The sequence below is a fragment of the Ranitomeya imitator genome, chromosome 1, assembly GCF_032444005.1.
Source record: "Ranitomeya imitator isolate aRanImi1 chromosome 1, aRanImi1.pri, whole genome shotgun sequence".
NCBI classification, from domain to species: Eukaryota; Metazoa; Chordata; class Amphibia; order Anura; family Dendrobatidae; genus Ranitomeya; species Ranitomeya imitator.
In genome coordinates this window covers 680,928,998-681,001,086 of record NC_091282.1, presented here as the reverse complement: position 1 = coordinate 681,001,086, position 72,089 = coordinate 680,928,998, and the positions used below count along the sequence as shown (strand labels likewise).

Here is a 72,089-nt window from a genome sequence, read left to right as displayed (position 1 = left end):
GGAAATTGGCCACAGACTGAAAGCCTGCTGCAACCTGAAGCCAAGTCTCCTCAGTTGGGGAAGGCATCACGATGGGCTACAACTTCTGCACCTCACAATTTTAGAGATGGTGGATTTACCAACTCTAAATTGGAGGTGTAGTGATGTATAGCTCTTTCCTCTGGCCAGAAATCTGCAAAGGACAAGAAAAGAGTCAGCAGTTATGGCTGCTATAAGATGTGGCCACCGCCTTTCTGGTCTTATCTGAAGCATTCTATAATGCTGTTGATAACCCCTGTTCCCACACGAAATATAAAAATATAAAATAAAAAGAAATTATACACAACTGCGTGGGGCGGTCACGTCAGATGGGAGTCATAGGTCCGTGTCCGGCCACTCACATCTTTTTGCACCGCCGCCCTCCTGCTTGCTTCAACACTCTACTGCTCAGCCATACTTATCTGGCCTGTTGAGGACAGAGCAAATTCCTGCAGTGAGCAAGCGCCAGGAAATGTCTGAGAGGCCCAGCGCATGCACACCTCCAGACTTTGGCCTATCCTCATCAGGACACAAAAGTACGCCTGTGCAGTAGAGTGATGAAGCAAGCAGGAGAGTGGTATCGCAAGAAGAAGGGAGGCGCTGCACCTGGACCTGTGACACCTATTGGATAACATTACACCATAGAGCCCCACGGGTGAATATCATCAAAATTATTTTTCAAATGTTTCTTATCTTTCTCCTCTGTCCCGAGGGGGTTAATTATAGAATGCTGTAGATAAGCCCCGAAAGGCAGTGGCCGCATCTTATAGCAGCAAAATGTTATATGTTACTATTATTGTATCATACAATTATTAGGTTCTGTAGAAGGACGTAGATCTGGGGATTTATGATGGAATATAGGCTGAACTGGATGGACAAATGTCTTTTTTCGGCCTTACTAACTATATGTAAAAAATGCTGACAGGTTACATGCGTGTTTTGCACATCATGATATTTTCAGTACCATAAAACACTGTACCACAAATATCCATGTCCATGTGTCTGTGTGTGCGGTACACATGTGGCAACCGCATGCCACCCATGTGCTGCATCATTACCAGACGGATGGTTGGCAGGGAAAAAGCGCTACAGTAAGCTTATGGTGGCAGGTGCTGAAGACAAATCCCTTTCTTCCATGATCGCGCTGAAATATGGCAGAGCAGGGGAGAATGATGATAACATCTTCATCACCTGCCGCCAGGGAACAGTGCCAATGCATGTCAAACAGAGGACATCAATGTGTGTTCTCCGTGTGCACATGTGCGGGACACTTTGTGCAACTGGGAAAAATCTGACATTTCAGCATGTTTTGCCCATGGACACACGGTCCGTGAAAACACGCTGACGTGCATAGACCCATTCTTTTGAGTGGGTCTACGTGTGTCAGTGTCACGTATTGGACACAATGACGTGTGAAAGAGGCCTAATGACATACAAACAAAAAATTATTTACAACCCCAGGCAAAAATTATGGAATCGCCAGCCTTGGAGGATGTTCATTCAGTTGTTTAATTTTGTAGAAAAAAAAGCAGATCACAGACATGGCACAAAACTAAAGTCACTTCAAATGGCAACTTTCTGGCTTTAAAAACACTAAAAGAAATCAAGAACAAAAATGTGGTAGTCAGTAATGGTTACTTTTTTTAATCAAGCATAGGGGGAAAATTATGGAATCACTCAATCCTGAGGAATTGCTTCCTACAGGTGAAGCGGTGTCCCCAGGGCTCCCGGTGTATTTGGCAGGGATGGTGAATGCTGCAAATAATTGGAGGACACAGGGTTGCAGTCTTTACCTGGTTTACTGAGATGGTATTCAGCCTCAGTCCAGGGTACCGGTAACAGGTGTAGATGGAGTTCAGGCAGCCTGAAGACAGGTGGAAATCCCCTTGACAGGTCAGTTTGGGAGCCTTTCACTATTCGCTGGTCTGTGGTCCCTTGCTTCCTGCAGCTCTCTAACAAGGCCCTCTTTCTTCCCTGTCCAGGGACAGTACTTGCACGGTAGGCAACTTGAGCCGTCTCTTTTGGGTCTCTGTTCTGCTCTCAGCTTAGAGAGGCCCAGTAACAGTCTTTCTCTAGCTCCTAAGTACCTCTGTGCTCCTTCACGGTTTGCTACCAACTGCCTGCTTGTCTGCCTAGCAACTGGCTCATCCTCCCAACCAGAGAGAGCAGCTTCCCTCAAGTCGGGTGTAGAGCTCCCCCTCCTGGCCTGGAGTCAGAATGTGTTGCATGTAAGGTTACCTGCCAAAGGGATTCCTCCTGTCTCCAGGCATGGCATCACCCTCCCCGAGAGGAAGGCAGTACCACTGTGGTACCTGAACTCTTGGGGGGCCACATTCCATCCCCCCCATTAAATCCAGTACTCCTGATCTGGAAAAAGGAATCATAAACAACAGGTTACAAAGTTGTAAAACATTTTGAAATACATAAAACAGGTTTAAACTTATTCTTCCATTACGGGAAACATTTTTTGCTTAAACGTTGCAAACATATTTTCAAAAGTACAACTGGTCTTATACCAGGGTGTCCTTGTTCATGAGCAACAGTACCGATGTGGGGGAACCGTCATAAACCCCAACGTAGGTTTGGACGGGCTACAAGGCGTATCCAGACCCGGTGTTCACCACACCAGGCGGTCTTAGCTTCAGGTCTGTGAAGAAACAAGGCTCTAGCCACTCTGGCAATGTGGGCAGAACCAGGGTGCACCTTCAGGGTGCCAACTATGTACAATAACAGTTTTTGGGCAATTTACTGTCCATTACCGTATTGTCCATTTTAAAACTGCAACAAGCATAAGCAAATATTTTTAAAACACATAACAATAATTATTGACAGCAGTCCCTGTAACGGGCTGGGATCTGACCTCTGGTACTACAGGTAGATCTGCGTAGTTCCTGGTCTAACATGTCTGCTGTTGTGAACCCACTAGTGTCTGTGCTACTTGTAGGCCTGCATCATATTGGTAAAGTGGGTAAATGTCTGCGACTTCTTAGATTCACCATGGGTCTGACAGATTCACCGATAGCAGAGGGTGGATTCTCTTGTTCCACTGCTGGGGTGACGTTTGCTGCTTGAGCCCGCTGGTGTAAAGTCTCTTCTGTCTCAGGATGGTCTTGAATCACATTTTGTTCTGGTATTTCCAGCTGAGGAAAAGTCAAGACAGGTATCACTATGGCCTGATGTACTTGAGTCCAAGACTGGGGAAAATCTCCAAGAACGGTATGGATCCTCTTTTCTTCTTCTACCATTGGTTGAGTAGTACTTGGATCTTTTTCTTTGTCTCTCAATTTGTCAGGGCATACTTTGAGATGATCTCTAGATACTGCAGTCGATGTTTCTCCTCCATCTTTGCTGATTAAACTGTGCAGGAGGTGTGGGTTAAATCCACGCTGCCTTAATAATTAATTGATGTTGTATGTGGAATTTCCTGAAGAAGAGGTCGCACTGACCTTGAAATGCGTTGAATAAACCACCTTTTAACCCCTTTACCCCCAAGGGTGGTTTGCACGTTAATGACCGGGCCAATTTTTACAATTCTGACCACTGTCCCTTTGTGAGGTTATAACTCTGGAACGCTTCAACGGATCCCAGTGATTCTGACATTGTTTTCTCGTGACATATTGTACTTCATGACAATGATAAAATTTCTTTGATATTACCTCCGTTTATTTGTGAAAAAAACGGAAATATGGTGAAAATTTTGAAAATTTCGCAATTTTCCAACTTTGAATTTTTATGCAATTAAATCACAGAGATATGTCACACAAAATACTTAATAAGTAACATTTCCCACATGTCTACTTTACATCAGCACAATTTTGGAACCAAAATTTTTTTTTGTTAGGGAGTTATAAGGGTTAAAAGTTGACCAGCAATTTCTCATTTCTACAACACCATTTTATTTTAGGGACCACATCTCATTTGAAGTCATTTTGAGGGGTCTATATGATAGAAAATACCCAAGTGTGACACCATTCTAAAAACTACACCCCTCAAGGTGCTCAAAACCATATTCAAGAAGTTTAATAACCCTTCTGGTGCTTCACAGGAATTTTTTGAATGTTTAAATAAAAATGAACATTTAACTTTTTTTTCACAAAAAATTTAATTCAGTTCCAATTTGTTTAATTTTACCAAGGGTAACAGGAGAAAATAGACCCCAAACATTGTTGTACAATTTGTCCTGAGCACGACAATACCCCACATGTGGGGGTAAACCACTGTTTGGGCGCATGGCAGAGCTCGGAAGCGAAGGAGCGCCATTTGACTTTTCAATGCAAACTTGACTGGAATTGAGATGGGGCGCCATGTTTCGTTTGGAGAGCCCCTGATGTGCCTAAACATTGAAACTCCCCACAAGTGACACCATTTTGGAAAGTAGACCCCTTACGGAACTTATCTAGATGTGTGTTGAGCACTTTGACCCACCAAGTGCTTCACAGAAGTTTATAATGTAGAACCGTAAAAATAAAAAATCATATTTTTTCACAAAAATTAACTTTCCGCCCCCAATTTTTTATTTTCCCAAGGGTAAGAGAAGAAATTGGACCCCAAAAGTTGTTATACAATTTGTCCTGAGTACGCTGATACCCCATAAGTGGGGGTAAACCACTGTTTGGGCGGATGGGAGAGCTCGGAAGGGAAGGAGTGCCGTTTGACTTTTCAATGCAAAATTGACAGGAATTGAGATGGGACGCCATGTTGCGTTTGGAGAGCCCCTGATGTGCCTAAACATTGAAACCCCCCACAAGTGACACCATTTTGGAAAGTAGACCCCTTAAGGAACTTATCTAGATGTGTGGTGAGCACTTTGACCCACCAAGTGCTTCACAGAAGTTTATAATGTAGAACCGTAAAAATAAAAAATCATATTTTTTCACAAAAATTAACTTTCCGCCCCCAATTTTTTATTTTCCCAAGGGTAAGAGAAGAAATTGGACCCCAAATGTTGTTGTACAATTTGTCCTGAGTACGCTGATACCCCATATGTGGGGGTAAACCACTGTTTGGGCGGATGGGAGAGCTCGGAAGGGAAGGAGCGCCATTTGACTTTTCAATGCAAAATTGACAGGAATTGAGATGGGACGCCATGTTGCGTTTGGAGAGCCATTGATGTGCCTAAACATTGAAACCCCCCACAAGTGACACCATTTTGGAAAGTAGACCCCCTAAGGAACTTATCTAGATGTGTGTTGAGCACTTTGACCCACCAAGTGCTTCACAGAAGTTTATAATGCAGAGCCGTAAAAATAAAACAAAAAATTTTTCCCACAAAAATTATTTTTTTAGCCCCCAGTTTTGTATTTTCCCGAGGGTAACAGGAGAAAGTGGACCCCAAAATTTGTTGCCAATTTGTCCTGAGTGCGATGATACACCATATGTGGGGGAACCACTGTTTGGGCGCATGGGAGGGTTCGGAAGGGAAGGAGTGCCATTTGAATGCAGACTTAGATGGAATGGTCTGCAGGTGTCACATTGCGTTTGCAGAGCCCCTAATGTACCTAAACAGTAGAAACCCCCCACAAGTGACACCATTTTGGAAAGTAGACCCCCTAAGGAACTTATCTACATGTGTGGTGAGCACTTTGACCCACCAAGGGCTTCACAGAAGTTTATAATGGAGAGCCGTAAAAATAAAACTAAAATTTTTTCCCACAAAAATTATTTTTTAGCCCCCAGTTTTGTATTTTCCCGAGGGTAACAGGAGAAATTTGACCCCAAAATTTGTTGTCCAATTTGTTCTGAGTGCGTTGATACCCCATATGTGGGGGGGAACCACTGTTTGGGCGCATGGGAGGGCTCGGAAGGGAAGGAGCTCCATTTGGAATGCAGACTTAGATGGAATGGTCTGCAGGCGTCACATTGCGTTTGCAGAGCCCCTAATGTACCAAAACTGTAGAAACCCCCCACAAGTGACACCATTTTGGAAACTAGACCCCCTAAGGAACTCATCTAGATGTGTTGTGAGAGCTTTGAACCCCCAAGTGTTTCACTACAGTTTGTAACGCAGAGCCGTGAAAATTGAAAAAAAAAATCTTTCCCCCCAAAATTATTTTTTAGCCCCCAGTTTTGTATTTTCCCGAGGGTAAGAGGAGAAATTTGACCCCAAAAGTTGTTGTTCAATTTGTCCTGAGTACGCTGATACCCCATATGTTGGGGGGAACCACCGTTTGGGCGCATGGGAGGGCTGGGAAGGGAAGGAGTGCCATTTGGAATGCAGACTTAGATGGAATGGTCTGCAGGCGTCACATTGCGTTTGCAGAACCCCTAATGTACCTAAACAGTAGAAATCCCCCACAAGTGACCCCATATTGGAAACTAGATCCCCATGGAACTTATCTAGATGTGTTGTGAGAACTTTGAACCCCCAAGTGTTTCACTACAGTTTATAACGCAGAGCCGTGAAAATAAAAAATCTTTTTTTTCCCACAAAAATTATTTTTTAGCCCCCAGTTTTGTATTTTCCCAAGGGTAACAGGAGAAATTGGACCCCAAAAGTTGTTGTCCTATTTGTCCTGAGTACGCTGATACCCCATATGTTGGGGTAAACCCCTGTTTGGGCACACGGGAGAGCTCGGAAGGGAAGGAGCACTGTTTTACTTTTTCAACGCAGAATTGGCTGGAATGGAGATCGGACGCCATGTCGCGTTTGGAGAGCCCCTGATGTGCCTAAACAGTGGAAACCACCCAATTATAACTGAAACCCTAATCCAAACACACCCCTAACCCTAATCCCAACAGTAACCCTAACCACACCTCTAACCCTGACACACACCTAACCCTAATCCCAACCCTATTCCCAACTGTAAATGTAATCTAAACCCTAACCGTAACTTTAGCCCCAACCCTAACTGTAGCCTTAACCCTAGCCCCAACCCTAACTTTAGCCCCAACCCAAACTGTAGCCCTAACCCTAGCCCTAACCATAGCCCTAACCCTAACTTTAGCCCCAACCCTAACTGTAGCCTTAACCCTAGCCCTAACCATAGCCCTAACCCTAGCCCTAACCCTAGCCCTAACCCTAGCCCTAACCCTAGCCCTAACCCTAACCCTAGCCCTAACCCTAGCCCTAGCCCTAACCCTAGCCCTAACCCTAACCCTAACCCTAGCCCTAACCCTAGCCCTAACCCTAGCCCTAACCCTAGCCCTAGCCCAAACCCTAACCCTAGCCCTAGCCCTAACCCTAATGGAAAAATGGAAATAAATACATTTTTTTAATTTTTCCCTAACTAAGGGGGTGATGAAGGGGGGTTTGATTTACTTTTATAGCGGGTTTTTTAGCGGATTTTTATAATTGGAAAGACGCTTTTTATTGCAAAAAATATTTTTTGCGTTACCACATTTTGAGAGCTATAATTTTTCCATATTTTGGTTCACAGAGTCATGTGAGGTCTTGTTTTTTGCGGGACGAGTTGACGTTTTTATTGGTAACATTTTCGGGCACGTTACATTTTTTGATCGCTTTTTATTCCGATTTTTGCGAGGCAGAATGACCAAAAACCAGCTATTCATGAATTTCTTTTGGGGGAGGCGTTTATACCGTTCCGCGTTTGGTAAAATTGATAAAGCAGTTTTATTCTTTGGGTCAGTACGATTACAGCGACACCTCATTTATATCATTTTTTTATGTTTTGGCGCTTTTGTACGATAAAAACTATTTTATAGAAAAAATAATTATTTTTGCATCGCTTTATTCTCAGGACTATAACTTTTTTTTTTTTTTGCTGATGATGCTGTATGGTGGGTCGTTTTTTGCGGGACAAGATGACGCTTTCAGCGGTATCATGGTTATTTATATCTGTCTTTTTAATCGCGTGTTATTCCACTTTTTGTTCGGCGGTATGATAATAAAGCGTTGTTTTTTGCCTCGTTTTTTTTTTTTTTTCCTTACGGTGTTTACTGAAGGGGTTAACTAGTGGGCCAGTTTTATAGGTCGGGTCGTTACGGACGCGGTGATACTAAATATGTGTACTTTTATTGTTTTTTTTTTTATTTAGATAAAGAAATGTATTTAGGGGAATAATATTTTTTTTTTTTTCATTATTTAGGAATATTTTTTTTAATTTTTTTTTACACATTTTGAAAATTTTTTTTTTACTTTTTTACATTGTCCCAGGGGGGGACATCACAGATCAGTGATCTGACAGTGTGCACAGCACTCTGTCAGATCACTGATCTGACATGCAAGCGCTGCAGCCTGCACAGTGCCTGCTCTAAGCAGGCTCTGTGAAGCCACCTCCCTCCCTGCAGGACCCGGATCCGCGGCCATCTTGGATCCGGGGCTGGAGGAAGCAGGGAGGGAGGTGAGACCCTCGCAGCAACGCGATCACATCGCGTTGCTGCGGGGGGCTCAGGGAAGCCCGCAGGGAGCCCCCTCCCTGCGGGAAGCTTCCCTATACCGCCGGCACATCGCGATCATCTTTGATCGCGGTGTGCCAGGGGTTAATGTGCCGGGGGTGGTCCGGATGTCAGCTGCGATAAACAGCTGACACCCGGCCGCTATCGGTGGCGCTCCCCCCGTGAGCGCCGCCGATCGCGCTGGACGTACTATCTCGTCCGTGGTCATGGGGGCCCACCCCACCTCGACGGGATAGTACGTCCCATGTCAGAAAGGGGTTAAATTTATTATCCTTGGAACTTCATTATTAAGGCAGTGCGGATTTAACCCACACCTCCTGCACAGTTTATATTGCCATACGGCCATTGATCGGCTTGTGGATCTGCAGCAGCCGAAATCGCTACATGCTTTTCATTCAACAAAATCAGGTGAGCAATTCTAAGAAAGCTCTCTTGGTTATCTAGAGGATTAGACCCTATTTTGCGCTTTGTGTCTCCATTTTTTTTCCTATAGCAGCTCTTTGCTGATTAGAAAGACTTCTCTGGGTATCTGTGCGGTCAGCAAAACTGTTGCTGGAAGGCTTTGGCTGAGGTCCTCGCTGTCTGGTCCTTGACAGGTATGACTACCAGGAATCTGGAGTAATGGTCCACAACGGTCAGAGCATAGACATAGCCTGACTGGATTGGAGTTAGCTTCACGTGGTCTAAAGCTACCAGTTCAAGTGGCTCTTTGGTGACTATGGGCTGTAAGGGAGCCCTCTGGCTGTCACTGTCCTTTCTGCGCAGGTTGCATGGGCCACACTCTCGGCACCACTTTTCAATGGCTTTTCTCATGCCAATCCAGTAAAACCTTGAAGTAGGATCTCTAACTTCTTCCTTCCGAAATATCCTGCGCCATCGTCGTAAGCTTCCAGAACCATTGGCGCATACTGTCTTGGGACCACTATCTGCCAGACCAGCTCGTGAGTGCGTGGGTCAATATTCCTCCGACACAGCTTACCATCGTACATATAACAGTTTGCCTTTCTCTTTTCACAGCTGTTGTGTCTCTTGTGGAGCATCTGGACTAGGGTGCGAATCGGTTTGCATCAGCAGCTCCTTGACCAGACGGACTGCTGGGTCACTGTCCTGTGTCTCGGCCCATCCATGATGAAGCAATGGGTTCAGCATAGCTTCTTGCTTGTCCTTACACCTGTTCCTCACATAATGGGAATACTAAGTTGCCCCAAGGCGATGGAAAGCTGGTAACTCTATTTCTTCGAGTTCTTCCAAATCTACTCCCATCTCTGGTAAGTTAGGCATCCTGGACAGCGCATCGGCATTAGCATTCTTGTGCCCTGCCTGGTACTTGATGGTGAATTCATAATTGGACAATTGGGCCATCCATCGCTGCTCCAAAGCACCTAGTTTTGCCGTCACCAGGTGTGTCAGCGGATTGTTGTTTGTGAAAACTGTGAATCTTGCAGAGGCCAGGCAGTGTTTGATCCGCTCTGTTACCGCCCAGTCTATGGCGAGGAACTCCAGCTTGAAGGAACTGTAGTTCTCGAAGTTCCTTTTGGTGGGACGAAGTTTCCTGCTGGCGTAGGCAATTACCCTTTCTTTGCCTTTCTGTACTTGGGACAACATGGCTCCCAGTCCCACGTTGCTGGCGTCCGTGTACAGCACGAACAGTTGGTCATATTCTGGGTATTCCAGTACCTCATCTCCCGTGAGAGCCAACTTCATCCGAGCAAAGGATCCCTCCAGTCTGTCGTTGAAGTCAAATGGGGTGTTCTTTCCCCTGGTTTTCTTAGATTGACCCACTAACAGGTCTTATAGTGGTGCGGCTATCTTGGTGAAGTCTTTAATAAATCTTCTGTAGTAGCCTACCAACCCGAGGAACTGTAGGACTTCATGGATGTTGCTGGGCTTCGGCCAGTTCTTGATCACGGTGACCTTTTCTGGGTCTGGGGCCACTCCTTTGGTGCTAACCACATTGCTCAGGTACTGCACTTTGGGCTTTAACAGATGACATTTGGATGATTTTACCTTTAGGCCAAAGTTGAACAGAGCATCGAACACATCGGCAAGGTGCTTCAGGTGGTCCTCATATGTCTTGAAGAAGACGATGACATCGTCCAGGTACAGCAAGATGGTTTCGAAATTCTTGTGCCCAAGACAGCACTCCATCATCCTCTGGAATGTTCCTGGTGCGTTGCACAGTCCGAACGGCATGTAGTTAAATTTAGAGAGACCCATCGGTGTTGTGAAGGCCATCTTTTCCTTATCCGCCTCTCCTACGGGAACCTGCCAATACCCACTAGTGAGATCCAAGGTAGAGAAATAGTTAGCAGATTTTAAAGCAGCTAATGACTCTTCAATTTTGGGTAATGGGTAAGCATCCTTATGTGTAATGCGGTTTATCTGCATTTAATCAACACACATCCTCATTGTACCATCCTTCCTGACGAGGACTAATGGAGCTGCCCAGGGGCTACAACTATCTCTGATTACCCCAGCCTCCTTCATCTCTTGTGACATACTTTTGGCACATTGGTAGTGAGCTGGAGGTACAGACCGATACCTCTCTTTAATGGGCGGATGCCTGGTTGCAGCGGCGGCAGATGGGTCATCCGACCTGATGATAGCGGTCGTTATCTCTTCCTCTGGTTGGCGGAATCCTGTTCGGTCTTCGCCAGGGAACATCCTCAAAGCTGGCAACCAGCTTGATCTTTTCTTTTGGAGATTCCTGCAGGGACTGCACGGTCCTGGCTAGTGCAGCTACACTTTTTGTCAGTTCCTGTACCTGGAGGCATAGTCCTGTGGAAGGATGATCATCCAGGATCTGTGCGTCGGCCTCAACGGGGACCTGAGGATATGATGCCATCTCCTGGTGGTACGTGAGGACTGGATGCCTAGGGGTCACTGTGCGGCTGGGCTGAGGTTCGTGCAGCACCCGGATGGCCCTGTCTTTAAATTGTGCAAAGTCCAGGTCAGGGTTTTGCAAGGCCAGGATGCGTATCTGCGTCCTGTGGGTGCTGGACAGGATTCCCTCAATGAACTGCTCCTTTAAGAGCTTGTTTCCATCCTGTATACTGTTAGGGTCAACTTGTTTGTTGGCCCGCAGTGCCTCCTGTAGATTAACGGCATAGTCCCATATGCTATCCTGTGTTCTCTACTTGCACCCAAAAAACTTCATTTTGATTTCTGCAACGGTGCGGGTGTCAAAGGTGATTTTAAGTTTGGCAAAGATTTGCTGCACAGTCCTTTTTTCTATATCTGGCCAGGATTTTACCTCTCTTAGGGCTGCGCCAATTAGTTGGCCAATTCGAATGCTGACCTTTTGATGCTCTGTCAGAGGATATACTTCAAATAGGCTGCAGAGCCTTTCCTTAAAGTCACTGAGTGTATGGGACTCCCCACAATATTGTGGAAGCCAGGCCGCTCCAGGTATATAGGGCATGGATAGTAGCATTATGGGAGGAGTTACTGCGGTGGGGTCCGGCCAGCTGGCAGGAGCTGTGGGCACTGCGGGGCCTGGTGGCATTACAGGACCTGTGGCTACGTCCACCGTGGGGTCTGGGGGTGTAATAGTATGCATGTACTGAGTATGTCACCACGGAACAGACAGACCAACATTTGAGGGGTTTAATAACAGGAATCAGGTTCTACTCGCAGGGAGGAAGCAATGGAATATAACTAGCAATAAAACTGTGCAAAAATATGGGAGTCAAACAATGTAACAGAAGTAAGCAAGATTTCTTGAGAAAAAAACACTTATCAGTCTGATGAGGACTTGCTTGAAGGGTCGTCTTCTCCAACGTAGGCACCGAGAAACAGCGGCACTTGTTGTCCCTCTGAGTAGTCTCTAGGAGCCCGCTGCCTGGGGTTTCGGGAGTTAATGTGATATGCACAGGCTCTGAGTCTTTAGCTTTCACAGCACAGCCAGGAATCAGGGGCTCTGCACTGTTACCGCGGGTACCAGGCGGTCGCAGTCTCTGCATGGGCCAATGTCTCACGGGTCTCAAAGCGCCCCTCTCCAGTTACAGCAGAGTCCGCTTTCATGTACTCACAAGATGCAGTCTTTCTGGGCAATCTCCCTGTATTTGTCCTCTGACTGGGAGCTCTCTCTCCCGGAGCGCAGCTGCACCCTGCTCTGACCGCTGCTCACGCTGCTCTGTTCCTTGCACGTATGCCTTTCCCGCTCTCTTCCCGGCTTCCTTCTGGTCCCAGTCTCTAAGTCTGCCCCCTGGGGAACCTGCAGGACAGCTCAATGGTTCCAGGCACAGAGCCGAGAAGGTAACCGCCCCCAGACTCTTCTTGTTTTTCACCTCCTCACAGGGACATCATGGGGACTGCGGCTGCGACCGCAATTAATTTTTCTCCCGGGTCAGACATGTCACCTTGCTAACCTTATAGAGATCCATTGTTTCTCTTCCGTAGACTGTAGCAGTTCCTCCGGTGCGTGGTCCGCATGGTTCCTCTTGTCAGCGGTCGGGCTCTACTCCCGGCCCTCCGTCCAGGGCTGTGCAGCGTCTTCACTTGCGGTGTTGCTGCACGGTGTCCTCACTTGCGGCTCTCACTTCAGGCTTCGCCCACAATGGCACACCCCTCTTTTCCTGTGCTCCTTCTGGTAGCTGTTGGTGGTTATTTTTAAAATAAAGTGCGTGCACCATGTGACACAGTGATGGCGGCAGTTATGGTGTGACACAGTTATGGCGATGTTTTGATGGCGATAATTTAGAAACCCATTAAAGTCTTTGGCATACAACTTATTAAAGTCTCTTTTAAGTAGAGTCGCTCAGGCGCACAAGACCCACTTCAAAGGGTCAGTCCATCCTGTTTGTGACGCCAAAATCGAATGCCCATCAGGGCCATGGGGTACTCGGTACCAGGTCTGGTCGCAATTAAAGGGGTGGTCACGGTGGCAGCGACTCAGTCCATGGCCCTGGGCGCCCAAGTAAAAGGGACGGTCTTTAAAGGGGTTGTGGAAATAAGGAAAGTTTGTGACGCCACCTGTGGTTCTCGGTCAGAGGTGACCGACGCTGCTAATTGGAGGACACAGTGTTGCAGTCTTTACCTGGTTTACTGAGATGGTATTCAGCCTCAGTCCAGGGTACCGGTAACAGGTGTAGATGGAGTTCAGGCAGCCTGAAGCCAGGTGGAAATCCCCTTGACAGGTCAGTTTGGGAGCCTTCCACTATTCGCTGGTCTGTGGTCCCTTGCTTCCTGCAGCTCTCTAACAAGGCCCTCTTTCTTCCCTGTCCAGGGACAGTACCTGCATGGTAGGCAACTTGAGCCATCGCTTTTGGGTCTCTGTTCATGGTGACTCTGGACTCTGATTGCTGCTGTACCTCAGGTATTATGTGGGCAAGTCCCTTTTAGTTTCCTGCCCTCCGGTTCTGCTGCGGGGCTTGCAGTCCCCCTCAGCCTCGGGTTCTCGGTACCCGGTTTCTGCGCTCAGCTTAGAGAGGCCCAGTAGCAGTCATTCTGTAGCTCCTAAGTACCTCTGTGCTCCTTCACTGTCTGCTACCAACTACCAACTGTCAACTGTCTGCTTGTCTGCTTAGCAACTGACTCCTCCTCCCGACCAGAGAGAGCAGCTCCCTTCAAGTTGGGTGTAGAGCTCCTCCTCCTGGCCTGGAGTCAGAATGTGTTGCATGTAAGGTTACCTGCCAAAGGGATTCCTCTTGTCTCCAGGCATGGCATTACCCTCCCTGAGAGGAAGGCAATACCACTGTGGTAGCTGAATTCCTGGGGTGCCACATTATCAATTTGGAGTGAACAGAGAAAGACGATAAGTAGAGCTCGATACTGCACATGTGCAAGGAAGTACCGTATATACTCGCGAATAAGCCAAGATTTTCAGCACATTTTTTTTTCAGCTTATACTCGAGTCATTAAGCTTACCCAGTTTTCCGTGGCAAAATTAGGTGCTCGGCTTGTACTCGGGTATATACGATATATTTCTGAGGTAGCAAGCCTGCAACAGTGACTGGATGACTGGCAGTTTGGATGCCCTAAAAAGTGGAAGACAGAACGATAGCTCAGTTGCAGTGAGTACAGCTGAGAGCTCAAGGAGATACAGTTAGGTCCATATATATTTGGACAGAGGCAACATTTTTCTAATTTTGGTTATAGACATTACCACAATGAATTTTAAACAAAACAATTCAGATGCAATTGAAGTTCAGACTTTCAGCTTTCATTTGAGGGTATCCACATTAAAATTGGATAAAGGGTTTAGGAGTTTCAGCTCCTTAACATGTGCCACCCTGTTTTTAAAGGGACCAAAAGTAATTGGACAGATTAAATAATTATAAATAAAATGTTCATTTCTAGTACTTGGTTGAAAGCATACCACATCATCTGTAAAACATGGCGGAGGCAGTGTGATGGCTTGGGCATGCATGGCTGCCAGTGGCACTGGGTCACTAGTGTTTATTGATGATGTGACACCGGACAGAAGCAGCCAAATGAATTCTGAGGTATTCAGAGCCATACTGTGTTCTCAGATCCAGCCAAATGCAGCCAGACTGATTGGTCGTCGTTTCATACTACAGGTGGGCAATGACCCAAAACAAAAAGCCAAAGCAACCCAGGGGTTATTAAAGCAAAGAAGTAGAATATTCTTGAATGGCCAAGTCAGTCACCTGATCTCAACCCAATTGAGCATGGATTTTACTTGTTAAAGACTAAACTTCAGACAGAAAGGCCCACAAACAAACAGCAACTGAAAACCACCGCAGTGAAGGCCTGGCAGAGCATCAAAAAGGAGGAGACACAGCGTCTGGTGATGTCCATGAGTTCAAGACTTCAGGCAGTCATTGCCAACAAAGGGTTTTCAACCAAGTACTAGAAATGAACATTTTATTTATAATTATTTAATCTGTCCAATTACTTTTGGTCCCTTTAAAAACAGGGTGGCACATGTTAAGGAGCTGAAACTCCTAAACCCTTCATCCAATTTTAAAGTGGATACCCTTAAATGAAAGCTGAAAGTCTGAACTTCAACGGCATCGGAATTGTTTTATTTAAAATTCATTGTGGTAATGTCTATAACCAAAATTAGAAAAATGTTGTCTCTGTCCAAATATATATGGACGTAACTGTATGTCTGGTTGTAGGGACCCTAAGACAGCACAGGCAAAATGGGGCTGAAGAGAAGAGTCAATGTGTAGGCCCAGGCTAGGAAGGTTAATAAGCAGATAGTTGACTTGCCAGGATGGAGCACAGGTTTCCCACAGAAGTTGTGAGTTAAGGACACAAAGAGTTAGCTAAAAATAAGTTTTCAAGTGGCATGCTGTGTTTCTGAAATGCTGTCAGCAAGTTTTGTGCTACCACGTGAAACACACAGACCTATGCCTCTGTGTAGAACAGATAGATATGAAACACAAGCTTTGTACCTAGTGTATGCACAGCTCTGGAAAAAATTAAGAGACCACTGCAAAATACTCAGTTTGTCTGATTTTTCACTTTATGGGTATATTTTTGAGTAAAATGTAAATTATTATTTAATTCTATAAACTTCTGACAACATGTCTCTGAATTTTCAAGCAATAAATTTTGTATTTTTTTTCGTGACAAAGAAAAAAAACCCCAGAAGAGTCAAAATTTAAAAAAACAAACCGTGCTTTCAGACCTCAAACAATCCAAAGAAAACAAGTTCATAATCATTTAGAAACAACAATACTAATGTTTTAACTCAGGAAGAGTTCAGAAATCAATATTTTGTGGAACAACCATGATTTTTTAATCACAACTTTCATGCGCCTTGGCATGCTTTCCACCAGTCTTTCACGCTGCTTCTGCCACAAAAATGTAAGCAGTTCTTCTTTGATGGCTTGTGACCATCCATCGTCCTCTTGATTCCTCTTGAACATTCCAGAGGTTTTCAATGGGGTTCAGGTTGGGAGATTGGGCTTGGCATGACAGGGATTTGATGTGGTGGTCTTTCATCCCCACCATGATTGACCTAGCTGTGTGGCATGGCGCGTTGTCCTGCTGGAAAAAACAGTCCTCAGAGTTGGGGAACATTGCCTGAGCAGAAGGAATGAACGTTTTTTCCAGGATAACCTTGTATGCAGCTTGATTCATACGTCCTTCGCAAAGAACAACCTGCCCAATTCCAGCTTTGCTGAAGCATTGAAGGACGTATGAATCAAGCTGCATACAAGGTTATCTTGGAAAAAACGTTCATTCCTTCTGCTCAGGCAATGTTCCTCAACTCTGAGGACTGTTTTTTCCAGCTGGACATTTCACCATGCCACACAGCTAGGTCAATCATGGTGGGGATGAAAGACCACCACATCAAATCCCTGTCATGGGCAGCCCAAACTCCAGACATGAACCCCATTGAAAACCTCTGGAATGTAATCAAGAGGAAGTTGGATAGTCACAAGCCACCAAACATTTTTGTACCAGGAGTGGCATAAGGTAACCCAAAAGCAGCGTGAAAGACTGGTGGAAAGCATGCCAAGATGCATGAAAGCTGTGATTAAAAATCATGGTTATTCCACAAAATATTGATTTATGATCTCTCCCTGAGTTAGAACATTAGTTTTGTGGTTTCTAAATGATTATGAACTTTTTTTTTGCATTATTTGAGGTCTGCAAGCAATTAATTTTTTTGTTATTTTCACTTTCTCGTTTTCAGAAACTAAATACAAAATGTACATTTTACTCAAAAATATACCTATAAAAATAATTGCAGTGGTCTTTTAATTTTTGCCAGAGCTGGCTGGCTGGCTGTATGTATTTCATTACATCTGGGATTCCTGAGTGCTAACTAGTAATAGCAATAATATCACACACCCATTTCACAAGTCAGGGCTGCAACAGAACATCTCAGCTTATGTGACTCCTTACAACAGGGGTGAGGAACCCTTTTCTGACAATGGCCATTTGGAAAGGTTGGCATCATTCAAGGGCCGCACAAAATTATGAACTTGAAAACAACACTACTAGATTTAGTAAATTAAAGGGAACCTGTCAACCCCCTCAGGCGTTTGTAACTAAAAGAGCCATCTTGTGCAGCAGTAATGCTGCATTCTGACAAGGTGGCACTTTTAGTTCGGGTCCCTGGCACTGCTGAAAGAATCGTTTTTGAAATTTGTTCCTCATACCGTGAAATCGCCACGGGGCAGGTCTTTCCCCCCGAATCTAGACGTCTCACAGCCGTGACCCGTCAATCATGACCTCTGCATGCCGCCTCCTCTTCCTTCATTAGCGTCCCAGGGCCTGCGCTGTAAGTTTGAAGGGCAGCGCAACTGCGCATGCCCGAAAAAAAAAATGACAGCGCAGGTGCCAGGGACGCTAATGAAGGAAGAGGAGGCGGCGCCCAGAGGCCATGATTGACGGCTGTGAGGCGTCTGGATTCGGAGGGGGGGGGGGGGGACCTGCCCCAGTGGCGATTTCACAGTATGAGGAACACATTTCAATAACGAGTCTTTCAGCAGTGCCAGGGACCCGAACTAAAAGAGCCACCTTGTCAGAATGCAGCATTACTGCTGCACAAGTTGGCTCTTTTAGTTAAACGTCTGGGGGGTTGCCAGGTTCCCTTTAACTCATTCTTAAGGTGGTGGCTGGAACTGCTTCTCTTTGGTGCTGCTTTCCTGTTAGGTGACATTGAGCATGTGGTTTCTCACAATTGCTTATAGTAATGATAATAATCTTATTTCTATATCGCCAACATATTCTGCAGCACTTTAGATTTTAGAGGGAACTTGTACATACAATAGACATTACAGCAGAACAATAAACACATAGATCAAAACAGATACCAAGAGGTGTGATGGCCCTGCTCGCAAGCTTACAATCTATGAGGAAAAGGGGAGACATGAGAGGTGGATGGTAACAATTGCTTTAGTTGTTCGGACCAGCCATAGTGTAAGAATAGGGTGTTCATGCAATGCTGCATGAACCGGTTATCAGCCTAAATATGTAACAGTACAGACACAGAGGGTTATTAAATGCATAAAGCATGTGAAAACATGATACGAGGAACCTAGTTATGGTAAAAATTTTGGATGGGCAACACAGGGATAGTTAGGTTAATGTGTTGAGATGGTAGGCTAGTCTGAACAAGTGCGTTTTTAAGGCACGCTTAAAGCTGTGGGGATTGGGGATTAATCGTATGCACCTGGGTAGTGCATGCCAAAGAATCGGCACAGCACGTGAAAAGTCTTGAAGACGAGAGTGTGAGGTTCTAATTGTTGAGGATGCTAACCTCAGGTCATTAGCAGAACGGAGGGCACGGGTAGGGTGGTAGACAGACAAGGGAGATGTAGGGCGGTGCTGAGCCATGGAGTGCTTTGTGGGTGAGGGTAATACGTTTGTACTGGATTCTAGAGTGGATGGGTAACCAGTGTAATGACTGGCACAAGGTAGTGGCATCAGCAGTGCCGTATTTGCCACTAGGCACTTGAGGGCACGTGCCTAGGGCGGCAGGATCGGGGGGGGGGATGCAGCAGCTGAGCAAGTTTTTCTTTTTTATTAAGTCCAGCTGGGGTCACCTTAAACCCCCTCCCTGCGCGCCCGCCCGTTTGCCTCCTTGAAGACATCATACAGTATGATTCATACTCACCTACTCCAGCGATGCCTGGTCTGGTCTCAGTGACTGCAACTCGTCCTGTGTGAGCGGTCATGTAGTACCGCTCATTAAGGTGATGAATATGGATGCATATTCATGACCTTAATGAGCGGTACCACGTGACCGCTCACGCAGGCAGAAGGTGCTGCGCCGGGAGTCGGGACAGAGGTGGAGCTGGAGGATTCCGTTCTGCGCGGTGTGGAAAAGGTGAGTATGACAGCCAGCCAGGGAGGAGGGGGGAGGAATGAGGATGAAGGAGGACAGGGAGCCGAGCCATACAAGATGGGAGCGGCGGGGAGCCGATGAGCCATGCATGGAGGGGGCCAAGGGGGAGAGGAGAGATGAGCCATACAAGATGGGAGCGGCGGGGAGCCGAAGAGCCATGCATGGAGGGGGCCAGGGGGAAGAGATGAGCCATGCAAAATGGGAGCCGATGAGCCATGCATACAGGGGGGGGGGGAAGATGAGCCAGAGCCACCCATAAATACAGGGAGGGGGAGATGAGCCACTCATACAGGGGGGGGGGGGAGATGAGCCACCCATGCATACAGGGAGGGGAAGATGAGCCACCCATGCATACAGGGAGGGGGAGATGAGCCATGCATACAGGAGGGGAGGGGAGATGAGCCATGCATACAGGAGGGGAGGGGGGCTGAGATGAGCCATGCATATGGGATGGGAGGGAGGGTGAGATGAGCCATGCATACAGGATGGGAGGGGGGGTGAGATGAGCCATGCATACAGGATGGGAGGGGGGAGATGAGCCATGCATACAGGATCGGAGGGGGAGATGAGCCATGCATACAAGATGGGAGGGGGGGATGGGGTGAGAGGAGCCATGCACCTAGGGTGGGGGGGGGGTGAGATTAGCCATGCACACAGGATGGGAGTGGGGAGATGAGCCATTAATACAAGATGGGAGGGGGGAGATGAGCCATGCATACAAGATGGGAGGGGGGGCATTATACAGTATGGAGCATCATGTGTCAATTACACAGTATGGAGCATCATGTGGGGTCATTATACAGTATTGAGCATCATGTGGGGGCATTATACAGTATGGAGCGTCATGTGTGGCCATTATACAGTATTGAGCATCATGTGGGGACATTACACAGTATGGAGCATCATGTGTGGCCATTATACAGTATAGGACACTGTGTGGCCATTATACAGTATTGAGCATCATGTGTGGCCATTATACAGTATTGAGCGTCATGTGTGGCCATTATACAGTATTGAGCATCATGTGTGGCCATTATACAGTATTGAGCATCATATGTGGCCATTATACAGTATAGAGCACTGTGTGGCCATTATACAGGATGGAGCATCATGTGTGGCCATTATACAGTATTGAGCATCATATGTGGCCATTATACAGTATAGAGCACTGTGTGGCCATTATACAGGATGAAGCATCATGTGTGGCCATTATACAGTTTTGAGCACTGTGTGGTCATTATACAGTATGGAACACTGTGGTCATTATACAGTATGGTGCACTGTGTGGCCATTATACAGTATGGAGCATCATGTGTGGCCATTATACAGTATGGAGCATCATGTGGGGTCATCATACAGTATTGAGCATCATGTGTAACCATTATACAGTATAGAGCACTGTGTAGTCATTATACAGTATGGTGCACTGTGTGGCCATTATACAGTATGAAGCATCATGTGTGGCCATTATACAGTATGGAGCATCATGTGTGGCCATTATACAGTATGGAGCATCATGTGTGGCCATTATACAGTATTGAGCATCATGTGGGGCCATTATACAGTATTGAGCACTGTGTGGCCATATTTTTTGTTTATAATTATTGTTTATGAAACAGTGTGATTAGTAGTACTAAATGGGTGTGGTTGGGGCGTGGATATAGGTGTAACTAGTTGTGAAATAGATGTGGTCAGAGGCATGGCCTAAAATTTGCCGTGGCGCGCATAGCGCCGCAAAATTTGTCCCTCTTTCCTTTCTTCAAAAGTTGGGAGGTATGATATTGTAACGCTTGGTGGGGAATATGATCCTGGCTGCAGCATTTAAGACAGATTGGAGAAGGGAGAGTTTGGTAAAAGGGAGACGGATTAGTAGAGAGTTACAATAGTCCAGATGAGAATGAATAAGAAACAGTGAGAGTTTTTGCAGAGTCGAAAGTAAGAAAGGGTCAAATTCTAGAAATGTTTTTAAGGTGTAGATAACAAGAGCGAGCCAGTGATCAGATGTGGGGGTGAATGAAAGCTTGGAATCAAGTATGACCCCAAGGCAGCAGGCATGTTGCTGGGGAGTAATGGTGGAACCACACACAGAAATGGCAATGTCGGGCATAGGTACATTAAAATAGAGGGAGGAAAGATAAGGAGTTCAGTTTTTCACAGGTTCAGTTTCAGATAGAGGGAGGACATGATGTTAGAGACAGCGGTGAGACAATTACTGGTGTTTTCTAAAAAGGCAGGTGTGATATCAGAAGAAAAAGTGTATAATTGGGCGTCATCAGCATAGAGATGGTACTGGAAACCAAATGTATTGATTGTTTGACCAATAGGGGCAAGATTGGGTCGCTCTGGAGCGCACTCAACTCTTTGGGAGAATATGTGATGTATATACACAGCAGTCCCAGTGTCTCCTTTTGTAAAGCATATACATTCCTGCGTAGGGCTGCCGCTGTTCTCTATCTGTAGGACAGGAGCTCATCGTGCACTAACTCCCCCCACAGTGTAAGTACTCATGGTGGCACTGGCCAGCGTAAGGACGTAATCCTTCAATGCATGCGCATGCAGTGTTCAGTAGGGAACACAGCCTGCGCATGCTCGCAGTGCAAGTGGGGGGTTTAAAGAGCTGGCAGCCAGCAAGACATGGCTGATGGCCAGAGCATTGCGGTCCTAGTAAATCTACCCAAAGTTCACAGAAAATGTCATGGAGAGCCGTGTACGGTACGCATGCCCGAGGCTCTCCACCCCTCCTTACAAGGTCACCATTTCAGTTTGCTCTACAGCCCTGAAGCTACATATCTGACATTGACAATGTCACTTATAGGCAACTAGCTTTAATGCTACCACTATTGCTGACTTATCCAATACGTCATCAATATCATATGCCTGGAGAACCCCTTTAAGCCTTTGTATTTACATATGAAAAGGCACATAATAAGTATTTCAATAAATCCCATTCCATGAGAAGCTGCGCTTCTGAATCCACATTTCAAGAGGATAAGTACGTCACTTGGAGCATCCTAAGGACTGAATACAGACTGATATTTCAACTCAAATTCAACACACTCTTGCCAGCCGGTAAGGAGACCTGAGCCAGTGTTGTCACCACAGTTTGTACTTATAACCAGGAATGTCAGGCATGTGAAAACCAGTCTTATTCTGAAATTGAAGGAAAAACAAAACAAGAACAGCATAACGAATGTAGTAAAAACAATTTTAGTTAGCGTTGTCAGCTGCAGCATGTCTAGACTTCACGTCCAGCAGTGTTCTTGAAGATTCAAATCAGAAGATTGCAAAACATGATTCAGGATGCAAACTCATTTGTAGCAAGTGGATACACCATTCTTTCCTGTAAGCTTCTACAGAAGAATTTAGTGGGAATGCATTTTTCGCTTCCTATTTGCTTTCTTTCGACAAAGCTACAGGAAAAGCAACAGGAAACCAAGGACTGTTATTCACCCCCCTAATATCTCCCCCCCTTAGCGCCACAACCCCAAACATGCTAATTTTATGAAGCATATAGGCAATAAGTGTATTTTAGTCTTATTTTGAAATACATTAATAGCACAATACATAACGCTAATGTGCAAAGCAGAAGTTTACTTTGCAGAACAAGAGCTGTAAGTGCAATGGCTGCACAGTAAAGTAGTCAGACTTCATGGAAAGTCCAAAGTTGATAAACCACTTACGCCTGTCTGAACCAAGCCTTATTTCATGGTCTATATACAAATCAAGATGATCAGACTGGCTGCAGGTCTCCAGCCCCAAACTTATGGGTATGTGCACACGTCAGGATTTCTTGCAGAAATTTTCCTGACAAAAACCGGACATTTCTGCCAGAAATCCGCATGCGTTTTTACCGCGATTGACACGTTTTTTCCCAAATGCATAGAATTGCGGGAAAAACGCAGAAAAGCCACAAAAATAATGAACATGCTCATTTTTTTACCGCGATGCGTTTTTTTTTCGCGGAAAAAAAATGCATCCATGTGCACAAAACATGCAGAATGCATTCTAAATGATAGAATGCATAATGTATGCGTTTTTAATGAGTTTTTATAGCGTTTTTAGCGCGAAAAAACCTGAACGCGTACACATGGCCTAACAGTCTTGTAATGTCTGTGGCTATATCAGATTAGGAGACCCGTGATCAGTTTAGTATGCAGACTTTGAGATAAATCCGTGTCAACTGGGCCTAAAGCAAACCCATCAGGTCCCTTAAACCGATGCAGAGAACCCATCTTCACAGTTAGTAGTTGATGTGAGGAACTTTGAAGATGCAGAAAGTAGTCCAGTGAAATGGGCGACAAGGGATCTACCCCTACCATCCAAAAACGGAATGACTGCTTTCTTCCAATGCACAGGAGTTGATCTACAGCACTAGGTAAGGGCAGTCTCACACATCCAGATAATTCTGGTACCGAAAAAAAAAAAAAAAAAAAAAAACACACAACAGTAGTCAAAAGTAGTTGGAAGAGGTTTTTCATTTGTTTTGAAAATAATAAAAAAAAAAATCTCAAACTTTGCTTAGCATGTTAAAACAAGACAGAACATATTTAAAATTTGTTTCGATTATAAATATACATTATATACAAAATAAAAAGATATAAAAAAAAGTTCAGTGCTTTTGATTCAATGTTAAATTATTGAAATGATAGATTAACAAAAAAAGACACAAAACAAAAACAATTACACTAGACATCAGGTGGCATCTGTACGGTCAACTCATTAGAAAAAGGAAACATTTTTTTTGGCTGTCAAAACAGGACTTAAAGGGTCATTCCCAAAATTCACAATTTGGTCTTATAATGTGCTCATGAATTTGTGTCAATATAATCCATTTTTAAGTCTGCCCTGTTTTGCATACATTGCATCCCAAAAGGATGACCCACCAAGCTAGACTTGTCCTCCAGCCGCTATTAGAACTGTCTTTTAAGGGGTAATTTCTAGTGAGGAGCTCATGTGCTAATAGAGCATCTCTGGCGTGCTCAAATACCATGTTAGAGTCCCCATGGCCGCATGTCTCGCTGCTGTTCGATAGCCGCACCACATGCAGGGATTGACTGTTGAACAGTCACAATATATGCAGGGATTGTCTAACAGCAGAAAGACATGTAGCCGCCGGGATTCGAACATAGTATTCGAGCACGCCAGAGATACTCCATTAGCACATGAGCTCCTCACTAGAAATCTCACGTTGCATGTTCAGCAGCACTGAGCTCTGCAGTCTCCTTGCTTCCTGGGTGCTGGACAGGCCACATCTGTGCAGCTTCCTACTACTGAATTTATGATACTGTGACATTAAAAACGTTTGCCAGTGCTTGTTCTGAAATCTACACTTATCTCTGTATGTAAATACAGTGATACCAGGACCTTTGAACAAGCACACCCGACTTTGGCAAGCAAACTGCAGATTGTGGGGGCCCAGAGACTGATTATGGATGAACTGGTAACATCTTATCAGCCGAGAGGGAAAGGTGCAGCTAGCTGATTTATGGAAATCAATGGGCTAAAGAGGCTGATATCTGACAAGTTACTACATCAGTATGGGACACTTATTTTGTCTGGCTCTGGTGATCGATCTCAGTGCTAGGAAGCTGTAGACTATGCAAGATAAAAGCTCTCATAGCATGAGAATAAAAGGAGATCGACAGAAAAAGGAAATCACTTGAAAACTTGCCAATTTTCATGCCATCTAAAGTAATTTAATAACCTGAGAATACTCCTGTAAGGCGTTCAATTGGCCCTGGTCAGTCATGTGTAGTTTCAGTTGGCTTCTTGACAGCATAGCTCTGCTGTGTTTAGAACAGAGCTTCTACTGTGAGGCAACATGCCACAGAAAGGGGCAGAGCCTCCTTCATTACCATGATGAGCTCAAATCATGCAGTGAAGAGGTTAGAAATTCTGCAGGATGGGATTTATACAGTGGGCAGAAGGTGAGATACGCTGCAGGGCGTGGATCGGGCTTAGATTTGCGGAACGATGTTTGTTGCATGGGGCTGAGAGATCTGTGAAGTGAAATGGCAAATGCAACTGGATGCATAGAGCAGAAGATAATCTTCTGAATATGCAGCAATAGATAATTTTTTGTAAAACTGCAAATGCCTGTCAGCAGCAGGCAACAAACGGCTGCGCAAGGCTTCAACTTCAGGAGTTGAGCACTGCTAGAAACCAGCTATTGTATGGCTACACAGGCAGTTATACTAATGTAGAAAACTAGATTTAAAAAAAAAAAAAAAAAAATAGGGCAGACTTTTGCACAAGAGCAGAGAATGCATGGAAGAATAAGGTGAATTCTACACTTTTTGCTGCCAAGTAGTGTATTGTTAGAGAATAGCACTGCCTATTCCTTCACTATGTAATGCTGCAGCACGTGGCAGATAGAGATGAACTAAAGAAACCTCACAAGGTGTTTTCTGTAGATTAAAGTATATATTTACTGTGCTTTATGAATAAAAGCACAATTCTGGAAATAACCCTTTAAGTTGCACGGTAGATCATAACAGAAGGTGGGTATTAACATGCCCTTATTGAAGGACAGTCTCTTGTCTAAAGAATTCTTGAAGGCTGGGCCATGTAATATGCAGTTTATAGTAGGCACAAGATGAAGACAGGAAAGTTCACGGTCACAGTTCAGTAGTTTTCATCATTTGTGGTTCACAATTGACCAATGTCAATATGCGATATACATGACAAACGCCAATTTATGTGTGAAGAAGTTAATGAATATGAATTATGCAAGTATCTAATACACATATGCACACAAACCCGACGCTCTTATCGACACGAAAATAATTTAATTCTGATAACTGAAAATATATATCCAAGTGAAAAATAAAAACACCTTTGTATTTAGAGCAGCCAATGACTTTGTACTCATAGTTTAACAATAACCCCATAATTGAGAAAAACAGCTAGAATTAAAAGGGGTTATTGACTTCAATGTTTCTAATGTGCAAAGAAAAAAAAAATGTATATGTTCACACAGTGCTTTTTTTGCAGCATTTTAATATACGTGTTCCCTGGCTTCTCGGGACATCGCTCATGTTACTCAAGCGCTGCAGCTGCCTCTGATGGGTTGAAGCACTTACAGCTCCGTCAGATGGAAGCGTGCAGCGCTCATGTGCCACGAGATGGTGCCGATCTGGAAGATATGCGTTTTTGGCTTTTTTAAGTCATTTTTACTAGGCACATTAGGGACATTGAAAAAGGGGATGTTCAATAGTGTACAACCCCTTTAAGTTATGTGAATTCCAAAGAAGGGCACAATACACTATATCAATATAAAAGACTGCAGTTAAAATGGAATAACCTTACACTTACATCTGTAAATATGAACATTCAATGCTTTTGTATAAATTACTAAGACTGTAAATCCTCCAAGATACCAAAATTATTAGATTCTCCTCAGACGTGGGAAAAAAAAAAAAATCTATAACTCACGAATCTCAGTAGTGCAAAATGAATTATTACGAGAATGGCCCGCTGCGTTAACCTGCTGTCTGCAGTGTAAGGCTTGGACGAGTTGCTGGTTGAAAACTATTAGAAAGTTTGAGTGCTGCATTTACTAGGAAGGGTTTTGATAGCAAAGTCCACATTCATTTTCAGTCCATCTGTCCCAACACCTCTGTTGCATGACATGGAGTGTGAACAGTTAAAAAAAAAGTAAAAAAAAAAAAAAAAAAAAAAAAGGCCTAATACTGTTCAGGTATTACATTTAAAAAAAAGGCAGTGATTAGCCAAAGTAAAAATCTCTCGGGACAATTTTAGGCACTTCTATAAAAAAACAAAAAATAAAAAAAACAAACAGGACCTTGATAGAAAGAAGTTCATTCTGCGTAGCAAACAAATCCCATCCACCAGGCATGAAATGATAGCCATCGCTGTCAGCGCCTCACATTGTCTTGGAGAATGTCAGGCATCGAAAGGACACTTTAAGAGACTAGCTTGTAATGAGAATGTCTAATGTTTTCTTTGTGCTTCGCTCTTTCTTCCAGTCTTGATACATTCAGCCGATCAAACGTCTAAACATTAGCGCTAGTGATCGAAAGTCTATTGCATCTCTAGCAAAGCCACAATCTAACCCTTCATTTCAGATTATTTGATCCTCCAAAAGCAGCAAGTTTCGTCTTTGTGCTCGTAAATCCCCTCCAGTCATGGGTTGTAAACATAGGTACATGGCATGCCTTCCACTTGTGGCGCTGAGAAAACATTAGTTACACGTGGAGGTTTGGAGTTACACCTGCAGGAGGGAAACCAATGGACATGCAGTGAGCGCAATACGGCTAAAGCACATCCAAATGTACAAATCGTATGTAGAGCTAATGCTACTAACATTAAAGCTACTTACAAACACTCCCTTTAAATGGTCAAACAGTAATAAAACATCACCACGTTTTTGCTATATAACCTGAGAGCAGCATGATGTAGGGGCTGACACCCCGATTCCAGTGATGTGTCACTTGCTGGTCTGCATCCTGTCATTTTGATACAATCATGGTTCTATGCTGCACATTTTGCAGTACTCAAAATGTTGAGCTGTGTGTAACTCCGCCCACACCACCGATAGGTAGCTTTCTGCCAGTGGTGTGGGCGTGATTATGCAGAGTAGCAAGACTACATGGCACGAGACAACTGGTCCTGTAGTGATAATCTCCTGCTGATAAAACGATGATTGTGTTGCTGTTTCAAAACAGCCCAGTAAGTGACACATCACTGGAATCACGGTCTCAGTCCCTGAAACATGCAGCTCTCAGATTACATAGCAAAAACCTGCTGTCAGATTCCCTTTAAAGGAGTGGTCTAGTGGATAGCTGAGAACTTGTTTTCACAAAATAGGTGACTAGGACGCGCACTAATCAGTAGACTGGAGCATTTATTCCCAATGGAGCACTTCTAACAGTTACAAAATGTATCTCAGGTTGGATGCCTGAACACTACTCCATTAATGCTCTGCGGAGCAACTAGAAAAAGTAGAGTGTAGCCCAACAGGGAATGAATAGAGCAGTGATTGAGCATGCGCACTGCTGCTCCATTAATGCTCTGCAGGGCAGATAGGAAAAAATAAAAATAATAAAGTATAAGCCAACCGGGAATCAATAGAGCGGTCATTGAGCATGCCCCCTGCGCTCCATTCCAACAGCGATACGAGTGCCCAGTTTTACTGATCGGTCCTAATCTACCAAATAACACCTACAACCCCTTTAATGCTGACTGCTTACCGCTAATATAAAAGGTACATTTTCTGCAATAAGAACTCTGTTACAATTATAAAGATGATGTCAACTGAGAGGCTATGTATTCCAAACTAATCACCCATGGCAGGGAAAGCGTCGCCTCTGGTCATCGTACCATAGCAGTGATGTTCTTACCTCTGTAGCTATCACACATTCATTTCTTTCCTCTGCCATCACATAAATGGACTGGTACATTGAATCTCTTGGGGAACATATAGTGGATATTCTACACTGGGGCTTTTCACTGTAAAAGAAAAAAAAAGTTTAATTATCAGGAGTCCAGAGATTAGCATGGCCAGGAGAACTGGTGCTGCCATGAATATGTGCCGCCATCTTTTCTTCTCTACACATTATGATATTGCTTTAACGGCCAAGAAGCCTGATAGGTTCCTAAGGTGATGAGTCTTCACTAAAGCCTGTTTGGCCTACCACAGAATCTAACACCAAGACAAATGTGTCTTTTTTCCTCTAAGACCAGGATCACACACAGCGAGATACGGCCGAGTCTCGCAGGTTAAAACCAAGCTCTGGTACTGGCACTCCGGAGCGAAGCGTGCAGCCGCATCGCAATACATGGAGCCGCACGCTTCGCTCCGGAGTGCCGGAGCTTGTTTTTAACCTGCGAGACTCTGCCGTATCTCGCTGTAGTCTGACTCCGGCCTAACACTTCTAAATGGATCCAGTAATAAAGACATATTTTAGCGCTAAATTTTATGGTCTTCACCAAGGGAGCGTTGCTTGTCAAGGTAATTATGCAGAGCAGCCTAAGGACAAGCCCCCCCCAAAACCATAGCTACACAAAAAAAAAAAAAAAAAAAAAAAAAAAAAAAAAATTGGGGGGAATATTATGGTGAATGCAAGAAGAAAAAAAAAAAACTATGGGAAGAATAAAATAGCAAAAACTGGCCTCTTGAATTAGTAACAGGTCCTCTATAAAAATAAATAAATGCAATATGACATCACATATGGAAGTCTAGAGGCATCACTGATCCGACACATTCGCTGCCGCAAACCCAATATAGACCCCTGCTACGCTCAGCCATGGAGAACTACAAGTCTCAACTTCTATGGCTTTTTTTAAATTAATGATCAGCCTAATTAATAAGAATGACTGGCAAAAGGAGCTTGAAAAATATTCTATAATTGTGCCACTTCTAAGCATTTTTCACTATTGCAAATTTCATGTAGGAAACCAATGTGCCTTATGTAACGCAGATCTAATAGTGTCTGTATCCTGTATCGGCTCCTGATGGAAATGCCTTACAATAAAGGCCATAGATAGTAAAACCTAGTCAGTTGGCTGGGAACTCACATTGACTTGCCACAAGAATAGACAATTAATGCCTTTTTCATAGGGAGCGGTCACACGTCCCTCCACTTCTGCATGGACGGAGGGTGTAAAGTTAGAACACGTTTGGATAGTGTTCACACTTTCCGACAACCCCACTAACTATGGCAACGCCATTATTGCAGCTACGAAAGACTGGCCTCTGCTCGATTTCCCACGTATTGTTACACTCATGGGGGTTTACAGCAGTGTAAATGCACATGTATGTTGTAAGGGCCGATCAATGCTTCTTGGGTCCTTGCATTACAGTGACAGGAGGCAACGCTGGAGGGAAGGGGCTGTGACTACATGGCGATTTTTACAGTGTAGCCCCAGCCATAGTGAGACAATGCAGCCCACTTGTAGGTTTTCAATCTCACCTGTGTAGACGGAGAGGGAACTTCTCCTCTTCTAAGCATTTTTCACTATTGTGGAACTTGTCCGCTTTTCCCATCCCATTCATGACCCCTCCGATAAGTCCGTTTGCTAGATTGCAGTCTAATGGGTAATTTTTGAGCTTGTAATTGGATTTCTCCAGCCCACAGTCCACTTCCAAGTCCTTCTTTTTATTGATATTTTTCAGCTGTGAAGCTGGGATTAAGTTGTCTTTCTGGAAATCTGATAAATTATTCATGGCTTTGGTGTCCTGCATCGGCTTCTGCCGGAAATGTCTTACTAGAATAAAGATCATGCATAGTAAAACCAGGAGTCCCACCATGCCAGCGCCCATGAAGACTGCCAACCAAGGAAAGTCCCGATCCACTGGGAACTCACAGCGGCTTCCCATCAGACCATGAGGACAAAGACAAACAGTGCTTTTTTCATAAGGCACAAAATGGCACGTTCCTCCATTCCTGCACGGATTGACCGTGCATTCGTCGTTGACTTTCAGATCGCAGGACTTCCCGGTAAATCCTGGAGGACACATACATCCAAAGTCGCCATTCTTGTCATAGCAGGTCCCTCCATTACTGCAGGGATTCTTTGCACAGGCATTCATGTTGACTGCACACGTCGGGCCTGTATACCCCATGCGACAGCGGCACAACTGATTGTAATGGAGGATGTAGCACTGCCCCCCTGTAAGAAACATTAACACAGGGTTACTGGTGTGCCAAGCAATATGGCGGCAGGATTCCTGCTATACAACTCGCCAGAACAGAGCACAAGGATGGGAATTGTATGGGCCTCATGTATGTGACATTTTTACTCCAAAATGGTACAAGCAGATTATGAATTTTGTGGAAAGTGGAGAGAAAAAAATATATAAAATTTAATATGTTCTATATACATTCTTTTGTTCTATCCATCATACACTTTATATTTACTTAAGCAGGTGAAGCAAAAGTTAGAGAAATATGAATAAAGGACAAAAAAAAAAATCCATGTAATAAATATGGTACATAATCAGGTCATTTCTATTGCAGCCTTTCATGGCTAAGGAGGGAAAAAGTCAGTCCAGGCACAGGGCATGGATACAGCGGAGAGCGGCTGAGATATGCTGGGAAGTAGAAAAATCTGGGCTCTCTACAGCAGCAGAACAGGCTGCCAAAATGCCGGACAACAGAGGTGCCTGTCGGACCCTACTGACTATAATGGGATCCATCATGGTGTCCAGGATCTTAGAGACAAGATTTTTGCAGGATCTGTGATGGAGCCTCCGTAAAGACTAAACACTATGGGTTGGTCACTGGCAGTGCAGCGGCCATGAATACATACCATTTAGACAAGGGTTGTTGATACATCGGTCCACTTTCTTTTCACAATTGGAACCTGTATACCCCAGTGGGCACTGACAAGCGTAACTGGCGCCCATTTCTCGCTCTCTACATGTGCCGCCATTAAAGCACGGGGAATCGGCACAGTTTAATACGCTGTGTTCACAGTGGCTGCCGTAATAGCCTTGAGGACATTCGCAGACATAGCCGCTTTCACCATCCTAGAGACAGGAGACAAAGATTTAATAAGGATGTGAAGATGCAGGTAGCTGCTACAAGGCAGCTCTAATAAGGAATTAGCACAGGGCAAAGTTTGCTATGAATCAGAGTACAAGAGTGAGGCCACGGCTGAGATGTATAAACAATAAAAGCCATGCCAAACTCGATTTACCCGTACATTACACAGGAACATGTTGATAGTGCAAACACAAACAAAAGAATTTCTAGTTTGACGAGCTGACGCTACAACGCCAACTAAAGAGGCGAGGGAGAGTGCAAGGACAAGAAAGGCGATCCTGAATTCTCAGACAGGACACCCTGGTTTATGGTTAAGGCAGAAGCCAACAGAAGAAGTCCCTATATAGTGTATTGTTTGGTAGTAAATTGTGGATATTTTGCAGCAACCATTGGTTCTGTAGAGTGGAACTTTAGGTATTCAGTAGCTTTCAGAACAAAAAAAAAAAAAAAATAATTAAGAATAGACTGTTCAGTGATAAAAAAAATAAATAGGAAAACTACTCTGCAATGTTAAAAATTAACAGACCGATTCATAGACTTGAAAGTGATAATTTTGACAGACATGTGAACAGCGCCATAAGTTATAATGGGCACAAGCTCTATACGTGAAAAACACAGATCATGTACAGGACATGTGACTTACACATATCTGACTGAGGTGTTGGGGCTCACGCAGTGGTCAGTATTCCACATTCTAATCAATGTTCACATCTGTATTTGGAGGCCGTGTCCGCACCAAAGCGTGAACACATGTCCAAATTGATGAGTCACGGATCAAACGTGATAATACAAATCTAGGAGTCTACAGAAGAAATAATCGCTGACACCAGAATCAGGCCTTAGGGCTCATACTCACTTGCGCAAAACTCAGATGAGTCTCGCATGTTAATACCTGGCGCTGCTGCCGGCACTCAGATCGGAGCGTGCGGTCGCATAGGAATACATGCAGCCGCACGCTCCGCTCTTCTGGGCCGGGTGCAGTGCTGGGTATTGCCGTGCGAGACTCATCTGAGTTTCGCTCAAGTGAGTATGAGCCCTAAGGCGGAAATTACAGAGATATTATACTTCTGTCCGGTCTCCGTTTAACAAGCTGAAGGTCACATTCCCAAACCTGGTTAGGGTGCTGCAAGTCCAGAAGACAGCCAGTGTGACTACCCATATTTCAATTTGTTGTAAGGAAAGAGGCTACTTTTTGGGCCATTTATATTAGCTAAAAGTATATGAAGACCGGCACTCACGCAAGTTACAATTAACTCTTGAATTTATTCCATTGAAACTTCTAAACATTAATGCACATGAAACGTTTTGGCCCCGAAGCCTTTAAAAAAACAAAACATTATATGAATTGATTTATTGAAATTTCAATGGAATCCAGTCAAGAGTTAATTGCAACTTACAAGAGTGCGGGTCTTCATATATTTATATGCGAGACCCCATCACCACCACCCTTCAGAGTGCCGACTGGAAACGTATGGCTTGAAATTGATGTACGCAGACCGACGATGGCCCCTGTGCAGGATCAATACACATATATATATCCAACAACTCCAATTTATACTGTTCACGTACCGTGCAGCTACCACCGTTTCGGCAAGGATTGCTGTCGCACTCATTGATCTTCTCGTCACAATTCACGCCAGTGTATCCAGGTCGGCAAGAACACGTGTAACTACCCTGACCAGTGTTCATACAAGTAGCTCCATTTTTGCAGGGTTTATGGTGAGTACAATAGTTCAGATCTGTACAGAATGTAAACGAAATGAACATTCACATCAGATTTATATAATCTTAGTAGAAAAAGGCAAATGCCGATAATGCGGCACAAATGCCAAAATGCAGATATCAGTCAAGCATGCTCACCTTGATCGCAGAAAAGGCCGCCCCAGCCTTCGTCGCAGGTGCACTGCCAGGGAATTTGGCATGTCCCATGCCTACATCCATTATGAGGAATGCACTCGTTGCAGTAACGACCCTGCCAGCCAGGACGACAACTGAAATGGCCATTTTAGACAATAAGAATATAATAATGCACAAGAAATAAGACAATTCTCTAAAATATATATGGTATTAATACTCACGAGCACTCCCCGGGGCTGTTACAGAAGCCATTCTGCTCACTGCACCCATCCAGACATATTGCTGTGGAAACATACAATATTGGCCATGGTTAATGTCATCCATCACAGAATCGCTCAGCTCCTCACATTACACTGCTGAAGGCAGATCATGTTTCTTGTACCAGGAGGGGTGCAGGAGTAGACAAATAGTGTATAAGTTACACATCATTTTGCATCCAGTCTGCCATTTTTTTTGTTTTTCCCTTTATGTTATCTAATTGTCCAGCATGTTGACCTAGCCTGTGGTGGACTAGTTTTATGGAAAGTGGAAGATGATAGTTTTTTGGGTTTTTTTTGGCACCCAAAAGCAAGGGCTGCATAATCAAGACAGTTGGATTATCTGATCAATGACAACTAATTTCACAGGATAAGAATTCTATAGAGCAGATTGGGAGTAAAATCGGAAACTTATGGGGAAAAAGTTGGATTTTCTAGTTTCCTATACAGAAGTACAATGCATCTGGTTGGCAGCGCCATCACGTGCACCCCTGAGGTCCCCACATCAGTCCTCTCACCATACACCTGAGCACCAGGCTGTCAGACCAGAGGAACAGACAGTTCCTTTGCCGCCCTTGTTGTTAAGCCCCAGTGTGTGACATGGATTTTGCTGCTTACAAGGACCTCATTTAATGCCTGGGTGACTCTGAACAACAGCCCGTCCACCCTGATCCACAGTCTCAGGAGATAACAGCTGCTCCCATTGTGGCCGCTTCTCTCCCTCCTCACTACAGCTGTTCTCTAATGTCAAGGATAACAACAACGCGTGCCGCGCAGCACAAGTCACCCGGCCAGGAGACATTACACTTGACCCCTGAGCGGCAGAAGCACGTCGCAAACAGCGCACTGACCGCACACGTCCATGGAGAAGGGAACGACTGGAGGTTGTATGGCAAATCGTTCACATTCACTGCGCCCCAGTGCTTTCACAAACAGCTGGAATAGGAAATCGCATGCATTAAAAAAATATAAGTTCCCAAATGTGGACAAGTGATTGTAAAATGTGTAGCAGAACGCGGGTGATATTAAAAGCAGACTCTTATGAACTAAATAACAAAGATCATCACTCAGATGTCATGTTTGAGTGGGGCCATTGCTGGAGTGCACACATTACTCTTGTCAATGGGGGGCGCTGTGTATTCTGCAGACAGCTCTAAAGCCACCATTATGTGAGCGATATACGGAGTACGTTAAATGTCCTGTGTCCACTTCCTGTTTGTGCCCTGCGATTACGTGTAAATGATCATAACGCTGAGGAAGCCTTGGCATGCTTTATGTACAACGCTAGAGAACATGGAAGGAAAAAAAAAAACAAAAGAAAGTTTCCCTTCTGTTGTATCCTAACTTTACAAAAAAAAAAAAAAAAAGTTGTGCCCATGAATCAGGTCATTATGGGGTTAAAAAAATAACTATAGGTCCTAGTCCACAAACTATAACTTCATTGCTAGCAGCCTCCATGGAGAAATAAACTGTCACACCCCCCCCCCCCCCCCCCCCCCATTAACCCTGTATGGCCAGCCCCACAAAGTGCAAACTGACTGAAGGTATACAGTAGTAAGTGCCTGGCGAATGACATGAAGGAAGAGATCCAGCAGTCATTACACCCCACTCCTATGTTTTGATAAAAAACATGTTTGTTGCTAGCAAACCAGGGCATATTCTCATTCTCATCTCTTGTTCTGGAGGCAAGGGACAAGCACAAGTCAATCCCTGAAACCACGTCCGTACGGAGAAAAAAAAAAAAAAAAAAAAGCTAGAGAATTCCTTTGCAAAAAAAGCTGCAGATTTATTAATAAAATATACTTTTTCAATTTCATTTACGATTTTACATCTGCACGGTGGTTTGCAAAATTGCCAGCAAAGCATAAAATGGCACAGACAGATGTTGGCAGCACGTCAACACTGCATGATCTGGGTATATAATAAATATATATTTTTGTAAGACAAAGTGCATGGAAAAAAAAAATAAAATACAAAAAAAAAAGTGGCAAAAAACCCAAATACTATGAAAACAAAAACCCAACAAACTCATAGTTACGCGAGCCTAGCTAATACTCCTTAAACCTGGGAGACTAAACTCCTGCACTATTAAGATTTTCAGCCACTGCGTCCTCTTGGCCAATTCTCATGGTTTCCATATCATACGAGAACATAAGATCATGGATATTAAACTGTAGAAGCGAGTGGTTCATTAGGTTAATGAGGACTCATTCTTGTGTGTGAATAGGAGGACTCGGGGCAGAACGCGTCATTACACAAACCATCCTGATTTCTAGACCCTTTCATTTATTTTCTCTTTTTCGGGTAATGAACAGCTGAATGAGCTACAGATTGGAGATTTATCATGGGACTAATGACAAGCTTCCAGTGTTGGCAGGTGTTCGAGGGCATAAAGGATGCTAAATTGTCTGTGGCAAATTGGGCTTTGGAGCAAGAACTGGCGGAGCATAAGGTTTCTCTGAGCTACAGTCAAACGCCGATATATTATTCAGCAATTACAGGGTGAATGTATAAGCGATTACTGGAGGTGAATAGCATCCAGCATTACAATGCCAGTGTCCCACCAGTGCTGCTCTACTGGGCGATTACTACACGCTGGTGCGGGGACAGTGGTAGACGTGTTCCCGAGCCTTACGTTTCGAGCAGTATTCTCCTTTCCATCCTTTCAGACATGAAATGCTGCCGTCGGATTCACAGACGTAGTGTCCGAAGCGATCGTCGCGAGGCTTGCAGAGCCGGGAGCAGCTTTCCCCGTAGTAGTGCTCGCTGCAGATGACCCTGTAGGAATATCTCAGCTGGGTATTTCGTTTCCCCATCTTCAGATCACTGGACCAAGCTTCGCCAACATTAAGGGTTTTCTGGATGACAAAATCGCTGACCAAAATTTCCCTCTGATTAGCCCCTGTGGAAAAACAAGAACCAGGCATCTTAGCAGATGTATTTCAGAGAAGCACGCGCAGCACATAGGAAGTCTGGCAGCCTCACTTTACAATGGATTTTACAGTCACCCATTTCACAACACCGCTTTTTTTTTTTTGGAAGTTCCAGTAGATTGAGTTTAAAACAAAGGAGAAAAATCTGCCCATTGTTAAAAACTACGATTACGCCATCTCAAATAGCACATGTAAAAAATAAGCAACTGTAACATCTCTTATCAGAGACATCCAAGTCTGATCACCCAATTCAGTTTTTAGATTACGGAGACAGGAGATGACAGTTGGTGCCTATAAGAGTCTATGGAGGGTAAGAAACTAGAAGCAAACACATTCTGCTGCAAGTTCTCCTGAACCATCATTTACGTTCTCCATAGGACCTGACAGCTGGTGCCCATAAAGTTCTATGGAGAGGGGAGGGAGAACGAGGAGCTAGAGGCAGGTACTGACATTGTACTGCAAGTTCTCCTGGATGACTGTTCTGCATAGAACTTTATGAGCAATGTCATCTATTGAGGACTAACTGATGTTCAGGAAGAACTTGCTGCACAGTGCCTCTAGTTCTTCCTCCCCCTCTACATCGAAATTTATGGGCACCATCTGACTCGAGCGCCTTCTTCAATATAATTTTAAGAGATTTTAGCTCAGTAATGGGGAAAAAAAAACCCAAAAAACCTGTAGTCACTGAAGGCAGATATTAGCTGTGGATTGAGAATGAATGACCAGTCCAGAGAAGAGAAAGTAGTTTCTTTCTCTGATAAAATAAGGAAGCTTTTCTAATATATCCTATGTGAACAACTGATTAATGAAAGTTCACAAAAAAAAAAAAAAAAAAAAATAGATTTGGAGAAATATTTTGATGCATACGGTATTGCATTTTTTTGGGAAAATAAATAAAAAAAAAATTCTTAATGTAAAAGACTAATGTTCTCCAAAGTGAGCAAGAGCCCAAGTCTGTTTCCTCAAGAAAGGTTTCAATGTGAGAATTGTTTTGTTGAAATATTCTCTTCCTCTATGTCAGCAAAACATCCAAAAGCCATTATTTCTTTTCCAAAGGGCGGAACTTAAAAAAGGTGTAAAATACAGGAAAAGGCAGTCAGGACAATTTGGCAGACTTCTGGTTTTCTCACCAAAGAGCGGACTTCTTTCCCACGCCAAAAATAAACTGGAGGAAGTGCAATTGTTTTGGAGATTAGGTACGTAAGGCCATGAAAAAAAAAAAAAAAAAAATTTACATCTCTCCAACGGCAGCTTGTTTTGAAAGTAGAAATGGGAATTTAAGTTAAGGGCAAGGTTAACTACTGATGTCCCTTATAAATAGGAAAGTTTAGCAGCACCTAACCCTATGGGAGCGCTGTGACACCGGCGCCCTCTAGTGCTCCATCATGTTATTTACCTGTAGGTTTATGAAACGCTTCAACAATCAGAGAGAAGGTTTTCTAAAGAGAAGAAAAAACAAAAACACAAATTATTAAACCCAACATAGGAAAAATAAGCTGAAACAGAAAAGTAGTAATCATGCAAGCAGGAATATTCAGAAGGCTTCTGTTAATTAACAGCCGCCTGTACAGTTTAATTAATCTAATTGCAGATAGTATTACCGCTTACATCTCAATTAAAGCAAGCCCTCTGGTTTGTTTTCAGTGGAGATGGTGGGGGTTGGGGGATACTGTCTATTACTAGCAGAGACCGGGAGCGGACTGTGGTACAGGCTACTGTATACGGGGAGGAGGAAGACACACAATAACACAATGTCCAGGGGCTGCAGTAGCTCTGGGGGTCCCTGCTCCTGTATGGTCTGCACATCTGTATACGGAGGAGGCGACACTTTCCCTGACTGTAAAGTGCTGCGGATCAGGCTGGTGTTATGGAAATACCAGCTATTTACCCACAAATACCACCCGCTGTGTTTACACTGGAGGCTGAGGAGGAGCCGGCAGGGCCACAGACGGGAGGGGGCCGGAATATATGGGGGCACACAGCAATGGGGTAACCTGTGTGGCTGCACAGGGGTCCGAAACTTCTACCACACACTATGGCACCGCACGGGGGGGCCGAAACACATACATCTGGGGGAGTTACCTGCCTCCTCATACAGGTGTACAGAAGGAGGAGGGGAGTCACTACCTACTTACACAGGTGTATGGGGGTCCCTGCCTCCTCACACTGGTATATGGTGGTGAGGGGGGTCTCTACCTACTCACACTGGAGGGGGGGGGTCCCTGCCTCCTCACACAGGTGTATGGCAGGGGGTGGTTCGCTGCCTCCACACTGAAGCGGGGGTCCCCGCCTCCTCAAAGGTGTATGGTAGTGTGTGTGTGTGTGTGTGTGTGTGTGTGTGTGTGTGTGTGTGTGGGGGGGGGGGGGTTCCCCATCTCCTCAAATTGGAGGGGGGGGGTCTCTGCCTCCTCACACTGGTGTATGGTGAAGGGGGGGCTGCCTCCTCACAAAGGTGTATGGAGGTATTGGAGGGGTCTCTCTCCTCACACAGGTGTATTGGGGGGGGGGGGGGAGGTTCTGTCTCCTCACACTGGTGTATGGGGGTGGTCCTGCCTCACACTGGTATATGGGGGGGGGGGGGGGGTCCCTTCCTCCTCACCCTGGTGTATGGGGGGGTTCCTGCCTCACACTGGTATATGGGGGGGGGGGTCCCTTCCTCCTCACCCTGGTGTATGGGGGGCCCTGCCTCCTCACACTGGTAAATACGTCTCCCCCTCCTTACCGGCCAGGTAAAGTTGAACTGCAGGCTGATGTGTGTGGACAGTCCATCTATGAAGGCGCCGGTCTCCAGCACCGGGGTGACGACGCTGCCGAATGTGCAGGGCCCCGGGGACACCACAGTCTGGTAATGCTTCAGGCAGATCTTGAAGAACGTCCGGCAGTCCGGCACACACGACCCCCCATCCGCCAACGTCCCGTTGCTATTGACAAACGCGTCCAGCCGCAGCTGGAAGACCCCGGAGCCGCAGACCTTAGAGAGAAACACACAAGAGCCGAGCGATCAGATCGGCCGCAACACACGCTGCGACCTAGGAAGACGCTACAGAGATCGGCCCTCAATTACCTGCTGCAAACCGAGCGACAGTAGCACCAAGCCCCAAACAATGCTGTGCTCCATCTTCTTCATCACCCGCCCGGGATATGGAAGCAGCGGACAGGTACAGCTCCTATACAGCAGCGCTGGAAATGCCGGGACTCCTCAAACAACAGCAGGTCCACACAAAAGTCATGTAACAGGTGCTATCCAGTCAGTGTCCAGCAACTCCCGCCAATAAATCCAGTCCGAGTGATGCCGTGTGCCGCGCTAGCCCCTGTCCCGAACCGTGCGACAGCCCGTCAATGTATTGGCTGGGGAACTGCGGCTTCGCTCTCCCGGAGAGTCTTATATACGGCGGCTCGCTCCATCTGTCACTGAGCCCCGCCCCCTGATACACGGCTGCGCCCGCGCTGACCGCGGCTCACAGCCCCTCATCTATACTAAGACCTTGGGGCCCCCATAGACTGAGACCCCAATACTGGACACAGCCCCTCATCTATACTAAGACCTTGGGGCCGCTATAGACTGTGACCCCAATACTGGACACAGCCCCTCATCTATACTAAGACCTTGGGGCCCTCATAGACTGAGACCCCAATACAGGACACAGCCCCTCATCTGTACTAAGACATTGGGGCCGCTATAGACTGTGACCCCAATACTGGACACAGCCCCTCATCTATACTAAGACCTTGGGGCCGCCATAGACTGAGACCCCAATACTGGACACAGCCCCTCATCTGTCCTGAGACTTTGGAGCCCCCAGAGAGACCCCAATACTGCCTGTGCAGGACTCATGTCCTCACATTTACCTCGGGTTCCCCAGAGAGACCCCATTTACTTAATGTATATGACACATCCCTTCATTCATTCATGTTCCTCACTTATATAGAGCTATCTTGTTCTGCAGCACTTTCCAGATAGTATCACTGTCCCCATTGGGGCTCACAATCTAGATTACCTATCAGTAGGTCTTTGGGGTGTGGAAGGAAACCAGAGGAAACCCATGCAAGTAAACTCCTTGCAGATGTTGCCCTTGGTGGGATTTGAACCCAGGACCCCAGCGTTGCAAGGCTGCAGTGCTAACCACTGAGCCACCATGTATTTTCCCCGTGAGACCCCTTCATCTTTCTTTTCCCTCAGAGAGACCCCCACTCCTTCAAGTGCAGGACTCATCTCATATGTTCTGTCGTTTATCTCACTTTAACAAGCAAGACCCTCATTACTTCATGCGCAGGGCTCATCTCCTCGTGTGTCCTGACATTTACCTCAGGTTCCCCAGAGAGACCCCCATTACTTCATGTGCAGGACACATCACCTCATCCATCCAGACATTTACCTCAGGATCCCCCCCATTACTTCTTGTGCAGGACGCATCATCCCATCCATCCTGACATTTACCTCAGGTTCCTCAGAGAGACCCCCATTACTTCATGTGCAGGACACATCACCTCATCCATCCTGACATTTACCTCAGGTTCCTCAGAGAGAGAGACCCCCTTTACTTCATGTGCAGGACACATCACCTCATCCATCCTGACATTTACCTCAGGTTCCCCCCCCCCCCCCATTACTTCTTGTGCAGGACGCATCATCCTATCCATCCTGACATTTAGCTCAGGTTCCTCAGAGAGACCCCCATTACTTCATGTGCAGGACACATCACCTCATCCATCCTGACATTTACCTCAGGTTCCTCAGAGAGACCCCCTTTACTTCATGTGCAGGACACATCACCTCATCCATCCTGACATTTACCTCAGGTTCCCCCCCATTACTTTTTGTGCAGGACGCATCATCCTATCCATCCTGACATTTACCTCAGGTTCCTCAGAGAGACCCCCATTACTTCATGTGCAGGACACATCACCTCATCCATCCTGACATTTACCTCAGGTTCCTCAGAGAGACCCCCTTTACTTCATGTGCAGGACACATCACCTCATCCATCCTGACATTTACCTCAGGTTCCCCAGAGAGACCCCTATTACTTCATGTGCAGGACTCATCCCATATTGGTGTACCAGTCCACCATGGAGATAATGGGGGTGATGATGTGTGGCAGTCATTCTCACCAATGTTATACACCTCAAGCACAGATTGACTAGATTACGTTTGTCGGCTCTCACTTACCCACTGTTCACACAGGCTGACGAGCAATGCCGATAGGATTTCTACGCATAAGAGTCCTCCTGACAGACAAGCATTTTGTTCTCTCGTCCGGTGATTGCCGGCATGTTTTCACTGGATGTTTATTGACTCGTATGAAAGTGCCATTAGCACAGGAGTGATGGCATCGTAGTCCACACTAGGAACATCATACTTCTGAATTTGGCCTTAGTTAGGATTCACACTGAGGTTTTTTGTTGTTGAGTTTTTGGAGGAGAAATTCTCACATGTACTCAAAAAACTAAAAATTTGTCAAAAAGACGCACCCTTAGCATTTTTTGCAGCCTTTTCATTTGTTAGTTTGCAGCAGTTTCAATCAGGATTTGCTTCGCAGAGGTAACGTTTTTTTTTTTTCCTCCACCACATATTTTTCCAAAACATCTTCAGGATAAAAAAAAATTCTTAAAAAATCCTCATCTTTTATTATTATTATACATTTTTATAGCGCCATTTATTCCACAGCGCTTTACATGTGAAAAAGGGGGCAAATATAGACAAAATACATTAAACATGAGCAACAAATAAGGCACTAACAGGTACAGAAGGAGGGAGGACCCTGCCCGTGAGGGCTCACAGTGTGCAGGGGATGGGTGAGGATACACTAGGAGAGGGTAGAGCTGGTTGTGCGGCGGTTCAGTAGGTTGAGGATCACTGCAGGCTGTAGGCTTGTCGGAAAAGAGGTGAGTCTTCTATGGTTTCTATGGTAGGCGAGAGTCTGATGTGGTGGGGTAGAGAGTTCCAGAATATGGGGGAAGCACGGGAGAAGTCTTGGATGTGGTTGTGGGAAGAAGAGATGAGAGGGGAGTAGAGAAGGAGGTCTTGAGAGGATCAGAAGTTGCATGTACAGTGGGGCAAAAAAGTATTTAGTCAGTCAGCAATAATGCAAGTTCCACCACTTAAAAAGATGAGAGGCGTCTGTAATTTACATCATAGGTAGACCTCAACTATGGGAGACAAACTGAGAAAAAAAAATCCAGAAAATCACATTGTCTGTTTTTTTAACATTTTATTTGCATATTATGGTGGAAAATAAGTATTTGGTCAGAAACAAAATTTCATCTCAATACTTTGTAATATATCCTTTGTTGGCAATGACAGAGGTCAAACGTTTTCTGTAAGTCTTTACAAGGTTGCCACACACTGTTGTTGGTATGTTGGCCCATTCCTCCATGCAGATCTCCTCTAGAGCAGTGATGTTTTTGGCTTTTCGCTTGGCAACACGGACTTTCAACTCCCTCCAAAGGTTTTCTATAGGGTTGAGATCTGGAGACTGGCAAGGCCACTTCAGGACCTTGAAATGCTTCTTACGAAGCCACTCCTTCGTTGCCCTGGCGGTGTGCTTTGGATCATTTTCATGTTGAAAGACCCAGCCACGTTTCATCTTCAATGCCCTTGCTGATGGAAGGAGGTTTGCACTCAAAATCTCACGATACATGGCCCCATTCATTCTTTCATGTACCCGGATCAGTCGTCCTGGCCCCTTTGCAGAGAAACAGCCCCAAAGCATGATGTTTCCACCACCATGCTTTACAGTAGGTATGGTGTTTGATGGATGCAACTCAGTATTCTTTTTCCTCCAAACACGACAAATTGTGTTTCTACCAAACAGTTCCAGTTTGGTTTCATCAGACCATAGGACATTCTCCCAAAACTCCTCTGGATCATCCAAATGCTCTCTAGCAAACTTCAGACGGGCCCGGAGATGTACTGGCTTAAGCAGTGGGACACGTCTGGCACTGCAGGATCTGAGTCCATGGTGGCGTAGTGTGTTACTTATGGTAGGCCTTGTTACATTGGTCCCAGCTCTCTGCAGTTCATTCACTAGGTCCCCCCGCGTGGTTCTGGGATTTTTGCTCACCGTTCTTGTGATCATTTTGACCCCACGGGGTGGGATTTTGCGTGGAGCCCCAGATCGAGGGAGATTATCAGTGGTCTTGTATGTCTTCCATTTTCTAATTATTGCTCCCACTGTTGATTTCTTCACTCCAAGCTGGTTGGCTATTGCAGATTCAGTCTTCCCAGCCTGGTGCAGGGCTACAATTTTGTTTCTGGAGTCCTTTGACAGCTCTTTGGTCTTCACCATAGTGGAGTTTGGAGTCAGACTGTTTGAGGGTGTGCACAGGTGTCTTTTTATACTGATAACAAGTTTAAACAGGTGCCATTACTACAGGTAATGAGTGGAGGAAAGAGGAGACTCTTAAAGAAGAAGTTACAGGTCTGTGAGAGCCAGAAATCTTGATTGTTTGTTTCTGACCAAATACTTATTTTCCACCATAATATGCAAAAAAAATGATAAAAAAACAGACAATGTGATTTTGCTGGATTTTTTTTTCTCAGTTTGTCTTCCATAGTTGAGGTCTACCTATGATGTAAATTACAGACGCCTCTCATCTTTTTAAGTGGTGGAACTTGCACTATTGCTGACTGACTAAATACTTTTTTGCCCCACTGTAGGTAGGTACCAGGAGACTATGTCACAGATGTATGGAGGAGACTGGTTGTGGATGGCTTTGTATGTCACTGTAAGGGTTTTGAATTGGAATCTCTGGGTGTTAGGAAGCCAGTGAAGGGCTTGGGATAGGGGAGAGGCTGGGGAATAGCAGGGAGACAGGTAGATTAGTTGGGCAACAGAGTGTAGGATGGATTGGAGTGGTGCCAGAATGCTAGAGGGCAGGCCAGAGAGTAGGAGGTTGCAGTAGTCAAGGCCGAGATGATAAGGGCATGCACTAGTGTTTTTGCGGTGTCGCGGTCAAGGAATGCGTGGATGCGGGAAATATTTTTGAGTTTGAGACGGCAGGAGGAGGCAAGGGCTTGGATATGTGGCTTGATAGAGAGGGCAAAGTCGAGGATCTCCCCGGGACACCGGGTTTGTGGGACTGGGAAAAGTGAGCAGCCATTGACATTGATGGATAGGTCTGGTGGAGAGGTAGAGTGAGATGGGGGAAAGATGATGAATTCTGTTTTGTTCATGTTCAGCTTTAGAAAGCGGGCAGAAAAGAAGGCCTAGATAGCAGACAGACAGTGTGGGATTTTGGTAAGGAGGTGAGGTCAGGTCCGTATAGGTAGATCTGCGTGTCATCGGTGTAGAGATGATACTGCAAACTGTGGGATCTTCTTAACAGCAAAGTGGATTTCCCACAGAAATGGATATCCAGTGTTTTCTACGTGTTTTGAAACAGTTGTTGAGGAAGAATTTAGAGCAGATCTGCTCCAAAAAACCTCCTCTAAAAACTTGAAGTAAAAACTTGGGGAGGTTTCTTTGGAGTTTTTCTTTTCCCTGATGGGATTTTGAAGCATTTTTATCATGTAGAGGTTTTTTAAGAAGGAACATAAACCAGCTCACCGGTGATTCAGCAACCAAACCTCGGGAGCACGGACCCGCTGTGTCCAGGCGTGCAAGATCCCCAAAAAAAAAGAAATGTCCAGCTTCACCGAGTCCGTAAAAAAGCGATTTCTTTATTAAACTTTAAACATGGAGGATACAGACTTCAGCACAACCATATGGGTAAGAATCTCAACGCGTTTCTGGAGACTAGGCTCCCTTAATCATGACCATGTTCCTCCATGTTTAAAGTTTGTTAATAAAGAAATCGCTTTTTTACTGACTCGGTGAAGCTGGACATTTCTTTTTTTTTTTAGAGTTTTTTTTTGCAGACTTTTGATTGGTCAAGTACATAATTTGGAGCATTTTTCCCAGGAGTTTTTCTCTGCTGGAGAAAAATTAACAAAAAAAAAAATCCTCATATGAACCCCAAAGTGCACTTAACATAGAAAATATTTGTGACAGGTTTCCAAGGGTTTTTACAACAGTTTTTTAGAAGGATTTTGACGTTTCTGCTTAACCCCTTTACCCCCACGGGTGGTTTGCACGTTAATGACCGGGCCAATTTTTACAATTCTGACCACTGTCCCTTTATGAGGTTATAACTCTGGAACGCTTCAATGGATCCTGGTGATTCTGACATTGTTTTCTCGTGACATATTGTACTTCATGACAATGGTAAAAATTATTTGATAGTACCTGCGTTTATTTGTGAAAAAAACGGAAATTTGGCGAAAATTATGAAAATTTCGCAATTTTCCAACTTTGAATTTTTATGCAATTAAATCACAGAGATATGTCACACAAAATACTTAATAAATAACATTTCCCACATGTCTACTTTACATCAGCACAATTTTGGAAACAAAATTTTTTTTTGTTAGGGAGTTATAAGGGTTAAAAGTTGACCAGCAATTTCTCATTTCTACAACACCATTTTATTTTAGGGACCACATCTCATTTGAAGTCATTTTGAGGGGTCTATATGATAGAAAATACCCAAGTGTGACACCATTCTAAAAACTACACCCCTCAAGGTGCTCAAAACCATATTCAAGAAGTTTATTAACCCTTCTGGTGCTTCACAGGAATTTTTTGAATGTTTAAATAAAAATGAACATTTAACTTTTTTTCACAAAAAATTTAATTCAGCTCCAATTTGTTTTATTTTACCAAGGGTAACAGGAGAAAATGGACCCCAAACATTGTTGTACAATTTGTCCTGAGTATGCCAATACCCCACATGTGGGGGTAAACCACTGTTTGGGCGCATGGCAGAGCTCGGAAGCGAAGGAGTGCCATTTGACTTTCAATGCAAAATTGACTGGAATTGAGATGGGACGCCATGTTTCGTTTGGAGAGCCCCTGATGTGGCTAAACATTGAAACCCCCCACAAGTGACACCATTTTGGAAAGTAGACCCCCTAAGGAACTTATCTAGAGGTGTGGTGAGCACTTTGACCCAACAAGTTCTTCACAGAAGTTTATAATGTAGAACCGTAAAAATAAAAAATCATATTTTTTCACAAAAATTATCTTTTCGCCCCCAATTTTTTATTTTCCCAAGGGTAAGAGAAGAAATTGGACCCCAAAAGTTGTTGTACAATTTGTCCTGAGTACGCTGATAGCCCATATGTGGGGGTAAACCACTGTTTGGGCGGATGGGAGAGCTCGGAAGGGAAGGAGCGCCGTTTGACTTTTCAATGCAAAATTGACAGGAATTGAGATGGGACCTCATGTTGCGTTTGAAGAGCCACTGATGTGCCTAAACATTGAAACCCCCCACAAGTGACACCATTTTGGAAAGTAGACCCCCTAAGGAACTTATCTAGAGGTGTGGTGAGCACTTTGACCCACCAAGTGCTTCACAGAAGTTTATAATGTAGAACCGTAAAAATAAAAAATCATATTTTTTCACAAAAATTATCTTTTTGCCCCCAATTTTTTATTTTCCCAAGGGTAAGAGAAGAAATTGGACCCCAAAAGTTGTTGTACAATTTGTCCTGAGTACGCTGATACCCCATATGTGGGGGTAAACCACTGTTTGGGTGGATGGGAGAGCTCGGAAGGGAAGGAGCGCCGTTTGACTTTTCAAAGCAAAATTGACAGGAATTGAGATGGGACGCCATGTTGCGTTTGAAGAGCCACTGATGTGCCTAAACATTGAAACCCCCCACAAATGACACCATTTTGGAAAGTAGACCCCCTAAGGAACTTATCTAGAGGTGTGGTGAGCACTTTGACCCACCAAGTGCTTCACAGAAGTTTATAATGCAGAGCCGTAAAAATAAAACAAAATTTTTTTCCCACAAAAATTATTTTTTTAGCCCCCAGTTTTGTATTTTCCTGAGGGTAACAGGAGAAATTGGACCCCAAAATTTGTTGCCCAATTTGTCCTGAGTGCGATGATACACCATATGTGGGGGGAACCACTGTTTGGGCACATGGGAGGGCTCAGAAGGGAAGGAGTGCCATTTGAATGCAGACTTAGATGGAATGGTCTGCAGGTGTCACATTGCGTTTGCAGAGCCCCTAATGTACCTAAACAGTAGAAACCCCCCACAAGTGACACCATTTTGGAAAGTAGACCCCCTTAGGAACTTATCTAGATGTGTGCTGAGCGCTTTGACCCACCAAGGGCTTCACAGAAGTTTATAATGGAGAGCCGTAAAAATAAAACAAAAATTTTTTCCCACAAAAATTATTTTTTAGCCCCCAGTTTTGTATTTTCCCGAGGGTAACAGGAGAAATTCGACCCCACAATTTGTTGTCCAATTTGTCCTGAGTGCGCTGATACCCCATATGTGGGGGGGGGGAACCACTGTTTGGGCGCATGGGAGGGCTCGGAAGGGAAGGAGCTCCATTTGGAATGAGGACTTAGATGGAATGGTCTGCAGGTGTCACATTGCATTTGCAGAGCCCCTAATGTACCTAAACAGTAGAAACCTCCCACAAGTGACACCATTTTGGAAACTAGACCCCCTAAGGAACTCATCTAGATGTGTTGTGATAGCTTTGAACCCCCAAGTGTTTCACTACAGTTTGTAACGCAGAGCCGTGAAAATTAAAAAAAAAAATCTTTCCCCCCAAAATTATTTTTTAGCCCCCAGTTTTGTATTTTCCCGAGGGTAAGAGGAGAAATTCGACCCCAAAAGTTGTTGTCCAATTTGTCCTGAGTACGCTGATACCCCGTATGTTGGGGGAAACCACCGTTTGAGCGCATGGCAGAGCTCGGAAGGGAAGGAGCGCCATTTGGAATGCAGACTTAGATGGAATGGTCTGCAGACGTCACATTGCGTTTGCAGAACCCCTAATGTACCTAAACAGTAGAAACCCCCCACAAGTGACCCCATATTGGAAACTAGACCCCCCAGGGAACTAATCTAGATGTGTTGTGAGAACTTTGAACCCCCAAGTGTTTCACTATAGTTTATAACGCAGAGCCGTGAAAATAAAAAATCTTTTTTTTTCCCACAAAAAATATGTTTTAGCCCCGAGTTTTGTATTTTCCCAAGGGTAACAGGAGAAATTGGACCCCAAAAGTTGTTGTCCTATTTGTCCTGAGTACGCTGATACCCCATATGTTGGGGTAAACCCCTGTTTGGGCACACAGGAGAGCTCGGAAGGGAAGAAGCACTGTTTTACTTTTTCAACGCAGAATTGGCTGGAATTGAGATCGGACGCCATGTCGCGTTTGGAGAGCCCCTGATGTGCCTAAACAGTGGAAACCCCCCAATTATAACTGAAACCCTAATCCAAACACATCCCTAACCCTAATCCCAACAGTAACCCTAACCACACCTCTAACCCTGACACACCCCTAACCCTAATCCCAACCCTATTCCCAACCGTAAATGTAATCTAAACCCTAACTGTAACTTTAGCCCCAACCCAAACTGTAGCCCTAGCCCTAGCCCTAGCCCTAACCCTAACCCTAGCCCTAGCCCTAGCCCTAACCCTAGCCCTAACCCTTGCCCTAACCCTAGCCCTAACCCTAACCCTAGCCCTAACCCTAACCCTAGCCCTAACCCTAACCCTAACCATAACCCTAGCCCTAACCCTAACCCTAGCCCTAAACCTAACCCTAACCCTAGCCCTAACCCTAGCCCTAGCCCTAACCCTAGCCCTAACTCTAACCCTAGCCCTAATGGGAAAATGGAAATAAATACATTTTTTAAATTTTTCCCTAACTAAGGGGGTGATGAAGGGGGGTTTGATTTACTTTTATAGCGGGTTTTTTAGCGGATTTTTATGATTGGCAGCCGTCACACACTGAAAGACGCTTTTTATTGCAAAAAATATTTTTTGCGTTACCACATTTTGAGAGCTATAATTTTTCTATATTTTGGTCCACAGAGTCATGTGAGGTCTTGTTTTTTGCGGGACGAGTTGATGTTTTTATTGGTAACATTTTCGGGCACGTGACATTTTTTGATCGCTTTTTATTCCGATTTTTGTGAGGCAGAATGACCAAAAACCAGCTATTCATGAATTTCTTTTGGGGGAGGCGTTTATACCGTTCCGCGTTTGGTAAAATTGATGAAGCAGTTTTATTCTTCGGGTCAGTACGATTACAGCGATACCTCATTTATATCATTTTTTTATGTTTTGGCGCTTTTATACGATAAAAACTATTTTATAGAAAAAATAATTATTTTTGCATCGCTTTATTCTCAGGACTATAACTTTTTTATTTTTTTGCTGATGATGCTGTATGGTGGCTCGTTTTTTGCGGGACAAGATGACGCTTTCAGCAGTACCATGGTTAGTTATATCTGTCTTTTTGATCGCGTGTTATTCCACTTTTTGTTCGGCGGTATGATAATAAAGCGTTGTTTTTTGCCTCGTTTTTTTTTTTTTTTTCTTACGGTGTTTACTGAAGGGGTTAAGTAGTGGGCCAGTTTTATAGGTCGGGCCGTTACGGACGCGGCGATACTAAATATGTGTACTTTTATTGTTTTTTTTTTTTTTATTTAGATAAAGAAATGTATTTATGGGAATAATATATTTTTTTTTTTTTCATTATTTTGGAATATTTTTTTTTATTTTTTTTACACATTTGAAATTTTTTTTTTTAACTTTTTTACTTTGTCCCAGGGGGGGACATCACAGATCAGTGATCTGACAGTTTGCACAGCACTCTGTCAGATCACTGATCTGATAGGAGTGCAGGCTGCTTCACAGTGCCTGCTCTGAGCAGGCTCTGCGAAGCCACCTCCCTCCCTGCAGGACCCGGATCCGCGGCCATCTTGGATCCGGGGCTGGAGGGAGCAGGGAGGGAGGTGAGACCCTCGCAGCAACGCGATCACATCGCGTTGCTGCGGGGGGCTCAGGGAAGCCCGCAGGGAGCCCCCTCCCTGCGCGGTGCTTCCCTGTACCGCCGGCACATCGCGATCATCTTTGATCGCGGTGTGCCGGGGGTTAATGTGCCGGGGGCGGTCCGTGACCGCTCCTGGCACATAGTGCCGGATGTCAGCTGCGATAAACAGCTGACACCCGGCCGCGATCGGCGGCGCTCCCCCCGTGAGCGCTGCCGATCGCATATGACGTACTATTGCGTCCTTGGGAAGTAAAGCCCACCCCACATGGACGCAATAGTACGTCTAATGGCAGAAAGGGGTTAAAAAAGCCTCCTGAATATAGCTCAATGTGAACATAACCAAAGTGTCAGAGCAATATCTTTTAAAAAAATCTCACTTGTTACGTGCATATGGCATCGTATCTACTGTTACTTGTACAGTGTGGAGAGACTGGTCCGAGTGTCATCAGTTTTTTAACAACAACAAAAAAAATTCTCCGCCTTCTCCTGTGTAACAGTCCATGAAAATTGGAGCTCACTCGAGTGGCGTCTGAGCCTTGTCCATTTTTTTTTACTGACTGATAAACTTGCATTGTTGATTTTGATCTGACACTCAGATCAAAATCAGACATATCTCTGTGATTTTGTACAAATCGAGAAAAAAAAATCAGACATGTGAAAAATCGGACACAGACTATTATATGTACAAGTGCTATCCATGAAAAACACAGATAGGACTCGTATGAGAAAAACGGACATTTGAATGGGGCTTAAGCGCTCAGTCACATGTCAGCTTTTTTTTCATGTACAAGAAAAACTGACCTTGTTCCATTGGTGATTTCGGTCAGAGTTCCATCAAAGTTTTAGCAGAGTTTGGTCCAAGTTTCATCAGTTTTTCTTGTCTGTAAAAAAAAAAAGGTCTTCACCTTCTCCTATCTTAGGGTATGATCACACTGTCAGGGGTGTATTATAATAGGGTCAATCTGGGCGGTAGCCCAGGGCCCAGTGGTGTGGGGGGGCCCTGGGTTACCGCTCAGATTGCCCACCGCCATCAGGGCATTACTGCCCTGACTGGCGTATTGACCCGGTGGGCAGAGGGGGGCCCGCATCGGGCCCCGTCTCGTCTGCTCACCGGGCCCCTACCGGCGCTGCGGCAGTTTCACCTATTGACGTGCAGGCAGAGATGCTGGACACATTGGGGGCAGAGATGCTGGACACATTGGGGGCAGGATGCTGGACACATTGGGGGCAGGATGCTGGACACATTGGGGGCAGAGATGCTGGACACATTGGGGGCAGAGATGCTGGACACATTGGGGGCAGAGATGCTGGACACATTGGGGGCAGAGATGCTGGACACATTGGGGGCAGAGATGCTGGACACATTGGGGGCAGAGATGCTGGACACATTGGGGGCAGAGCAGAGATGCTGGACACATTGGGGGCAGAAATGCTGGACACATTGGGGGCAGAAATGCTGGACACATTGGGGGCAGAAATGCTGGACACATTGGGGGCAGAAATGCTGGACACATTGGGGGCAGAAATGCTGGACACATTGGGGGCAGAGATGCTGGACACAATGGGGGCAGAGATGCTGGACACACTGGGGGCAGAGATGCTGGACACACTGGGGGCAGAGATGCTGGACACACTGGGGGCAGAGATGCTGGACACACTGGGGGCAGAGATGCTGGACACATTGGGGGCAGAGATGCTGGACACATTGGGGGCAGGATGCTGGACACATTGGGGGCAGGATGCTGGACACATTGGGGGCAGAGATGCTGGACACATTGGGGGCAGAGATGCTGGACACATTGGGGGCAGAGATGCTGGACACATTGGGGGCAGAGATGCTGGACACATTGGGGGCAGAGATGCTGGACACATTGGGGGCAGAGATGCTGGACACATTGGGGGCAGAGCAGAGATGCTGGACACATTGGGGGCAGAAATGCTGGACACATTGGGGGCAGAAATGCTGGACACATTGGGGGCAGAAATGCTGGACACATTGGGGGCAGAAATGCTGGACACATTGGGGGCAGAAATGCTGGACACATTGGGGGCAGAGATGCTGGACACATTGGGGGCAGAGATGCTGGACACACTGGGGGCAGAGATGCTGGACACACTGGGGGCAGAGATGCTGGACACACTGGGGGCAGAGATGCTGGACACACTGGGGGCAGAGATGCTGGACACACTGGGGGCAGAGATGCTGGACACACTGGGGGCAGGACTGGAGACATGAGCAGAATGTAGATACGGGGCATGATTGGAGACACAGGGCAGAATGAAAGACATGGGGCAGGATTGGAGACAGATCGTGCAGGATCATGGGGCAGGATGGATATGATCGAGACAGATGGGGCAAGATGGGGAGATCATATGGGACAGGATGGATACTCATGAGGGCAGGATGGGAGAACATATGGCTGGAGCCAGTAATTAGATACATGGGGCCAGGATGGGGGATATTATTATTACCATAGGGGTTAATTAAGGGATATTATTACTGCAGTGATGTATTTATTTTATTTTTTGAGGACACTGTTTTAAATGGGGGCGGTCCTGTTACTGTGTAGAGTGACACTATGTCACCTCTTTTTCTTCATGTGGTGTAATGTAGAAGTTGGGAAAAATTAAGCAATGTGTTCTACAAGCGGAGCTCGAGATAACTGTGTTATTTCCTGCAGAGACGAGACCTGGCTGGATGAAAGATGAAGGACTTCACCTAGAGACGTCACTGGTGAGTCAGTGTTACCTATACACTGACACTATACACTGTATACTATATACTGAACTGAAGGGTAAATTGACTAGATCAATGGATGTTTGACAGGTTATAGTTTCACACAGCAACTATTTTTCTGGAATAATCTGGTTCAGGTATATGATGACCCCGTCCCATGACCGGGGGGGCCCACAGTGTCTAAACAGCCTGGGGCCCTGGCTACCCTTAATCCACCCCTGATCACACATGGTGTTTTTGCTGCATTTTTTATGCTAATTTTCAGCTGTGTTTTACGGTATCAGGAAAATCTCATGCACACAGCTTGTTTTTTTGGGGGGGTCCTCAGTATTTTGTACTTTGCTTGTCTTTTGCAGAATAGAGCATATCACTTTCAGCATTGTTTCAGTATTTTTTACCCATTGAAAGTACTGGGTGGTGAAAAAACGCAGGTATCAGGTTTTGCTGTGTTGTTTTGGTGCCAAATCTTTACTAAGCAGAATATGATTTTTTTTGTCATTAACCCCTTCACCCCAAAGCCTGTTTTCACCTAAGTGACAGGGCCAATTTTTACAATTCTGACCACTGTCACTTTATGAGGTCATAACTCTGAAACGCTTCAACGGATCATGGTGATTCTAACACTGTTTTCTCGTGACATATTGTACTTCGTGATAGTGGTAAAACTTCTTCGATATGACTTGCATTTATTTGTGAAAAAAACAAAAATTTGTCGGAAATTATGAAAATTTAGCAATTTTCAAACTCTTAGTTTTTATGCCCTTAAATTAGAGAGTTACATCACATAATATAGTTAATAAACAACATTTCCCACATGTCTGCTTTACATCAGCACAATTTTGGAAACATAACTTTTTTTTGTTAGGACGTTATAAGGGTTAAAAGTTGACCAGCGATTTCTCATTTTTGCAACAAAATTTGCAAAACCATTTTTTTACGGACCACCTCACACTTGAAGTGACTTTGAGGGGTCTATATGACAGAAAATGCCCAAAAGTGACACCATTCTAAAAACTGCACCCCTCAAGGTACTCAAAACCACATTCAAAAAGTTTATTAACCCTTCAGGTGCTTCACAGGAATTTTTTGAATGTTTAAAAAAATTGAACATTTAACTTTTTTTTCACAAAATTTTTACTTCAGGTCCAATTTGTTTCATTTTACCAAGGGTAACAGGAGAAATTGGACGACAAAAGTCGTTGTACAATTTGTCCTGAGTACGCCGATACCCCATATGTGGGGGTAAACCACTGTTTGGGCACATGGCAGAGCTCGGAAGGGAAGGAGCGCCATTTGACTTTTCAATGCAAGATTTGCTGGAATTGAGATCGGAGCCCATGTCACGATTGGAGAGCCCCTGATGTGCCTAAACAGTGGAAACCCCCACAAGTGACACCATTTTGGAAAGTAGACCCCCTAAGGAACTAATCTAGATGTGTGGTGAGCACTTTGAACCTCCAAGTGCTTCACAGAAGTTTATAATGTAGAGCCGTAAAAAAAAATTTTTTATAAATTTTCACAAAAAATGATCTTTTTGCCCCAAATTTTTTATTTTCCCAAGGGTAAAAGGATAAATTGGACCCCAAAAGTTGTTGTGCAATTTGTCCTGAGTACGTCGATACTTCATATATGGGGATAAACCACTGTTTGAGCGCATGGCAGAGCTCGGAAGGGAAGGAGTGCCATTTGACTTTTCAATGCAAAATTGGCTAGAATTGAGATCGGACGCCATGTCGCATTTGGAGAGCCCCTGACGTGCCTTAACAGTGGAAACCCCCCACAAGTGACCCCATTTTGGAAAGAAGACCCCCTAAGGAACTTATCTAGTTGTGTGGTGAGCACTTTTAACCCCAATTGTTTCACTAAAGTTTAGAATGTAGCATTGTGAAAATTAAAAAATCATTATTTCTTTCCACAAAATGATGTTTTAGCCCGCAATTTTTTTTTTCCCAAGGGTAACAGGAGAAATTGGACCACAAATGTTATTGTCCAATTTGTCCTGAGTACGCTGATACCCCACATGTGGGGGGGAACCACCGTTTGAGTGCATGGCAGAGCTCGGAAGGGAAGGAGCACCGTTTGAAATGCAGACTTAGATGGAATGGACTGCAGGTGTCATGTTGCATTTGCAGAGCCCCTGATGTACCTAAACAGTAGAAACCCACCACAAGTGACCCCATATTGGAAACTAGACCCCCCAAGGAACTTATCTAGATGTGTTGTGAGAGCTTTGAACCAACAAGTGTTTCACTACAGTTTATAACGCAGAGCCGTGAAAATAAAAAATATTTTTTTTTCCACGAAAATGATATTTTATCCCCTATGTTTTTGTTTTCCCAAGGGTAACAGGACAAATTGGACCCCAAAAGTTGTTGTCCAACTTGTCCTGAGAACGCTGATACCCCATATGTTGGGGGGAACCACTGTTTGGGTGCACAGGAGAACTCGGAAGGGAAGGAGCCCTGTTTTACTTTTTCAAAGCAGAATTGGCTGGAATTGAGATCGGACGCCATGTCGCGTTTGGAGAGCCCCTGATGTGCCTAAACAGTGGAAACCCCCAATTATAACTGAAACCCTAACCCCAACCCTAACCCTAGCCCTAACCCTAACCCTAACCCTAGCCCTAGCCCTAACCCTAGCCCTAACCCTAGCCCTAACTCTAGCACTAATGGGAAAATGGAAATAAATACATTTTTATACATTTTATTATTTTTCCCTAACTAAGGGGGTGATGAAGGGGGGTTTGATTTACTTTTATAGCGTTTTTTTGGCGGATTTTTATGATTGGCAGCTGTCACACACTAAAAGACGCTTTTTATTGCAAAAAATAGTTTTTGCATCACCACATTTTGAGAGCTATAATTTATCCATATTTTGGCCCACAGAGTCATATGAGGTCTTGTTTTTTGCGGGACGAGTTGACGTTTTTATTGGTAACATTTTCGGGCAGATGACATTTTTTGATCGCTTTTTATTCCGATTTTTGGGAGGCGGAATGAACAAAAACCAGCAATTCCTGAATTTCTTTTAGGGGGGGCGTTTATACCGTTCCACGTGTGGTAAAATGGATAAAGCAGTTTTATTCTTCGGGTCAGTACGATTACAGCGATACCTCATTTATGTAATTTTTTTAATGTTTTGGCGCTTTTACACAATAAAAACTATTTTATATAAAAAAATAATTGTTTTTGCATCGCATTATTCTGAGAGCTATAACTTTTTTAATTTTCTGCTGATGATGCTGTATGGCGGCTTTTTTTTTGCGGGACAAGATGACGTTTTCAGCGGTACCATGGGTATTTATATCCGTCGTTTTGATCGCGTGTTATTCCACTTTTTGTTCGCCTGTATGATAATAAAGCGTTGTTTTTTGCCTTTTTTTTTTTTTTTTTTTGCGGTGTTCACTGAAGGGGTTAACTAGTGGGATAGTTTTATAGAGCGGGTCGTTACGGACGCGGCGATACCAAATATGTGTACATTTATTGTTTTTTTTTTTTTTTACATAAATAAATGGATTTATTGGGAAATGTTTTTTTTTTTTATTTGGGGATTTTTTTTTATTTTTTTTTTACACATTCTATTTTTTTTTTTTTTTACTTTCTAACATTGTCCCAGGGTGGGACATCTCTGTATTAGATCAGATCGTTGATCTGACACTGTGCATAGCACACTGTCAGATCAACGATCTGACATGCAGTTTAGCTGGCTTCCAGCGCCTGCTCTCAGCAGGCGCCGGCTAGCCAGGTCACTTCATGACCCGGAAGGATTCCGGCGGCCATCTTGGATCCGGGGACTCCTTCCCGGTCACCGGAGCAACGCGATCTCATTGCGTTGCTCCGGTGGGAGAGCGCAGGGAGCCCCCTCTATGCCGCTGTCACTACTGACAGCGGCATCAGAGGGGTTAAATGCCCGCGATCGGCGATAGCGCCGATCGTGGGCATTGCTGCGGGGTGTCAGCTGTCATATACAGCTGACCCCCGCACCCGATCACCGCGGCGCTCAGCGCGAGACCGCGGTGCTGTACTAGTACTGCTGCTGGCACTAATGCAGTGGCGGCAGCGCAGTACTAGTACGGCGCATGTCGCGAAGGGGTTAAACTTTATCAGCATGCACAAGAAACAAATGTAGCTTGACAAAAATGCACAAAAAACGCAAGAAAAGACAAGCAAAACCAGCTCTTTTCAGCAACTTGTTTAATGCCAAGAGAGCAGGTTTTGCTGCAGAAATAAAACAGCCAAAAAGCCACGTGTGAACATAGCCTAGTAGTCCATGAAAATCAGGCGGCACGTGGAAATCATCAGAGCGCGGACTGATTTTTTCATGCACCAATACACTTGCACGGCCAATTTTGATCAGACACTCAGATTATAATTATTGCACATTTCTCCACGATTTTGCTCGGTCTGTGAAAAATCACAGACGTGCACGACTCCTCAGTGTTTTTTTTTGCAGTGGAAATGTGTAATCTGCACATAACTTTATGAGCATAGTTTTATTAAAAGTAAGTAGCAGGAAGTATCCAAAGCAGTTTTTTTTACTTAAAACATGGCCTACCAAAAAGAAGATAAAAACTGCAAAAGAAAAAAAACGAGATAAAAATGTATAAAAAAAAACCCAAAAACGTTAATTTAGCTAATTGGTGCAAAAATGCATCAAAAACTCACCAAATATGCGTGGTGGAAACTTAGCACTCATCCAATTAAAATGGTCGTCTGCATCTGCCCTATCTGTGTTTTGGACAGATAGCATTTGTGCACAATATTCTATGGGGCTGTTCACATGTCCAATTTTTTCCTCGGACCAAGTTGCTCCAGGTACAAAAATTGCTGCATTTAGTATAATCTGAGAAAAACTGCTGAAACTCGGATTACAGTCACTACGTCTTGGTGCACGCCTCCAATGTGGCCGAAACTGCTGTGTGACAGAGCACACGGACTCTGCACCATTACTGTTAATGGCCCAGTCAGCGCATATAACTGAATCCCATTTTGAGCGGCTTCGGATGTAAGCCACGATGGAGCCATTAACATAGGGTAAACCGCTATGTGAACATAGCCCAAAGAGGCAGTCACTACCTCCAATAATATATCTACAAAAATGACCCGCAGCTCCTAGCAGAATGGAGCAAGCTGATATCACTATAGTAAATGCATATCAAACGGTGCAGCAGACACTGTGTGCGCCAAGCTGTGTGCAAACATATGAAATGTAAACTGTGTTACTGCCATATAGAATATACTGATTAAATTAAGGTACTCCGTGCATAAATTGGCCTGTTTGTGTGTGCCCACCAGCCACTACAAGGTGCACCTTTTTTTTTTTTTAAATGGAACCCCGTTCTTTCCTAGCAGAATTCTCCAAAGCCTCCAAATTTAAAGGGCAGGTTGGATCTAAGGATGCAGCACAAATTAAAATCAATTTTCCAAGTATATTCTATATGACAGTTTGGCAGTTGACATATATTTTGGCGCACACAGTGTCTTCTGCAGTTTGCGATTTTTAGCAGCTTGCGCCTGTTTACACTAGCTACATTCTGATAGGAGGAGCTGGTCAGGTTTATTTTTTAATCTATGAATCTGTACATATATTTCCTAAGATCTGAAGACCCGCATTATCCCGCCTGGACTTTGTGACTTGGTTATCAGTTTACATTAATAAGGCGGATACAGGCAGGCTTCTGGTTTGAAGTGGCGTGTGCCAGAAAAAAAACTCCTGGCTGATGGCAATATGGACTTATTGTTGAGTCGCGTGCCTCTCATTAAATCCAGGCACATAGAGGGCCTTTCATGTGCTTGTAAAAATGGGGGATGGGGAGGTAGTTTGGGCAGATAAAGCTTCAGCTGTATGGTAATGAGCTCTTGCTTGCTTACTATCTCTCCCATAGCTCATAAAGCAATAGAGCTATTGATTTACCTGCGCCAAACAACAGCCTCTATGTAGGGAACCACCTCCTTGCTATTGCTTGGAACAGTTTTTTTTTTTTTTCTCCAGCTTTAAGATTATTTGTGCCCTTTTTTTTCTGGCTAAAAATGGTCAATTAAATTATTTTGACATCGGATGTTCATCATTGAAATCACAGCCAGGTGCATTTTAATTTTCACATTCTCAGGTTTTTTTTCTGTACATACGGTTTAAAGAGCTGTCAAATGTTTCTCTAGTTCAGAGATTTAAGTCATTTTTGGGCCTTTTTTGCCTTCATTTTTATGTGACTGACATATGTTCGGTTTTTTTTTTCTGTTATCGGTGGAAATAAAAAAGGAAATAAGTTTTTGTTTTTTCTGATTTTTTTTTTATGACCACACAGGACCACTAAAATATATTTAAAAATCTGCTCATGTAACAATTATTTGTATATATAGGGCACAGTTTTTTGTCTTTTTTTAGTAGGATAGTAAAAACAATAAAATAATTTGAATTGACCGTGACATTCTATTTGGGGATTTTGACTACCTCTGACAGTTGGATCCCTGCTACCACAGCTACATGACTGCTGTGCTTGGAGGAGGAAGCACACAGCTTGTGTTTTGCACTGTGTAAACAGGGATCAAGAAGGCACAGATGGTAATAAACCAACTCTGCCTTCTCTATGGGGACTCCAGTTAATACACTTTCTTCTTCTTCCTTCCCGCATCTACACGATCGCCATAAGCTGTGCTCCCGTGAAGTGACATTTTAAGACGTCACTGCGGAGTAGTAGCAGGACTCCTAGATGTTTAGAGTCTATGGGCGCTTCGGAAACGGTTAATATACTTGCTACATAAGGGAATATGATTTTCTAATCTATACACAAATAAAACAGAAGAACCCTTTATATAAAAAATGTATTGTTCAAATTCCTGTTTCATAGTCTGTTAATATTGTCTCCATATGTGAATGAAACAGATCTTGCCTAACTTACCGCCATAAAGGATGTCAGGAATACTGTCGATGTTGTAAGCATTTTGTAGTAAAACGGGGAACTCCGGCATTATTTCCCTAGTTTCCAATGATCTTGTGGTCAGATAACGAACGTACAGCTGCTTTCATTATGGCAGACCATCAGAATGATTGGTTCCAATAACTGAACTCCTATGCTGAAAAAGGTGTAGAGCCAGTATATGTAAGGCCTGCAATCACATTAGGAGGACCAGTGGAAGAATTTTCAGGAGCTATTTTATGGGAATCTATCTAATACTTTTTGTAAAATGTTCTTTTACTTTAGGGATGATCACGATCGGCGTGGAGCAAATGAAAGATTGGCTCCTTTTCGTTGTCAATGAGCAGATGGAAGATAAACAAGATCTAGTCCCAGGACCTTTTGTGCTCCCCCACTTTGGGCTATGTGCACACGTTGAGTATTTGTATTAGATTTTTCTGCACCAAATATCAGTGTTGGCAGGAAAAATGCATAAAATACATGCATTTTTTTGCAGGTTTTTTTTATGTGTTTCTATTTGTTTTTTTTCCCCCATTCATATAAATGGGTGAAAAACACTGCAAAAATGCTGAAAGAATTGAAATGCTGCAGATTTAGAAACAATTCTTAGATGATTCAAATTCTCAAGGAAAAAAATAAGCAGTGTCTGCATGAGATTTCAGAAATCTCTTTCACTGTGTTAGTACCTTTTAGGCTGCCGTCACACTATCAGTATTTGGTCAGTATTTTACATCAGTATTTGTAGCCAAAACCAGGAGTGGGTGATAAATACAGAAGTGCTGCATATGTTTCTATTATACTTTTCCTCTATTTGTTCCACTCCTGGTTGTGGCTTACAAATACTGATGTAAAATACTGACCAAATACTGCTAGTGTGACGGCAGCCTAATAGTGAAAGCAGCCACGGCCTCGTCTATCACTGGTCAGGTAATTGTTTAATTGCCCTGATGATTGGAGGCAGCAGAGTTGCGTTCCTGTGACAAAGTGGGAACAGTGGTGGGATCTGCTTGACTCCTTTGGCTGGGTATTCTGAACAATTTTTATTTATTTTTCAAAACACTTTTTTAATTTTACTTTTTTTTTTTTTTTTACATTTTACAGGTAACGTTCCGAAGCCAGAGTAGAGGGAGGATAACGCATCAGAGCTGAAGGGGTTAAACAGGCGGATGGTCAGAACAAAGTCCAACGTAAGGCTACAGATCAAGTAAATAGAACTCAAGGCACAGCACATGCTGTGTGTACGTCTGGTAGACACAGCTCAGTTAAAGGGACTCTGTCACCTGAATTTGGCGGGACTGGTTTTGGGTCATATGGGCGGAGTTTTCGGGTGTTTGATTCACTCTTTCCTTACCCGCTGGCTGCATGCTGGCTGCAATATTGGATTGAAGTTCATTCTCTGTCCTCCATAGTACACGCCTGTGCAAAGCAATCTTGCCTTATGCAGGTGTGTACTATGGAGGACAGAGAATGAACTTCAATCCAATATTGCAGCCAGCATGCAGCCAGCGGGTAAGGAAAGGGTGAATCAAACACCCGAAAACTCCGCCCATATGACCCAAAACCAGTCCCGCCAAATTCAGGTGACAGGTTCCCTTTAAGTAGCATGGTAATTAATTGGAATACTGAACACCTGGAGACAGAGGACGCCTCGCAGTCTCAGATTGGATAGTCGAGCTGTCAATCAACACACTGACAGCTCAGCACGCCCCTGTACCAGATTGGATGGCCAAGCTTTCAGTTCAAAGTACTGACAGCTTCAGCACACCCCTAAACCAGATTGAACGGCCATGCTGTTAGTAGCTGCATCCCAGACACACTGAGGGGTGGAACCGTGACAGTCTGCACATAGCGCTGCATGAACCTGTCCTCCTCAGCCAATATGTGTACAGTACAGATACAGAGGGCTATTAAGTGCATGGAAGGTGTGAACAGATGCTATGAGGATCATCATTTTGAATAAAATTTTGTAAGGGTGAAACGGGATAGTTAGGTAAGTGAGGAGGGACGATAGGCCAGTCTAAAAAAAATGTGTTTTGCCACTCTTGAAAGTCTGGGTATTGGGACTTAATTGAATTGTCCTGGGTAGCGCATTCCAAAGGATTGGTGCAACACATGAGAAGTCTTGGAGACAGGAGTGGGAGGTATTATTGAGGATTTTAGTTTTACGTCATTAGTTGAATGGAAAGCACCGGTAGGGTAGTAGACTGAGATGAGGGAGGAAATTAATTGTGGTGCTGAGCTACGAAGTGCTTTGTGGGTAAGAGTTAAAAGTTTATATTGAATTCTGTATCTGATGGGTAGTCAGTTCAATGGTTGGTGAGGAATATGATCCTAGCTGCTGCATACAGTATGGATTGGAGAGGGGTTTGGTAAGAGGGAGACCGATTAGTAGAGAGTTGCAATAGTCCAGACGAGAATAAATAAGAGCAACAGTAAGGGTTTTTGCGGCGTCAAAGGTAAGAAAAGGTCAAATTTTAGAGATGTCTTTGAGGTATAGGTGACAGGAGCAAGTGAGTGATCGGATATGGGGAGTGAAGGAAAAATCTGAATCAAATGTAAACCCAAGACAGCGAGCATGTTACTGGGATGTAATGTTAGATCCACACATGGAAATAGCAATATTGTGCATAGGTAATTTAGTGGAGGGAGGAATCACAAGTTCAGTTTTTGACAGATTCAGTTTTAGATAGAGGGAGGACATGATGTTCTGCTGTCTGCAGAAAGACAATCACTGGTATTTTGTAGTAATGCAGGGTGATGTCAGGAGACGATGTGTATAATTGGGTGTCATCAGCATAAGGATGGTACTGAAAACAGAATCTACTGATTGTTTGCCCAATAGTACAAAAGTAGTAATCTACTATATAATTGTCTAAGGGTCACTTCCGTCTGTCTGTCTGTCACGGATATTTATTGGTCGCGGCCTCTGTCTGTCATGGAAATCCAAGTCGCTGATTGGTTGTGGCAAGACGCCCACGACCATTGCCACGACCAATCAGCGATGGGCACACTCCGGCGGCAACATGGCCACTCCTTCCTCCCCGCAGTCAGTGCCCGCTCCATACTCCCCTCCAGTCAGCGCCCACACAGGGTTAATGGCAGCGCTAATGGACCGCGTTATGCCGCGGTGTTACGCACTCCATTAACGCTGCTATTAACCCTGTGTGACCAAGTTTTTACTGTTGATGCTGCCTATGCAGCATCAATAGTAAAAAGATCTAATGTTAAAAATAATAAAAAAAATAAAAAATCGTGTTATACTCACCGTCCGTCGGTCCCTCGGATCCACAACAGGCCTTTCCCGCTCCTCGCGACGCTCCGGTGACCGCTCTATGCATTGCGATCTCGCGAGATGATGACGTATCGGTCTCGCGAGACCGCTACGTCATCATCTCGTGAGACCGCAATGCACTCTTGAGACCGGAGCGCGCAAGGAGCCTCGGTAAACGCTTCCTGGAACCGGGGGCCAACGGAAGGTGAGTATATAACTATTTTTTATTTTAATTCTTTTTTTTTTTAACAGGGATATGATGCCCACATTGCTATATACTACGTTGGCTGTGCAATATACTATGTGGGCTGTGCAATATACTACACGGGCTGTGCAATATACTACGCGGGGTGTGCAATATACTACGCGGGCTGTGCAATATACTACGCGGGCTGTGCAATATACTACGCGGGCTGTGCAATATACTACGCGGGCTGTGCAATGTACTACGCGGGCTGTGCAATGTACTACGCGGGCTGTGCAATGTACTACGCGGGCTGTGCAATGTACTACGCAGGCTGTGCAATGTAATACGTGGGCTGTGCAATGTAATACGTGGGCTGTGCAATGTACTACGTGGGCTGTGCAATGTACTACGTGGGCTGTGCAATGTACTACGTGGGCTGTGCAATATACTACTTGGGCTGTGCAATATACTATGCGGGCTGTGCAATATACTATGCGGGCTGTGCAATATTCTACGCGGGCTGTGCAATATCCTACGCGGGCTGTGCAATATACTGTGTGGGCTGCACAATATACTGTGTGGGCTGTGCAATATACTGCGTGGGCTGTGCTATATACTGCGTGGGCTGTGCAATGTACTACTTGGGCTGTGCAATATACTACGTGGGCTGTGTTATACACTACGTGGGCTGTGTTATACACTACGTGGGCTGTGTTATACACTACGTGGGCTGTGTTATACACTATGTGGCCTGTGTTATACACTACATGCGTGGGCTGTTATATACTATGTGAGCTGTGTTATATGCTATGTCGGCTGTTATACACTCCGTGGGCTGTGCTCTATACTACGTGGCTGTGCTCAATACTCCATGGGCTGTGTTATATACTACGTGGCTGTGCTATATACTACGTGGCGCTGCTATATACTCTGTGGGCTGTGCTATATACTCCGTGGGCTGTGCTATATACTACATGGGCTGTGCTATATACTGCGTGGCTGTGCTATATATTGTGTGGCTGTGCTATATACTACGTGGGCTGTGCTATACACTACGTGGCCTGTGTTATACACTACGTGGCCTGTGTTATACACTACATGCGTGGGCTGTTATATATATACTACGTGAGCTGTGTTATATGCTATGTGGGCCGTTATACACTCCGTGGGCTGTGCTCTATACTACGTGGCTGTGCTCAATACTCCATGGGCTGTGTTATATACTACGTGGCTGTGCTATATACTACGTGGCGCTGCTATATACTCCGTGGGCTGTGCTATATACTCCGTGGGCTGTGCTATATACTCCGTGGGCTGTGCTATATACTCCGTGGATGTGCTATATACTATGTGGCTGTGCTATATACTATGTGGCTGTGCTATATACTATGTGGCTGTGCTATATACTACGTGGGCTGTGCAATATACTACATGGCTGTGCTATTTACTACGTGGCTGTGCTATATACAACGTGGCTGTGCAATATACTATGTGGCTGTGCTATTTACTATGTGGCTGTGCAATATACTACGTGGCTGCTATATACTACGTGACTGCTATATACTACGTGGCTGTGCTATATACTACGTGGGCTGTTACATACTACGTGGCCGGCCGCGAACAATCAGCGACAGGCGCAGTCCGCCCGCGAATTGGCGCGAGAGTTGAACCACGCTTCGCTAATTGGTCGCGGCCAGCCAAATCCTGTGTATTCAATGTATTATTCTCAAATCTTCATAAATAAACTACATACATATTCTAGAATACCCGATGCGTTAGAATCGGGCTACCATCTAGTGATGAATAATAGACAAAAAATAGTAATACATAGTCAACCCATCAATTTACAATATACTGTATGTGAACATGTATACATGATACATATCAGACAATTGGTTGATTGTGACTTGTAGGATCACTACTTCCAACAGGTGGCGCTATAGAGTTAAAGTCCTCTTTTTCTCTGAAGAGGCAATTTGCATATATCAGACAAAGCATTAATATAACAGATATTTACCCAAACCACCTAAGAGATGACTGGACACAGACCCGCGTTTTGCACACTACTTTCTCAAGGGGACGTTCTAATATGCCACAAACCGGTGCACCCATGGAATACAGCAGTTGCTGAGTAATTACACCATCGGAGCCGAAAGTGCTCACAATAATGTACGTGAACGGAATACAACCTGGGGTAAGCATCAGGGATGAGCGAACACTAAAATGCTCGGATGCTCGTTTCAAGTAACAAGTATAATGGGAGTCAATGGGATATCAAAGCATTTTTTGCGGCTGACCCTACAAGGAGGTGTGGGGGCTGAGAAAATATTGAAATGCATGGAAAAAGTGCTGAATAGTGATGAGCGAATATACTCGTTACTCGAGATTTCTTGAGCATGCTCGGGGGTCCTCCGAGTATTTTTTAGTGCTTGGAGATTTCGTTTTTCTTGCCGCAGCTGAATGATTTGCATCTGTTAGCCAGCATAAGTACATGTGGGGGTTGCCTGGTTGCTTTTTTTAATTAAAAAATTGGAAATATCAGTGTAAGTTATGAATGAAGCAAGAACTGCCAAAATTAGATGGAAGAGAGACTCAGATACATCCTGTATTAGTCATAAATGAGGGCCTCATACACATTATGTTCAAATTGTTAAGTAGTGGTGCTCCTAGACTCATAAAGGCTATACTCTTAAGTGCAAAGCCTGCCAAAAATAACAGCCAGGCTCATCTATGAACCCTTGAAAGCACCAACTGTAGTGCCTCATTCAAATATTGTGTACAAAATGTAGTTGTGGTATACCTAATGCCTGCCCCCTATTGGCCCGGCAATACTGCCGGGTCAGGTCACAGAGCTGGATAAGCGGGAAGAGTGTGCGTGTGCTCGGTCCCTAGTGCGCACATGGGAAGTGACAGGGCACGAGGTCGGCAGCAGGGAGGGAGCGCGCCAACGTGCCTGAGCAGGCACGTGCTGGGAGACATGCAGTGCCCCAGAGACCTGGTCATTGCAGTAGTATCGCTCTGCCACTAAGGGGAGTGATGGTACGTCTGATGGCACTAAAGGAGTTCATCTGACTAGGTATCACCAGCACACAATACACTTCACACTCCGGCCACTAGGGGGAGCAAAAGGTTTTATTTATTAGGCCACTCCTCACACTGGTAAAACTAGGGGTTGGATAGGAAGTTAGGCAAAAGCTGACTGGGTTTTGTTCAGGCAACATCCCGTGGCAGGGGCTGTTGCGGGGGGAAGATTCAGGGGGGTCCCTGCCAGGCGTGGGTAACTGGCAGGCACCTAGCGACAAGGATAGAACGTTACGGAGCCGCGCCTGCGCTATCTGCGGCGGCATCCAAAGAAAGGACACGAAGCGAAGGATATTGTGGACAGTGAGAAACGAGATCAAAGCACAAAGGAGAGACAGTAGGAGTCGTGCCCAGAGAACGGCAACATCCTACTGAGGCGCGTAGCCGGAACACCGAGGAAGTAACTGACTTTATGCCTTACTTCAAATACCGCAGGACAGTTAATTATAGGTTGACTGTCTACCTTACATCACCTAAGCAGACATAGGGGGCAACGCGTGGAGAGGGGCATCTCTAGGGTCCCGGAAGAGCTCCGAGCCTTCCCGTCAAACGGGTGCGCCCTAGCCATAACAAACCTGGGGGACGGAGAATAGAAAGAACGAGAAAGAACTAGAAAGAACGAGAACAGAAGTTGTGAGGACTATCCCGAATGCTCAGCAGGGAAGCACTACAACACACAGGCGCTAGTGGTAGGCAACGATTTCCACCTGCAAAGGGAACTCTGGATGTGCCTTCGGACCGGCCGGTCTCAGACAGCCCTGTTAACAGTGCTCTGGATTGAGGATCCTGAAGTCACCAGTAAAGAGGTAAAGAGACTGCAACCCTGTGTCCTTGTTATTAACTGCACCTCACACCATCGCCACCTACACCACTGGGAAGCCCTGGGGACATACTTCACCTGTGGGAAGGTATACCATCTAGCTGCCATCACATCACCCCAGTGGAACCCGAGCAGCGTCGGTCACCCTGACTGAATACCACAGGTGGCGTCACGAAACCTTGACAGACTTGTATTACCTTTTATTGGACGCCCCTTAGCAGGGTCACGGACTGGGTCCAGCCACCGTGACAACCCCAGAACTGAGCCAGAGAGGACCGGTGCCGAGTGGCCCGCGGCCCTGCGTCTGGGGGGGCTCCAGACAGTCCAGGGAGAAGCCTGCAGCAGCGTGGGGGCAGTGACAAAGGAGGAGGAAGGAGTGGCGAGCGTGGCGCAGGCAGTGACAGCCCCGGGGCCGGTGGCGGTGAGCATGGTGGTAACAGTCTGCCTCCTGTCCGTCACTGCATCCCACAAACTGCTTACATGTTTGTGGCACCCCAGGAGTTCGGGTACCACAGTAGTGCTGCCTTCCTCTCAGGGAGGGTAGTGCTATTCCTGGAAACAAGAGGGATCTGTTTGGCAGATAAATCACACACACAACACCTTCTGATTCCAGGCCAGGAGGGGGAGCTTAAAACCCTGTTTTTGGGCAGCTTCCCTGAATAAAGATCCTGGTTTGGAGGAGGAGTCAGACAGTTGGTCCAGAGAGACCAGTGAGTTCAGTTTATTCTGGAGAGCAGACAGGAAAGGAGCAGAGGAGAGATTTTAGGGCTCAAGGAGGCTGCAAGTGGGCCTCCGAGGAGCCAAAGTGCAGAAACCGGGAGCCTGGGGGGAGAGTGGAACTGTAGGACACCTAGCAGAACCGGAGGGCACAGAATGACACGTATACTGTCCAAATTAAGCCTGTGGTACAGCAGCAGCCTGGAGTCACTGTGCAAAGACCCCAGAAGGAACAGCTCAAGTTGCCTACCATACAGGTACCTGTCCCAGGACAGGGAAAGGAACCAGGACCTTGTTAGGACATTACAGACAGCAAGGGACTATAGAAAGCGCACAGTGGAAGGCTCCCAACCTGAGTTGCCAAGGGGATTTCACTTGTTTCCGGGCTGCCTGGACTCCTAATGTATCTGTTGCCAGTACCCTGGATTGAGGCCTGTTACATCTTCAGAAAACCAGGTAAAGACTGCAACGCTGTGTCCTTTACTCACCAGCATACACCATCATCGCCATACACCTTAGGAGCCCTGGGAACCCCGCTTCACCTGTGGGAAGCGTCACCATCATTGCTGTAACAACATCCCTTAGAGGACCCCTTTATAGCAGCGTCGGTCCCCCTATTAACCGAACACCACAGGTGGCATCACGACAGACTTTATCAGAATTCCCTTTAAAGACCATTCCCCTTTTACAGCGAGTCCCAGGGCCACGGACCGGGTCGCAGCCACCGTGACATCCCCTTTAAGCGACCGGACCCGGTGCCGAGTACACCAGGCCCTGGTAGGGCGACTCATCTTTTTCATGTAAAACTGTAATGCAATTCTCTATAGCGTGTCACTAATGTTATATGTGAAGGCAATATACAAGGGGCAATGGACAAATGCAATAAAGATTCCTCTAGTTTCATCAGAGGTGCACATGGGATGCACATGCTTTGGAATAAAAGTGTTGTTTTGGGGACAATATACTAATCGTGCTAAAAAAAGAAATCTTGGGTGGAGGCAACGATTGATTTGTGTTCTAATTTATGCTAACCACCCTGAATTTATCAGGCTTCTTTATGATCTCATCATACGCAGAACTGGGGTTGTGGCTCTGTGATTGTACTTACAGAAAATACACTTTATGCTAGATCTGTGGTTTATACCATTGCTGTCAGAAGTGTGATGGTTACGGTCCATCAGCAAATTTCATGTAATTGCACACCATGGCTTGGCTTGTAAGAAAAGACTCTGCAATGGGTCAGCGCAGCACCTACCAGCTATGTGCATATGATAAAGTAAGGCTTAACTCCTCATTTATTACCTACACAGTAATGCATGGGAAAAGCGGAGCAATTCACTTTTTTCTACTTTGACAATGATCCATTACTTAAAAAAAAACTATAGGGCTAAATAAAATGCAGAAAATCAACAACTGACTTGCATTTCTAACTACAACATAGTTAGTCTATGTTCACACCTTGCTTTTTTTAAGTGTGTTTTCTGCTAGCATAACCTTAGCAATAAAGATGCTGATTACAAAAAGAAGGATTATCTGTGCTTTTCCTGCGTTTTTTGGGGTTTGGATTATATTTGTCTAAAGTACATGTCTCATAAAGTTAGTTTTATTCACCAAAAATGCTGTAAAAATGCAATCTGTAAACATAGTCCTCTTGAAACTGAAATAAGGCTCGAAATTTCACAGATGTATTCATTCAGTATCGCACAAGTAATAACTATAATCCTCCAAGTATTTCTATGCAACAAGATCCTCCCAAAACATGGAATATTCGCAAGCTTGGGTCCAGCACTCAGCCACACAAGGATTTAAACCCTAAGGGCTCATACTCACATGCGAGAAACTCGGATGAGTCTCGCACGTCAATACCCGGCACTCAGATCGGAGCATGCGGCTGCATAGGAATACATGCAGCCGCACGCTCCGCTCCTGAGTGCCGGGGGCAGTGCCGGGTATTGATGTGCGAGACTCATCCGAGTTTCTCGCATGTGAGTATGAGCCCTAATTCTGGGAAAGGGGCAGAGCCATGCTAATTGTTCCTTTTCTTGTATTTCTATGAAAAATTATAGAGACTCTCAATTGCTAGGACAAATGGGCAAAAGCATAGCTGGGCACCTTTTTCTGAATATTTATCACTGGAGGGTTTAGGTCTGTACAAACTTTTTGTGCACCTCCCTTCCATGATAAAAGAAGGAAAAATTATCAGAGCAAAAAAGCTATAATCAGCTCAGAGGTTCTTGACATTTATTTTATTGATTTTTGGGATCTTGCTCATCAACCATCAAAACCTTTCGACAATATGACAAATGTAACCCTTCAAACCTGAGACACAAGTATAAAAATGGAGTTTCATTTGGCTTCTTAGGCCGGCGTCACACTGGCATATTGCATCCGATGCGAGATCATCGGATGCAATATGCTAATAACCCTCGGCTCCTGCTCGCAGCAGAGCAGGAGCCGAGTGTCATGCGTCTGTGCTCCGATTCTCTCACACAGGGAGGATCGGAGCAGAGCTGCGGAGGAGGCGGAAAAATGAATTTCTCCATCTCCTCCATTGCTGTGGTCCGCTTATAACGCACATCACTCGGATGATATCTGAGTGTTGTGCGCTGTCTCACTCGCACATAGGCTTATATGGGTGCGAGTGAGCCGAGAGTTTTCCTCGGTCCGAGACAATCGCAGCATGCTGTGATTGTCTCGGACCGAGGAAAACGGCCGACAAAAAGTCGGCTGCTGGGAGCTGCCCCATAGCTTAACATTGGTCCGAGTGCAATGCGATTTTTTTATCGCATTGCACTCGGCCATTTAAAACGCCAGTGTGACGCCGGCCTTACCCTAAGTCATGTCGCAATGGTCCAGGGTTGATATTGATTTTTTGAATTACTACATGCAATAAGTGGCTGTGTGCAACTCTTGATGAACCCGATGGATGAACTCAAGGCTGGATCAGTGACAGGCACAGTCCTCCACTTTGACTCAGATGCCAGCAAGATGCAGGTGGGGTACTGCTATGGGCTGGTATTATTAAAGATGAGCTTGTGGGACCTTTTCAGGTTGAAGATGGACTCAAAGTCTACTGACAATTTTTACAAGACATTTTCTTCAAGCAGAAGTACAGGAAAAATCCTGCATATAATGTCTGTAAGGTGCTGTGGAATTTATTGTGCTAGTGCAGCGCCCCAGAGACCTGGTCGTTGCAGCATGGCCCCAAGGTGAGTAGCGGTACGTCCGATGGCACTAAAGAGTTCTCCTGACCAGTTATCACCAGAACACATTACACTTCACACTCCGGCCACTAGGGGGAGCAAAGGGCTTTTATCTATTGGGCCACTCCTCACACTGGTAAAACTAGGGGCTGGGGAGGAAGTTAGTCAGAAGCTGACTGGGTTGGAACCAGGCAACATACCGTGGCAGGGGGTGTTGCGGGGAGAAGACACAGGGGGGTCCCTGTCAGGCGTGGGAACCAGGTGCCTAGCGACAGAACAGAACGTTACGGAATCGCGCCTGCACACCTTGCGGCGGTATCCTAAGGAAGAGACAAGAGGGGAAGAATATTGTGGAACAGTGTAAATGAGATCAGCACAAAGGAGAGCCAGTAAGAGTCGTGCCGAGAGAGGAAGGCAACATCTTACTGAGGCGCGTAGTCGGTGGCCGGATCACCGTAGGAGTAACTGACTTCAGGCCTTACTTCAAATTCCGCTGGACAGTTGATTATAGGTTGGCTGTCTACCTTTTACACCTATGAAGACATAGGGGGCAACATTGGGAGAGGGGCGTCTCTAGGGTCCCGGAAGACCTCCAAGCCTTCCCGT

At 44.9% G+C, this 72,089-nt stretch overlaps 1 protein-coding gene across 1 annotated transcript; it reads right to left on the bottom strand.

The window, feature by feature from the left end:
* Window positions 1–27,242: 27,242 nt before the first annotated feature.
* Window positions 27,243–40,061, bottom strand: DLL4 (delta like canonical Notch ligand 4). Its single transcript, XM_069730077.1, has 11 exons — window positions 39,768–40,061; window positions 39,426–39,674; window positions 38,100–38,142; window positions 36,406–36,672; window positions 33,735–33,795; window positions 33,517–33,647; window positions 33,226–33,395; window positions 31,421–31,640; window positions 30,082–30,781; window positions 28,510–28,618; window positions 27,243–27,380 (listed from the first exon to the last, which is right to left on the bottom strand). The coding sequence occupies exons 1-11, from the start codon at window positions 39,828–39,830 to the stop codon at window positions 27,375–27,377; spliced, it is 2,019 nt and encodes a 672-aa protein (XP_069586178.1). The 5' UTR covers window positions 39,831–40,061; the 3' UTR covers window positions 27,243–27,374.
* Window positions 40,062–72,089: the final 32,028 nt, after the last annotated feature.

Coding starts and splice junctions, on each gene's coding strand:
- DLL4 (XM_069730077.1), bottom strand. CDS start 39,830: ATGAAGAAGATGGAGCACAGCATTGTTTGGGGCTTGGTGCTACTGTCG. Junction 33,648..33,734: donor AACAGCCCCGGGGAGTGCTC/GTGAGTATTAAT, acceptor TGGCCATTTCAG/TTGTCGTCCTGGCTGGCAGG. Junction 30,782..31,420: donor CAACAACCCTTGTCTAAATG/GTATGTATTCAT, acceptor TGTTTCTTACAG/GGGGGCAGTGCTACATCCTC.